The sequence below is a fragment of the Sebastes fasciatus genome, chromosome 4, assembly GCF_043250625.1.
Source record: "Sebastes fasciatus isolate fSebFas1 chromosome 4, fSebFas1.pri, whole genome shotgun sequence".
Classification (NCBI taxonomy): domain Eukaryota; kingdom Metazoa; phylum Chordata; class Actinopteri; order Perciformes; family Sebastidae; genus Sebastes; species Sebastes fasciatus.
The window spans coordinates 37231490-37303578 of record NC_133798.1 but is presented as its reverse complement, the minus strand read 5'-3'; the positions used below and the strand labels follow the sequence as shown (position 1 = coordinate 37303578).

General features: G+C 42.7%; 1 protein-coding gene across 2 annotated transcripts; it reads left to right on the top strand.

The window, feature by feature from the left end:
- The first annotated feature begins 25407 nt into the window (after nt 1-25407).
- Nucleotides 25408-62346, top strand: wnt7bb (wingless-type MMTV integration site family, member 7Bb). Of its 2 annotated transcripts, none has more exons than XM_074634272.1 (4): nt 25408-26033; nt 35731-35957; nt 55459-55730; nt 61072-62346. In XM_074634272.1, exons 1-4 carry the CDS (start codon nt 25963-25965, stop codon nt 61549-61551), a joined length of 1050 nt encoding a protein of 349 aa, XP_074490373.1. In that variant the 5' UTR covers nt 25408-25962; the 3' UTR covers nt 61552-62346. The 2 variants fall into 2 exon arrangements, with proteins under 2 accessions (XP_074490373.1, XP_074490372.1); XM_074634271.1 differs by lacking the exon at nt 25408-26033 and adding an exon at nt 29816-30349.
- The last annotated feature ends 9743 nt before the right edge of the window (nt 62347-72089 follow it).

Genomic DNA, 72089 nt, shown 5'->3' with positions numbered 1-72089 from the left:
TAAAATGCTGCATGAAATCAAACAAGATTATAAACCAAAAACTGGCACCGGATCTCAAACTCTTGGCCATCGATAACTTTCTCACATCCTCCCTCGTGCTAGTCTGTTAACTTCCAGAGGTACCTCCTCAGGAAAACATGTTCATTAAATTCCCAGCGGGAGTCTCTACGTGGGCTTCACCCTGTCATTGACAGATGCATGAATGACTCAATATGCGTCTGGATTTGTAACCTGCGAGGGCTTAAGAAAAAAAAGCCCGGGAGACAATGGCAACTGAGGCAAAGCTGCAGAGCCTTCAGTCTAAACAAAATCTCATTGTTCCTGTTTTCCACAGTGAGGGGGTGAGGCATACCCTCAACCCACCCCCCCATCCCACAACACTCCCAGAACCTCAGTCCGCTGTGCCGTCCCACACCGGTCCCTGTATTCTACCAGCACTGTACTGTTAGTGGGGCCAGTAATTAAACAGGGCCGCCTCTCACTTTCTGCAGCTCCATGGGGGGAGTCCCTCCATGAAATGCACTCCTCATTCTGAGTCCAGACGGCAGCTGATGAGGGATTATCTGCTGGCAGAGGCATGGCATACTCCCCACCATAGTGTTCAATTAGTTCAGTTCACGGTGATGTGTTGGGTGGACCGGCCACTATACCTTTCCCACGGCTTCTTCATAAACACCACTCCAGTGATTTGAAAAATATAGCATATCATTTTGGTTTTTTCCTACAAAGGGATCAGTAGAAATGAGCTTGAAATGCCATAAAATGCTATACAGGATCACAATTCTCTCAACCACCAAACAAAACATTTTCTTTTTCTAATGTTAACAATAATAATTAATTTTATTCATAAAGCGCTTTTCATGGAACTCAAAGACACTTTACATAAGTAAAAATTATCATGAAAAAACAACATAATATATAAAACACACATATCAATCACACATTAAAAGGAGTTCTGAAAAGGTGAGTTTTGATTTTGAGGTTTGAATGTGGACAGATGTGGATGTGTTTGAGGGAGAGAGTTCCAGAGGGAGGTTGCAGCTACGGAGAAGGCTCTGTCGCCCCAGATCCGGTGCTTGGTCCTGAGTGAGGTGGAGATGGTAGGTAGGCGTCAGAGGAGCGGAGGCTGTGGGATGTGGAGCAGGTTGGTGAGGTAGGAGGGGAACTGGTTATGGAGGGCTTTGTGAGTGAGCAGAAGGACTTTGAATTGGATCCGTTGTGGGGTTCTGGAGGACAGGGGTGATGTGATCACAGGAGCGGGAATGGGTGAGAAGATGAGTAGCAGAGTTCTGGATGTACTGGACTTTAGTTAGGACTTTGGATGATGTGCCATAAAGAATGCTGTTGTCAGTTCTGGATGTGATGAAGGCATGGATTAGAGTTTCTGCAGCAGAGAAGGAGAGTGATTGATGGAGACGAGGTTTGTTTGTTAGGCGGAAAAAGGCAGCCCTCTCGAAGGAGAGGTTGCTGTCAAAAATTACTCCGAGGTTGCGGATGTGAGGGGACTCGGAGAGAGACAGAGTGGAGTTGTCGATGGTGAGGCAGACGTTGTGAGTGGCTGTGGTGATGGATTTAGGACCAATGATGATCATGTCTGATTTATCAAAGTTGAGTTTGAGTAAGTTGGTTTGCATTCATGATTTATTGTCTGTGAGGCAGTTGTTCAGAGTGGAGTGTGTAGCAGTGGTGATGGATTTTATGGAAATGTAAAGCTGGACGTCATCGGCGTAGCAGTGGAAGTGGAGGCCATGATGGCGTATGATGTCACCAAAGGGGAAGCAGGTAGAGGATGAACAGGAGAGGACCTAGCACAGAACCCTGGGGGACACCTCAGCACCATAGACTGTATATAAGAAGTGGACATAGTCACGGTGATGTCCCCCATTGGTTTGTGGACTACGGTTTTAAAGCTTCGAGTTTGGCATTTTGGCTTTCACCTTCTTCTCAGTGAGAAGTAGGCTCATTTTGTCATAGACTTCTATACAATCAGACTTCTTTTAGCAACCAGAGGCGTCGCCCCCTGCTGGCTGTTAGAAATAATGCACGTTTAAGACACTTCCACATTGGCTTCACTTTTCAGACCCGGAGGTTGCCGCGAGGAGGAGCGAGGGAGGAAGTGCAGTTGTTGATGTTGATGAACTGTTGTCTGTTTGTGAGATATGACCTTGCAGAAGAGGGCATTACTGGTGATGTTGAGGGAGGATTCAAGGCGGGAGACAAGAATGGCGTGGTTGATTGTGTTGAAAGCTGCAATGAGGTCGAGGAGGATGAAGTGACCAGAGTCTGAGGAGAGGAGAAGGTCGTTGATGACTTTGAGGAGGGCTGTTTCTGCACTGCGCTGTGAACGGACACTGGATTGAAATGGTTCTAACAGGTCGTTGGTACTTTGCATCCATTATTACAAAAAAGGACAACAAAGCACACTATAAAAGATAGTTTTATCTTATCCTTTGCATTATTCTGATGTCTAAAGCATGAGTTTACCGCATCATAAATACTTTCTTATAAATACTAAGATTGCAGGATAAAGTTCAAGTTCACTTTCTTATGCTGCCATTCATCACAAGCAAAATAAGAAGGTACCCGACCCAGGACTACGCTCTGTTACATGGGACAAAGTTTGGATGTAAATCTTGTGAGCTGTAATGTGATGTGACGGTTAGGTTGGAGGGAGTATTTTATACCAGTTGCCTTTGACAAAGACAAAAAAAAAAAAAAAAATGAAACCAAATAAAGAACCCAAACTAGATATATCCAATCAGGAACAAAACTAAATAGCACATGGGGAAGACATCACTGGCCTTCCAATCTCAGCTAATATGGCTCAAGTTACGTTGCAGCAGCTACCTGAGACTCTCTGAGGTGAAGCCTTATAACAGGCATGCTTTACACTCATCAGCACTCTGGTCCTGTTGGTCTTGGTTCATTTACAGTTTGAACAACTGAGGATTCAGAAGGTGCGTCTCAAATTACAAAAAAAAAAGAGAAAACCCATTAATTACTTTGACTGAAAGATTTTTCCAGAAGCTCAGGTTGGAGTTTTAAAACACCGTCGATGAAATACAATACTTACGCACATACACATTTCAAGCCCAGCACCTTTAGCTGTTTAAATACACTGTTAAAACATATTTTAAGAACATACAATAGGATCACATGTAGTGCAAACTAATTTGCAGCAAATTAGGAATTATATTATAATTATTTTATATTTGAGATGCAAATATGGAATTATAGTTATATAAAGCCTTTTCGCTTTATCAGCTGGTAAAATTATTATCCACTCATGTAATCAGCCCAAGGCTGATATTTGTTAATACTGCAAGTATTCTGCAATACCCAGAACTCCAAAAACATTTCCAGTTTAATAATTTATCTTTCATTAGGCATCTCAGGTTCTGGGGGCGTGCATGTTCAAGTGAAACTGGGTCTGTATTAAATGTGTTTGGAGAGGAACACAATATTTTGTTGAACCAGTTCTCACTGCGATAACATTATGTTGGAAAGTATTGGCTCTTATACTTAACGTCACTCATAATGGTCTAACACCAAGAGGCTTTTAAACTGGGAGGAAATATAGGGCCTTTTTGGTACAATAAAATAATATGATAGCGATCAATAACTCCATCTTGTCAGTGCGAAGGTTATCTGATCCGCCCATCAAACGGCCATCAAAGTGACAGCCGGATAGGTTGGACAAGGAGGTTGTGAAATGAAGCCCCTCGGCCACGTCTCCGTCTCCTGATGATCAGCTTGTTTTCTATGGGAAGTAACCAACAAAATGTCTGAGAAAACCTGCACATCGTCTCACATATGAAAAAGCAAATCCCAGGTCCTCAGCGTAAAACCAGCGCAGAGCACTTAGAACATGAACGAATGATTCGTTGCTTAACGCAGCACCACTGCACTGACTTCAGCCTTGTATATTATTATTTTTATTATATTATTCTAACATGAGGAATTACTAACACTGACACAGATTTTCAATAAACTTAGCACATTCTGTGTCATACTTACAAGGCTTTACACAAATTAAAACTCAAATGGAATTTAGTTTTATAATATTTTTGACTCAATTGTTTTTAATATCTCCTCCTATCTCCGTTTGTCAAAATGTCTGGGGTGACTCAATGAGCAGAAGGCATAATAATAATAATAATAATAATGGAGCCAGTGGGTAAAGTCTTATAAATATATTATCCGACTGTGGGATGGCTTTATTATTACTTATTATTACTATGCTAACAAAACAACTGCAAACCCCTGCATTGCATTTCTTCACGCTGCATATTTATATTCATTCGAACGAAAAGTTCACTTAAACAGCACTCTCTATTTTTAATCTTATTCTTATTCTTCTATTATTATTCTTCTTGTTGATTTTAGTGTTTTTTTTGTAGTTAGCTTGTTTTTCTTTTGTTTTTTTGTTCAATTTTTGACTTATTTGTTATTATTATTATTATTATTATTATTATTATCATTGGCAGTTTTATTGTTTTTGATTTTTACTTTTTTTATAGTTTGCTTGTTTTTCTTTTGTTTTTGTTGTTAAATTGTTCACTTGTTATTTGTTATTATTATTGTCATTAGCAGTTTTATTGTTGTTTTTTATTGTTTCTCGTAGTTTGCAATTTTTTGTTTGTTTTTTCTTCCCTTTTTGACTTGTTTTTCTTGATTTGTTGTTATCATTGTCATTAATAGTTTTATTGTTGTTAATTAATTTTTATTTTTTTGTGTGTGTTTTGTTTTGCTTGTAGTTTGTTTGTTTTTCTTTTGTTTTTGTTCCTTTTTATTGCTTTGGATTTTAATCACATATTTGTTTTTATATTGTGATGTAGTGTTTTTGTACGGACCCCAGGAAGAGTTGTTTCTACCTCCGTAGTAAGTAATGTGGATTACGGGTAAATAAATAAATTACTTATAATATTTCTAATACTGGCTTAAAAACAAGTGTGGACTCGTATTCCTAGTAGTCAACAGTTTGAAATATAGTGACCTTAGGGTATGCCTACTTCATGTCTGCTGCTTGTAGATGATTACTCAGAATCATAAGTTTTATCTTTAATCATGACGGTGCAATTTGGTTAGTAGAGACTTTATGATCATTTCAGTGAATATTGGGTTCTTATGTGAATCGATTCACTCTCTATCTTGTGCATCTTCACTTGCAGAGGCAAATAATCTCAAAAATAGTCCTCCGAGCTCATTCACAAAAAAGCACAAGGCGTTACATATCCTAGTTGCCATGTTCCCATCATATCAATGCAGATAACAGCTTGTGCATAAAGGTTAGTTTTAAATTAAATGTGCACGTCTTTTCTTTGACAAAAATTACTCCAATGTCTCCGGCAAAGATTCCACACACAGCAGGGACAACATTTTGTTATGCACTTAATAAATTGGAGCACAACTACTAATCATCTTTGCAAGCTCCGGCACAAACCATCCAACTGGTGGTTTAGTCGAAGGCGCACAGCAGGTCATGTTACATTATTATGGGAGGCGTGAAAAACCGCAGCAACACCCGTAGGGTGAGTCACATTCATGTGGAGAAGGGTCATCTCAGGTAAAGTGATCACATGGGCTCCCCTGGCACTTCAGGTCTGGCACTTCATCCTATTATTGTTGAGAAAAGCTGGCCCATATGCTGCGTTCCGCAAGAAATCAGCCTGACACTGACACACGTGGCCAGAAACGCAGTTACACAAACAAGGCACGGGACTCCCCTCACTTTACCTGTGACCTGCTTTTAAGGACAACTTTAAAACGATGAGCCAAGTTTTTGTAGATGTGTGTGTATGCGGGTTTTGTTTGTTTTCCCTCGGAGCGCAGTGATAGGCTTAGATACGCTGGCAGACATGCCTTAACAAGATGTGGGGCAGGCCTTGATAACGCACTCAGATGAGCAGTCTATCTTCGGTCATGGGACTCCATGAACTCGCTCACCCCAGCCAGTGCAAATGGAAAACAGTTGGCTGCAGATTCAAATATCAAAGTATTGCAGGGGGATCTTGTTTTGTTGCTACATTCATACAAATACATGCAGCATGGATAAAACGGTGGCTCATGCACATGTACATTTTAGTTTTGCATGCACTTTTTATGTGCATTTATTTCTCTGTGTGGTGCACGAGTGATCTTTGCATGTGGCATCTAATGTTTACCTCATGTGGCCTCACCCTGTCGTTTGTCTGGGCATTACCGCATCTGATCCCTGTCAGTGCTCGTGGATCATCTCCATTTGAGGGTTTTATCCCTCCAGCTGACCCAGAGGATCTTCGCCGTTTCAGCCCGTCGGTTCGGGCCGTCCCCACACAGCCCCGCTGCGGTTCTCTTACTCAACATGGCATGTGTTATTCATCACATGTTGTCATGAGCTGTCAAAAGCGGCCATGACAAATGCTGCCTTTTTCTGTTTATGGAACGATCATGTTGGCCTCGCTCTTCAAAACCGCCGCTATCGTCCACAGCTGACTGCTCTGCACTTGCAAAAATCTGCTTTTGTGGGCACGCGGTGCCATAATTCAAAAGGCAGGAGGACGTTTCATTTGCAAAGCCAATGAAATGCAACATTCTTCACTAACATGCCAGCGCTGTGAGAAAAAAACAACAAGAAAGTAGTATAATTAATGGTTATGCTTGTGGATTTATCACACTACTTTTCCATTACAGTAAATGAACTCAACGAACTTACAGCATGAAGCAATCAACGCTGGTCACTGCACAATACGATTACTGTATATCTCTTACACCCCCCCCCCCCCCACAACTGCTCCTACAGATGACAAACATGCATTGTCCTTGTCCGGGGCAGGAACAATCACTTCCTTTGTGGAGGAGCGCTCAAGGGTCAGGCAAGGTCAAGGATCTTTAAGAACTGGAGGGCTGTAAAATATGCACATACTGTATGTGTGGACAGGAAAATAGAACTCATAGCTATTTATAGAGGCATTTGCGGTGTGTTTTTACTGTAAACCCGCTACCACCAGTTGAAATTTAGCCTCCTACTTTTGTTTTTGCATCTAAAATGCTCACAGATCTGGTGTTCAGACAAAGCCTTCGCTCCGTCACAGAGCCCTGCTGAAGATATTTGGGCTGCCGCATGGAGACACAGTTTTGTCCCTCCCTGCGTCACTCCTTCTTTCCCCCCTTTCAACCCCTCCTTCTCCACACAGGCTGAATCAGCACACTGGGCCCCCCGGTGTCGCTTCGCAATGGCATCACCACAGATTTGCTCTGGTGAGCCGGCCCATGCATCACAGACGGAGAGCCGTCTCCCCCAATGACAGAGCCAGAAGGGGGCCGGGTGGGCGGGCGATGGATTTGAAACAGCCGAGATGGCTCAAGTGAAAGAATCACCGCCGAGAAAAAAAAAGTTTTGCTCAACTGAGATTTAAGGGGAAACAGGCATAATAAATCAAAAAGAGATCATGGAGCTTCTCTGTAATGTTGTTTTGGCTCTTGTTTTCATTTTAACATTTAAAAGACATCTGTGTTCACTTTTGCTGTGTAAAGACCACAGAGAAATTTATCATGATGAAATACATGGCCCAAAGAATAAATTCTAATCCTGCGTGATAACCAAACACGAAGCAAAGGAAGGAGATCAGTGTAAATTGGCACACACACGTGAATATTACTCGACTAAACTTCTATCTGACCCGTGTGATTAGAGCGGCGGAGTTAAACACGTGCGCCGAGTGGCAGAGTGCACCAGTTTATGGCTCTGGGGGCTGCTCTGTTAAAAGTGCGAATTGGTCCGGACGCAGCAAAGATTGATTGTACACGGGTAGGAAATCTGGTGCACACTCAGTCAGTATAATTTACTGGGTCACTGGATCTTGATTTCTATCTTTCTCAAAGTCTTTGAAGCATTTGGGGGAAAGATAATCTCATTAGTAGCAGTATATTTTCTGGACGCCTGCTGACACATGCAGAAATACCAGATGGAGAAATCGAGTAAACTTTTAACAACAAGACAGTAATAAATAAAATCCATCTTTTAAATTTTCTAACATATTAGATTTTATTTCCTGTCTTGTCTACTGCAATATGTTTATTTTGGCCGTCATTTCAAGATTCAATACTATATATCAACATGATTGATTGGAATTAGTGAACTCACTTAAACTAAGACAGAAAGACAAAAGCTACTGGCTCATAAAGCACATAATACATTAAAGGTGCTATTTAGGAGCATTTCTATTGCCTCTCAATGGCTTTTCAACATGGGGACGGCAAGCTGACGGCTCGTAGCTAAACGGTGCTAACAGCGCTAAGAGTTTTAACTATAACAACGCCGTCGGTCGGGACGAGTGCTGTGAGCTAGCCGGTGGGGCACGCTAAGATGCATGAACGTGCACTAAAAGCATGCACGGCCGGCCCGGCGATACCCATAAAATAATCATAAAAGCATAAAACAAATGAGTAAAATAAAATCCAATACATGGGAACACCACGGATAAAACACTAGCCCCTGGAGGAAAATTTGCCGCAACATCAAACGACCCACTAGATAAAGTTCTTAAAGTGCATTAAAGGGGAAATATCATGCTCATATTTAGGTTCATACTTGTATTTTGGGTTTCTACTAAAACATGTTTACACGCTTTAATGTTATAACACGTTATTTTTCTCATACTGTCTGTCTGAATATACCTACAGTATATTCAACCTCTCTCTGAAATGCTCCGTTTTAGCGGCTGTCTCTTTAAGACCCCTTCCTGAAAAAGCTCAGTCTGCTCTGATTTGGCTTGCAAGAAAAATATGGTGCACCTTTGCAAAGGTAGTTCTCAAGCCGTGGACGATATATTTTGGTAGTGGCTAGAAGGGAACCAGCAAACTGGGGAAACCAGCAAACTGGGGAAACCCTCGCGAGAGTATTAAGGTCAGGCATTAATCTCAAATAGAGAAGGTTAGGCATTGACCTTGAATATTTAAGGTTAGGATAGGTCGTCTTGCAGCAAGTCTCGCAAGAGCTTTTACAAGTTTTTGCAGATGTCAGATCAGATTTTTCCATCATATGTCCCCTTTAAATACATTTGCCCTACTGCATAATTATTGAACCTGCAGAGTGGCCTGCAGTGCTACGTATGTTTGTAGTTTTAGGGAGGCGGACGGCTTCAGGATGTGAGCTGGTCTGGAACCTGGATGTTCTGGTCTTAATGCTCCTTGTGAGTAGGATCAGTTCATTGTTGGCTTTGGTCTTTTGATAGATATTGTTGACAATAAGAAATTTGAATTGAATGCAGAGTCACCAGACTAACTGTGGCCGAAGAAATGTGACCGGGGAAAGAAAACACTTTTTGTCTAATCCTAAATATTCCCTAGGAGGAGCGTAGTGACCAACAGGCTGTGGTTTCACTGGAGAGGTCCCTAAACTAATGCAGGGTATACCAATAAAAGCTATGCTGCTCTGTAGGGTTTTAAAAAGTTTCCTCCACACAATCATGGACATGAATGACATTTCCTCACCGGGGAATAATCAGATCGCTCAGTGCATTTGTGATTATTATTCAGTTTAGCACACACCACTTTATATTCCAGATTTTAAACGTCAATCCTTGAACTATACGAGAGGAGACAGTTTTGACGATTCATTCCGGTTCGAGATCGGCCTCAGATTGTACAATTAAGCGGAGTATTTACATATGTTTGATGTTTAAGTGCCGTGTGTAACATGCTAAAACAGAACCCGGCGCTGTAATGCACTTTGACTCGGAGCAGAGGGCACAATGTCTATCTTTGATCAAGCTTCTTTTTGAATGTTAATAGGGGTACTGTTACTGTACAGCGATACGCCTGGTGGGACTGGGTGGAGCGTGGGGGTGTCCGAGCCAGACACTGTTTCAATCACTGCAATTGGAGGAGATGCGTTGCTCTGAATCTAAAAAGTGGTGTGCAATCAAGAGTCAAGAACCCCCCCCCCCCTTCTTACACACTCACTTAAACACACACACATACACACAATCCAGTTGGCAATCCAATCCGCTGTAGTGTTGGCTGTAGTCAGGAAGTGCTAATGAAGTTATAAATGATATTCATGTGTGCGGTGGCGTGCAGGCCGGGACTGGGCCTCCATTGGCCAGCTGGTAGATCTGTCTCAGCTTCAGTTGATGGTGATTAATAAAGTGGGGAAGAAAAAGAGAGAGAAAGAGATTTTCACTCTGAGCTTTGTCAAGTAAAAGTGAGCGGAGAGATCCTGCAGACAAACGCATGATGCAGACAAACAGTGGATTAAAGTGGCCACTTCAACATCTATCTGATTCGTGTACATAGACACAGATTTCCCTATTTTTTGTGACGCTAAGCGCGACTTTCAACAACATATTTTTGGTGTCAATTTCCGCTCCAGTCTTTTCAAAATAAAACTACTCAAGTTAAGTTTAGGAAAAGATTGTCTTGTTTAGGTTTGGGCAACAAAACTACTTAGTTAGGTTTAGGAAAAGATCATGTAGTGTGTTCCAATCCACGTACTTCCAGAAGTACACTTCACTGTAGTGCACTTTGTGCACTCTGTACTCACTTGAGTAGTGCGTAAATTTCAGCGGGGTAGGGTCGTCTTAAATCGAATACTCTGCGGCGCACTGACCGGAAATGACGATCGCAACATTTGACCGCGGCTCGCTACCCGCCAAAATATCTTCTGAAAAAAAATTAAAGCAGAGTGGAAATTACGTTTCCAACATCGTCGCCTACGCCTACGATGTGTCCTCATGTTGGCTGAAAATGCACCAGTATGTTTACGTATTGTATTGTTTTATTCTGTTATCTACGTATGTTTGAATAGTGGTCGTGGCTCCGCCTCTTCTGCTACGTAGCCAAGATGGCGACAGTTGAGTGTGGAAAGTGTCCAGCGTTCCACACTCAACGATTTGACCGTTTTGAGTACAACATCCGGGTACTTTGAGTGCACTGCATTTTGCCGTACTTCCCAGTGTGAACGCACTTATGCACTCAAAATAGTAAGTGTAAGTACAGAAGTACGCGGATTGGAACACACAGATGGTTTGGGTTTGAAAGTGGTGTAACTTAAGTATGGAAGTTACGTGGCAAAACTTAGTTAGCTTTAGGAAAAGATTGTGGTTTGGCTTAAAATAACTCCAGAAGTACAGAAGTTAAGTGACAAATAAATCAACTTTGACTTGTGGTTTCACACGGGACACAAACACTGGTCTCATGGGCAAAAGTCTGGTGTTTTTTGACCCACCTGTCCACCCCATCCTCCTTCCTATGTGGTGTTTGCTGCAAAAATGTGAAATTTGTGTCCATATACACAAATCAATACATTAAGTTTTGTGACTATTTAATGAACAGCTGTGCGTTTGGGCTGCATTAAGAGAGCTGCATATGATTAAGAGATCAGGGGTAAATCTCCTGAAACACACTTTGGTTGCACTCGATGGTTGTTTGGTTAGTTAACACTTTTAATTATTTCCTTTTGTTCAAACGAGTGAAAGCCACGATCCGTGAACAAAAACTATCAATGCAGACACACTTTCTAATGACTAATAGATACACAAATATACCGTATAACCACCTGATCACAGACTGGTCTTGTCCACAGTGTTAGAACACGCCGTTATCACGCCGATAATTTCACTCTGCAAAGATGGCAGCAATTAAGATGGCGGATCGAGGGACTGGGGGGACAATCAGACCCCGGCTCCATGTGGGCCGGATCCACTGGCTCCTCTACTACAGTATTGGGCTGTTGAAAGTATAAGGACCTCCTTCCTACTGCTGCCTCAATGCTTGTCCAACGACTCCCTCTGCTGGGTGTCCACGTTGCTCAGAGTCGAGGACCAGCTCAGTCTAATCAGACTCCTAAAAGGTTTAATGCACAGAAAGAGTATCAGCTCCTCTTTCTAGCACGCTTTCCCAGTTCCAGTCTTTTCCTGTTTTAGTCTGTCTTAAAGTCTATGTCTTGTATTGGTTATAAATCACATACAAATCTATAAAAATTGAACTAAACTTCCTACTTCATGCATTTCCTGTGCACGTTTTGGAGGGAGACAGAAAACGGACTGAGTGAAAATGGCACAAGCTCATTGTGAGGCATTTTGTGCTGCATACTTTGTCTCCATCTACTGGGAAGATTCAGCTGTCACTTTGTTTTCCAACCAGGTTTACTCCAGTGTCTTTCAATGGCTGCTAATAATGCTCACAAAGGCATCAAAATAGGGATATTTTACAATAAAAAGACACCGGAAAATGAGAATTTGGTCCACTTTAGGTTTTGCTTATAGTGTTTGCAATATTTAGGAATATAGGCAGCATATTTCATGTCTGAACAGAAAAGTGATTTGACTCCAACAGGGAGTCACTTTTTTGAACAGAATATGTGAGACACATCGAGTTGATCCTTTGACATATTGCTCTAATTTATGATACCACACACAGACGGGCAGCAATTCCCAAAGACATCATCGTTCGGATGGATTCCTGATGACAGCGGTCAAGTCTGAATTTCATAGAGGAGTGCCAGGATCCAACCACCCATTAACCACCAATATATCCCTCAATATATTTAATCGCTCGGGTTATGAATGATTTATCCGTCCGACAGCATGCGGCGCCAGCACTGTGCACGTTTGGGAGCCGTTATTCTGTTCAAGCTAAACGAAGATAAAGGAAAGACACATTTATTGCCCTCGCGCACCACCACTGGTCGAAAAAAGAGGAATTGCATTGTCCACATTTTGCCACTTTTCTGCGAGCTCTCCGTGCGTCTCTGCCAAGCAAGCGTTTGCTACAAATTCCACTAGATTCCAGTAAGTGGTGTCAGACAGCTTTCCTGGGTTTAACGGGAAATCTGTCTTTGGGGGTGCAAGATTATAACCTCTGCAAACCGCTGGTCAATGGAAAAGTCCTAATCCACTCACGGGCCAACCACTCCTGGGTGTAATATTGGCTCCGGGAGATACGGAGGTGGCCGATTTGACCAAAAACAAATAAATTCTGCGAAGAATAAAATAAATACTCAGAAGAACAGCATGTGGGGAACGGAAGAAAATGTCGGTCTCTGTTTTCTTACAGTCACTTTTGGTTATGTTACGACTGAATTCAGAGACTAGAAAATGGAGACGTGGGCCCACTTTGTCCCTTCTTATTAGCCTTAAACTCCTAGATACTGAAGCACTTCATTGACTAATTACAAACTACAATGTGATCTGGGAATTCTTTAGTCATGCTAACGTCTTCCACTATAAATGCCTTTTCCATTTCACTGCCATTCCACACTTACGACAGCCTCTCATCAGAGGCCGATGATGACTTTTACTCTCGCACTCGGCCTAATTGTTATAGTCCAAACAAAGGAGACGTTCTTTTAATTCTCTGAGGGAATGCATGTTGTAAAAAAAAGTGTGGCACCGCAGCAAAATAAAACCAAATGGGGAGCCTTTCATGTCTCTGCAGCTCCAGTTTACAACGGGGTTTACGCTATGACTGAAAATATCATTGTCATGCTGGTGGCGGCTGAGGTAATGGCTCCGGCCTCAGTGTGGAGGATGGCTCCCCTTCTGTGTCCGCCAGCCGCTGTTGTCATCTTCACCCAAAAAAAAACCCCGACACCAGACAGAAGAAGAAACGATGTGAAGAAGAGAGAAGAAGAAGAAGAAGAGGAGGAAGAAAGGAGAGCCAATGTAACGCTAAAGTGCCCTTTGACCTCTGCTGTCAAACGACCCAGAAAGCTCTCTGTTTGCAGTCCCATTTGGAGTGGAGCCCGCCGGCAGGGAGCTCTGGGTTTGGCAACGCTCGCTGTCACTCTTCTGTCTCCACGGAAATGTCTTCTTCCTCTACGCGCCGAGGGGAATCTTGAGGGCAGACGCTCGGGCCCGACAGACAGACAAACCGCAGGCAGCTCCAGCGCTCCGGAGTTGAAATAGCAGTCACTTCTCACAGGAAGTCGTTGCTCACTGGGATGCTTCGCTGCTCAGACACAACAAAGTGGGCTTTTCACAGACCAAAACACACAGGAAGAAAAAGTGTGGGGTTAACCGGAGGCCAGGAGCAGGATGAGAGTTGAAATAGAGTGTGTGTTGACTGTACATGCAAATCGTGTGGGATTTGAGTCCTTGAAGCAGCTTGGAGGGAGATGAAGTTGAAGTAAATAATATTAATAGACAAGCAGCCTCAGATGTGTGTATTCAGAAGGAGTTCATTGCTATTTCGGCTCATAGAAGTCTCTGTACAGTCTGGTTGCCGGTAAGCTGTCAGGGTCTTTAATGTCACCAGGAAGACGTCTTGTACATTTATTGTTCTTGACAATTTAAGTGATTCTGACTGTGACCCTCCTGACCTGGGACAATTTAACTGTCTCTCCAGCATTTCCTCTCCTCCGGCTGCCTCCTTCCCGATCCACCACCGTCCGTCCGGCCGGCCTCTAAGCACTACAAGAACCTCCCTGACCCAATTTAGATGTCAGATTACTGTTGCGGAGTCAAACAGGCAAACAAGCAGTGTGTGTGGCTGTGTAACGGATCCATCCAAACATTCCTTTGTGTACGTGAGGCCCCTGCAAGGTTCAGTGTGTAGCTGACACAACAAAGGGAACCTGTGTTTGTCAAGCAGCCCGGAGCCAAGGCCCAACCCGAGGCTGCCGGAGGAGCCCGGGACGCCCTGAGCCCACCTGAGGCTGGACGTCCAGCTCACGGACACGACGCAGACACACACACACACAGATAATGACGCTTTTATCTTTATGTGTCCAGTTGAGATCTGGTATTTTACCACTTATTAATGTCGAGACCGAACGATATGTCAACCTGGAAGCAGAACAGTGGAATTATTCAATGTGTCATCATACTGAATATGAGCTCCTTCTTGTTTTCTACTGATCTTTTGCATCGATATGATAACAGAAGAAGACTGAGATGGCAATTAACATTTAAGTTAATCAACAAAACCTGGGAGATGAGGAAAAAAAAGGCCTTTATCATGATACAAAATATTTGATTTTCAAAAGTGGTTTCTTTCTTTTGTTCTTCTGCTACTCTACCATTTGGACTTTTGGATATGAAGATACCACGTTACCTGAAATATAGCCGTAAAGATAATTTCATAATTGATGAGTAAGACAGTTTATTCTTGACCTTGACCGTAGATTGACAAAAATAAAATCGTACTCAAGGTTCACTTACTGTTACCTTTAATAACTTGCGGACAGTTAACATCACTTTATCGTCTGCTGCGCTTTAATAATAATAATAATAATAATAATAATAATAATAATAATAATTTTTATTTGGTGGCACCTTTAAGGACACCCAAGGACGCCTTACAAAGATAAAATAAATACTCCAACAGATTCGAGTGCATCTCATGATCATCCTCAGTTGACGGACAGTTGGCCACATGACTTCAGGGGTTACGATCTCTCTCACATATCTCATGACAACTGAGCAAACTCCATCTGCTAAGGAAGACTGTAAGGTGTGATTGAAAGCGCCGGAAAAAGCTACTAAGTGGACCTTTAGTCAATATTCATGATTTCTTGTCAAACTTCATAATTGGCGTTTTCCTTTGGGTTTTGTAGTGTTACCGGAGGATGCTTTATTGCTGCAATAAAATAAAATATAAAGAAAAGTAAAACAAAATTCCCCAGCTGTATTGTGTCGGCCTGGTTTCAAATACCGATGCTTGGGCGGTGGCTCTTGATACCGACACACAAGGCCGCCCTTCAGTGTCTGTATGAGACGCACCGGGCTCCAGTGTAAACCCAACCACGTCATTATTAGACGCTCAGAGAAACGAACGTAGTATTAAGAGCGAGACGTCCTCTATGGGAGAGGGACGGACGGGTCAAACACAGGACTTTTACTCGTCTCCCGTGTGAAACCAAAAGTTGAATAATTTTTACCGGCAACGTTACGTCACGTGACTTTTTGTGTCATGACGCTTTGCCACTGAGTCGCATGACGTTACAAGCGTACCTATTTTAAGCCAAACCCTGATGTTTTTTCTAACCTTAACCAAGTGGTTTTGTTGCCTAAACCTACTGTAACCAGCACCGTTTTGCAACGTTAACCAGGTGTTACAACGTTAAAGCTGAAGTAGGCGAGATTGGAGCACATATGACGGTCGCTATATCATGACAGTATTACAATGAAACAGGTAACCTGAAAAAAATCATGTGTCTCCGGTGCTCCTAACAGCATCTGCAAGATTTCACAGACCGGAGGTAAACAAGCAGTAAGAGCTGATCTGAGGTCTGCTGTCCATCTGCCGTCTATGAGAGCCGGCTGTCAATCACTCGCGAACTCCGACCAAACGGTCAAACTAGGCAGCGCTGATCAAATATGAATCAATATTCTGTTACGTTAATGCCTATTTCTCTCCTCACATGTTCTCAGAATCATCTTGTAGTGCACGGTTTAGCTGTAAAATGAGAAAGTTTGTGACCCGGCATCCATGTTGAGATCAGGTTGAGATGGCTTGAAGGAACGCCAAGTTCCGGTCACATGACCAGAGCACAGCCAATAGAAACGCTCTCTCTCTGAAATGACCTGTGATAGGCCAAAGTCTCTCGTCACAGGCTGGATTTTTTTAAAGCCATGAGGAGGAGCAGAAGTCTAGTTTTCTCTCAGAACACTTGAATTACAACATGCTGAAAGGTTATTATGGAATTTTTGCCCAATGATGCCAAAAATATACTGCCTACTGACACTTTAACCACACAGAAACCTTCAGTGTCAAGATACTACGCAAAAGGCTACCCCTTCTGCACAAGAGGCAAAATATGACGAGTAGGAATGAGATCATGTTGATTATGTAATTCGTAAAGAAGTTGTAAGTTACTTGACTGCATCTTGCACGGTTGTGACGCTATCGCGTTGACAAAATCTGTCCACAGACAGACAAACACCTGGCAAAATACTCCAAACTGCTTCTGTGGTCGTTCCTACTACAGTAGGTGTCTCCAGGGCCACATTTTGCCACGATGACACACACAAAGACACACGAGGTGAAAACAGCCACACGCTGTCGCCGCTGGTAAAGACGTACCATCTATTTCATGTGCTTTAAACCTGCAGGGAGAAATATAACCGTTGTGTAACAGGAAATCTTGGCGCGCGCCACGACGCGATTTGAAGGATGATTGGTCGAGCTAATTGCTCCCTTATATCAACAGCAAATCTAGCTTGAATATCATCTCACATGAAAAAGGCAGCGCTGTAAGGAAACATTTTTGTGCCATTTCTTTCTACCGCAGTCTATCAGGCCGGTATTATTAGGCCTCACTCTCCAGCTGCCAAGCCATCAGCGAGCAGGAGCGAATGCCACAGATGGCCTTTACATATTACACAGCCAGTGTTTGATGTCGGGATGGTATATGAAAAGACACACTGACGGTGCCAAAACAGGAAAACCGCATTCTTATATCCAAACATATCAGCCCATTGGTATAGAAACCTCAATCTGCCAAACGCAATGCTGAAGATAAACAGCATGGATGGATTGAGGGGAATGGCATACGCAGAGACGGAGCGGACCGAGGATAGCCAAACGACATTTAGCTGATGATTTATGTTGGGTTCATCAGCGGAATAATGAAAATTCTGGGAAAATTAAAAGCAAGCAATAGTAGGCTCTTTTTGAATCTGATGACTTCAAAAAAAGTTATTGTAACGTATGATGTGATTTAAGACAATAAAAGATATTGCTCTTTTGAAAATGCCTTTTGTTCATTATGTGAAGACAGTCTGGAATTCATTGTTTATCCACGAGAGTGAACGCGAGGACAACAACCTCCCAATGGCTTTGTGAACTTTGGTGCGCCGACTTCTTCCGTTTGTCTTTGTGACTGCCATTGTTAAGGAAGTGAAATAGTGCACGACTAATATCTCTGTGACCCCGACTGGAATGCTAAAACATTATCAATCGCCGGAGGAGAAAAACACGGCGCGAAATGTATCAGGTGCATTTCTGAGATTCTAGCTGATTTCTCAATGAACTTGGCCCTCTTGTTTTCCGAGCGCGACCCGGAGGCCAAGCCTTCCCCGGGTTTTGTGTGCGTCCTCAACAAAAGCGAGCCTCAGAGTGTGCTTCGGAAACGAACGCTGTTTGAGCTAGGTGCAGTGCAAACACAGACAGCGCACGGGTCATTGTGTGAGACGGAGAGGAGAACGAAAGGACTGCAAACACTCCCAGCTGTTCAGAGTCAGGTTTGTAAGTGTGTTTGCATGTGCACGTTGCACCGTGCACTTGTGCCCGTCCATAGCTGCGGTCAGATACAAATATGGAGCCACACCTTATGTCAATGCTTTCTGTTTAACTTTCGCAGGTATGTAAACTCCAACGCCAAAGCATGCATTTGATGTATCCGCAAAGTTTACCCAAAAGGGGAGGAAAGTTAATGCCTAATTCAGCTTTGCAACGTTATCTCATCCATATTCCGGCCTATTGAGGCCGAACATGCTCAGAAACATTCACTAATAGCTCTCAACCAATGAGACCAATATGTGCTGGAATCAATGATGCAAGATGGTTATTTAAAGAACCATATAGGCCATGTTGGAGTGCTAAGAGCCCTCTAAATGTCATAAAGAGAACCTCAGACTTACTGTTTTATGTCATTTATGCTTCATTAGTGCCTCTTTTTCATAGTCGAGCTGCAATTTTGAAAACAAAACAGCAATTATCCAGTTGAATTGTTGCTTCTGGAAATGGAGAGCATGTCATGATATCAATATTTTAGATGAAATCACGTCCAAAAGTGCCAAATTGACGAGGACTCTGTCTGTTCTCAGGCCTTTTTCTCATATCCTCGGGCCTATTAGAGGCCAACAGAGAGTATTGCTTGTGTTCGCTCCACTGCACACAAGGTCCGGGGCCTTTGCTTCAGACACACACGAGCCATATGTCTGTCAGATTTTATTGTGAATGTAAATGCCTGGGTTCCATTCTCTGACCGAGGGGACTGAATGCGGTCTTTGTATTTCTTTTATTGTAACATCAGTCTTTTTGTTGTTGTTTTTGTGTTTTTCAGTGATGAGAATTCATTGTTTCTGCATTTAGTGATCTTCTATTAAAGGGTAACTTTGGCGTTTTTCAACCTGGACCCTATTTTTCAATGTCTTTGTTTGTAAGTGACTAATATTTCTTGAAATTGGTCCAGTATTGAGGGATAACGCTGTAAGCGGCAGCAGCAGTCGCTTGATACGGTCTGGTTGTTATTAGGGCCAAGTAGCTCAAGGAGAAGTTGTGAAATCTGAATATCCGTAAACTCACATAAAAACGGGTGGCCATCGAATTCAAAGATGCTGTTGAAATAATCTTTTAGATAACACTAAGCTACACTCTCTGTACTCCAACACAACAAACTCTGGCCGGCTGGCTCTCGCGTTTCCATCGTGGATGTGTTCTACTATTCCACCGTTGTCTTCCGGCAACACGTCACCTCGCCAGATTTCAAAACGAGGCTTCTCCTTGAGCAAAAGTCTTTCTATAATATCAGACACTTATAATAACAATCAGAGCCTGTCATGGCAAAAACAAACAGTTTAAGTGGATGGTGCCAGCTTGCCCCAATAGCACCATATTGCAGCCCGTGAGCAGCTGACGTCTACAGCGTTATCCCTCAATACTGGACCAACTTCAGAAAGTGTTATTCCTATTATAGACAGAAAAATGTGAAAATAGGGTCCAGGTTGAAAAATACCCTTTAAGTCAAACTGGGCCTTATCCATAAGAATTTAAAAACTGCAGTAACGTACCCTTAATGCACTCCACCGGCTACTTCATGTCCCTAAAACACAACACAAACGCCCCTTTGTGGACGTCCCATTCTCATCCCAACTGACAAGCCAATCCACGAACTGTGGCACTGTGGCCTCTAATCCACAAGCACCTGTATACTTCTTCAGAGCAGTCAGGTCAGTCAAATCGGTCTAGAGAAGCTCATAAGATCACAGCAGATCCACTGCACCCTCTGAGGTCTGAATATGTACCTTTATCTTCACGACGCAGGTATAGTCTGCCCAGGACAGGGGACTAAAAGAGGCATCACATCCTCCGTCCTGAAGCCTTCATCACATGGCCTGAACCGGATTATTGATTTTCCTTTTTTATGAATGTTTTTATGATACTCATGCTTATGTTATATTATGTGCTGTCATTTATGATATTCTTTTATGCTCTTTGTGCAAAGCAAATTTCCCTCGGGGCAATGAAAGTTTCATATAAATAAAGAATGAAACGGCAGCACTGACGCTGTAAGCCTTTCTCGTAGGGATTTTAAGGGATATTGCAGTATGTGGCTGCATACATTATGATCCGTATTATCAACTATAAGTTCTCTTGTGGTTTACATATCAAAGTCTCAGTCTGGCTGTGGGTAGAGCCGCTGATGATATTGTGATCTCTGGATAATATAATAATAATATAACTTCAGTTCAATCCCCCAGGCAGCGCACATCAACTCACTATTCTGGTTTTTCAGTCGATTGTTTCTGACATTTGGGAAGAAAAAAGCTAAAAAGATTAATCAAAACATACTTTTGGGAAATCATAAATTCAACAATGGATTACGTATAATTGACGAATTGACCGGAACTGAAGTGTGCAGATATGTTTTCTTTCCCCGATTGTACTTTATTGTGCTTCTTCTAATTAGCAAATATTAGCCTGTAAATCAAAAGTGTTTGAGCAGAAGACTGAAAAACAAATGTTGTCTTGTGTGGCAAATATTGTTCTGTTCTAGGATGATTTATTCCTGCTGAACTTGCATTATTAAGTGTATATTATATCACTTGTGTGAAACATACATACCTACATTCATATACTATATATGAGCCAGGTCTAGACACATGGCACAGTAGCAACAAATCCTAATCTCAGTCATTCTCCGGCCTCTCCAACGTGAAACTGGACTCTTTTCTTTCCTCTAAGCCATTTCATTCATTTTACCGAGTGTGCTCTTGAATAGGGGCTACAGCTTTGGCGTGGTGTCCCAGACTTGTCAGATTTGGGTAAATTGATCCGGCCTCCCTGTTCTGTCTCGGAGCCCCTGGCCCGATCAGGAAAACACCCATGACAGTTTGGCCGGCGGCCTCGCTAAGAAGTGAGCCCCATTTGAAATAGCAACATTGCAAATTAGCGTTTGAAGGTTTTAACATGAGAAAAAAAAAAGCGCTGCTCTGCCTTTGAGCTTCAGTTCAAACTTTATGTAAGCTCCCCCAAGTGGTGTCGGACACTACTGGTGAGGCCAACCCTCAGAAAAACCTGCTTTTCCATCGGGAGGGCATGGCGCAGCATTTCAGCACAGGCTAATCAGCCAGTGAGAAGCAGACCACGCGGACCCAGATCTGCTGTGCCGATCATACACATGCGCACAAATGAGCCACCGAGGAGCTGATATATCAGTGAGCGTGGTGAGGAATTAATCAGACCACACCCTGCTTCCCTATCCACAGCTGTGACTGAACGGGAGAGAGGAAAAGGTCAGGACGGGAGGACCGGTAGAAGTTGGTTTAACCTCTGACCTCTCAGTTAGATGTACAAGGTGACATCTGACATCTATGAGGTCACTTTCTCTGTGAACCGTCTTCCTCCGGGATTGCTTCCTTCCACTGTGTCATGCTCTCTGACTGAATCTGTGCTCGGTTAATTGGCGGAAGTGTTAAGATCATGGAGAATAGAGAGTTGGGCCGACGGAGATGGAGATGGAGATGGAGATGGAGAGGGGGACTTTGCGAGTGCATAATAGCCGTTTCCCCCCTCTTGCCTGGGGCCCAGTGTAGATGTGGTGGACCCAGCCCCAGACGCCACTCCATGGTTTGGCACGCTCTGCATTTCAGCCCTCTCACTGTTTCCAGCTGAACCAGCTCCCATGCAAACACATGGGCAACCGGTGGGTTTTCTTATTTAGTTGTCGGTCAAGAGTACTTAATAATATTCAAAAAGACAGTGCGACATATCATCCCGCGCTTGCCAAAATATGATCCCCTTCTTTTTTTCCTCCCAACATTTTCCCCCTCTAGAGTGCATGCAGATGAAAAGGAACAGATACACAATGGTGCAATCTTGAAAAAAAAAAAAAAAAAAAGGTTTGGCTGACAGTTATTAAAGTAATAGAGCAGACTGAGAGGAGGGTAAGTACGGAGCAAGGAGCACGGCGACCGCCTTTCAGGAGACTGCGAAGGGGAAATATTTCAAATACAATGGCCTGCGATGCCGCATAAAGCACAGGCAGTGATGTGGCGTATGACTTACTCAGATTGATATGTCCTCGCTGACCCAAATGCTCTCATCCCTGCCTCTCAGCTTTTTGAAGTTAAATAAACAGTGTGTCACAAGATCTTCCACATACCACCCAAGTGCTACAGCGTGTGTGTGCGTGTGTGTGTGAGAGTCTCCCTGTGTGTCCGCGGCGCTTGTGTCTACGGTTTGATTTGTGAGTCTGCATACGTATTTACTGTATGCGTGGACACAGAGAGAGACAGATAATGTGTGTTAGCGTGCACAGGAATGTGTGCGCCGCCACCGACGAGAGCGGGATGTGTGCGACATGTCTGTAATGACAATGGCGGGTGACAAATAACGCTGACGCACACTGTCCCCGGTCTCGATGCTGCTTTAATAAAAGAAGTGTTGGCTCTTTGAACATTTTAATTAAACCAAACAGGACCATCCCCGCCCAGGCCTCGACGATGAGCTATGTAACATTCTGAAGACAAACAAGACCATCTGTTACCGGGTAGACATCAAATACATGTCTTTTTTTTTTTTTTTTTATGTCACCCTGGGCCCGCATGTTGACTTTCATTATTTCGAAAATCCATCTGGAATTTTGATGGGCATGTTTTGAAGGAAAAGGCCTTGAAACCACAACGCAGGGATGTCTTGAAACAAAGGTCTCTGCGGTTTTGTCTGCTTCTCGTGGTCAACAACAGCCCGGCAGTCTCTGTGCTCAGATAGCTCATGTCTGTAATTTTAGTTTATGCCATCATTATTACAACACGTTAGCCGTTTCTCATGTTTTCTTGGAAATGTATATACTGAATTGATGGTTTATGTGTTCTTTTAAGGAATTGAACTAAGGCCATAAAATTTAGAGAGAAGAGAATGGGGCTCCTTTGACGAGCCATGCGGAGAGAGGAGAAAAGTATCTGGATGAGTGTTGAAATCTTCTGATTGAGTGTCGATAAAGTAGGGGCCGAGGTGAAAATGTAAAACCAGAGTGGCCTTGTCAAAATAACATCACTTTTATTATATTCTTCACATATCTTTGTATTAGATTTACTCCTCACCGGTGTTGAGTTCCATGTTATTAAATTACAAATTCAATTTAATTGTAATCAGTTACTGTGAAAAATAAAAAATTACAGTTACTAATAAAACTGTTGGTGATTACAAAGCGGTTACACCCCAATGTATTATTTTCGGTAAAAAGCTTATATGTCAAATATAACATTCATTCTGTTGCTCTGTTCTTAATTAATCTTAATTCAAGATCTATTGAAGGACTTGTAATAAAAGTTTGACAGTAATCAGTGTTTGAGAACTAGGGGTGTAAGAAAATATCGATACAGTATCGTATCGTGATATCAAGTTTTGTGATATTGTATTGATTCTCAAAAACACTGTATTGATTTTTAATTAAGAGTTTATATGCTAATTAACTCAGTCAAGACTTTATTTCATTTGCAAAGAGATGCGCCCTCTCAACGTATACCGTGATAAATGCAAATGCAGATCCCACTGTTCTGATTGGATAAGAACTTTTTCTCAGATTTTATTATATATTATTATTATTATTATTATATATTTTATACTGGTGGTGTGTTCTTTATACTATGACAGTTTTCCTAAAATTAGATTTAAAAAAAAAAAAATGCAATATATTGCCGTTTACAGTATCTCAAAATATTGAATCGTAACCCCTGCATCATGATACGTATCGTATTGCCAGAGTCTTGCCAATACACAGCCCTATTCAGGATGTTGTGTGGTTTACACTGCCTGGATTAAATCAGTGTTTTTAGGACTTTTCAGCATTGTTGCCCAGTTTAAAACATTTTTAGAAAAGTAATCAAATGTAATAAGTTACCTTGATGAAGTAATTAAAGTAGTTATTTTTACCAGGGTAACTAGTAATCTGTAACCTATTACATTTCTCAAATAACCTTCCCAACAATGCTCCTCACTAACAAATGTAGTTGAATTTTGATTAGAAAACAAACAAACACTGATAAATACATGATATTTATTCATTTAAATGACACTCATAGTGAACTTTCTGCAAAAGTCCCACAACGACACTTAGATTTGAGGCCCTTGCATGAAGTGGTGATTTTAATTCAAAGTGTCAGGATGAAAAAAAGAATCCCTTAAAGATTATATTGGTAACATTTTTATATAGACAAATATATCTAAATAAAATAAATAAAATAAATAAAATAAATAAAATAAATAAAATAAATAAAATAAATAAAATAATAAAAGTATGTTTTTTCCTATATAAAATATTATGGTTGTGAATTTATCATTTTAAAAAAATTTGATGAGTCGAAAATAAGTGTTTTGTTTATCTCTGTGGAAGATATCTGACGTTTGGTTCCCACTTCTAACAAAGCTTGTGAGGCAACAACATTGGTATCTCTGTGTCGTCAGCAATCAAGGTAACAGTTAGTGTGGAAAAAAACTGGCTGAGATTGACGGTAAGTGCCTGGCAACCACTTGTTGTGAAGTGAATCCAGTGGAACATGGGAGGGAGAATGCGACATCTAGTGGCTGAATGTTATCAATAATATCAATAGCACCTTTAATTCCATTTTATCATCTAGTTCTGAAGCTCACTATTAGTTTAATTTCACCGTAACACACATGAATGCATTTGTTTTTGTATTTTCATTCAGATTAAGACTGTTCTGCAGAGCGCCCACTACATCTCATTCTTTACTTTGAAAGGACTGCCATGCAGAAGAGCTTTTCACTGTTTCACCAGATTTCTCCAGCTGTGTCTTGTTGCCACCAGAGGGAGTCTTCTTAGTCAAATCACAGCTCCCGAAGGAGTTGATTCTGTATGCTGAACATCTGCTCAAGACCCACATCATGCTGACTGAAGCCGTGGGGATATTGATGATTTGTTTATGCTGTTTTGTTCATGCATTGGACCGTTAATCAAAGTGACTGACAGAACCTCGCTCACACACATTCATCATGACTAATATTAGTCATTATTAGTCATGCAATTGTCATTTTTTTTTATATTCATGCAGCTGGAAAGCCATCCCCTCTGTCTGTCTGTGTGACTTTATGGGGCTTACTGTTGTGGTGGAGCCCATCACTGGTGGGGCAATGCCCAGTGTTGCAAGCACCAGCCTATAGCTTGGGCCACAGCAGGCCTATAAAAGGCCATTTCACTGGCTTGCTTTTAGTTTTCTGTACAACAACTACACGTGTTGAGCTCTCAGACTGGAAGCCCTTCCCATTGCCTGCTGCATATCCATGCTGGAGGAGGAGGAGGAGGAGTTGTTACCTGTGTTTAGACTACCTGGCTGTTTGCAAGTTAGTAGCAGGGACTGCGTTTAACATGTCTGCACAGACTAGAGACGCAGAAGCTTTAACTCAAACTAAATCCACAGGGTTTTGCAGCTAGGTGTTTTTCTACCTGCATGACGCAGCAAATGGGAATCTTTAATTAGGCTCTGCAGGGAAAAGTGAGGACGAATAGGAGGCACTTCCTCCAAGAAACTCATTCACCTCTCAGCTCCGACCCTCTCTCTCCAGTTGCATTTTGGACTTCTTATAGCCACCTTTCCAGGTCGCCATCAGCATCTCACCTGTACTTGCTTTTGGACCATCATGGATTTGTCGAAGGTTTATTCAGAGGCGCTTCAGCTCCACGTCGCAGAGAACAGGCGGTCTGCACTGTGCATGTGGAAGGGTTAGGGAAACGAAAAGAGCGTGACCACTTTGTGTTCCAGTGCATGGCCTCTGGACGAAGTGGGAAGGATCATGCACAAACCTCTCCGAAAGAGGAGTCTCTACGTGTTCCTGTGTTTTGGCATCATCTACCTCAGACTTGGGTGAGTTTTTGCATTAACATGACTGTTTCCTCCACATGCGCAAACCTGAATATATCAAATTGCGACACACTCTTTGACTGTTAAACTCATTCCAGGACCTCTGACCTCAGTGTGTGCAAAAATAAATCAATTTTCAGCAGGTGTATTTTAAAAAAAACAACATTTTTAATCATTACATCCTGCACTGATCTCTACACTGGCTCCCTGTCTCTCAGAGAATTGATTTCAAAATACTCCTGCTGGTTTATAAAAGCACTAAATGGTTCAGCTTCTGATCTTCTGCTATGTTCTGAACCATCCAGACCTCTCAGGTCATCTGGATCAGGTCTGCTTAGTGTCCCAAGAGTCACAACTAAACATGCAGAAGTTCAGTTTTTATGCACCAAATATCTGGAACAAGCTTCCAGAAACCTGCAGGACAGACTCCAACTCTGAGTTCTTTTAAATCAAAGCTTCAAACTGTCCTGTTTGCTGCTGCTGCTTTTTATTAAACCAGATAATGATCTTATATACTGCACTAGAACTTTTACTCTTGTGTGTTATATTTTATTTTAGCTTCTATCCTAGCTTTTATTTTTAGCTTGTTTTTATTTTCTAATCTTTAATATTTTTTAATGTTCTTTTGCACTTTGTCGCAATGTTCTTGAATGTTGATGTAAAGCACTTTGAATTGCCCTGTTGCTGAAATGTGCTCTACAAATAAAGCTGCCTTGCCTTGATGGCACTTTGGGGAATGTGTCGTGCGTAAAAAGTAGCAGATCAGGATTCGTGCCAACTAGTGCAACATGATCGATTCGTATTCTCTATCAAAGAGCAGGTTTAAGTTCACCTCATGAGACTCTGGCTCCTTTTGTCGCTGTCATTGCTCCAGATCCAGCTCACCCTGCATGCATACCTTCATTAATAGCTGCAGGCTGAGTTGTATTTCCACATTCCATCGGCCGGACGGAGTTTTTTACCTGTTTTGTAAAAGCTCACCTTGATGCATAAACACAGAGGGACTTGTATCCATTCTGCATGATCCTATACTGTATTCTATAGGACCTCCAGGTAGATGCACAGGACTTGATACGATCTATTGTTAGACATTTGGGGCACAACGACACATAAATCTGAGGCCCTTGCATGAAGTGGAGATTTTAATTCAAAGTGTCAGGATGAAAAAAAAATCCCTTAAAGGTTACATTGATAACAGTTTTATGTAGACACATATTAAAAAAAAAGAAAAAGAAAAAAAGAAATCCACATAGCTTGTAGAAAGGTGCCGAATAAAAGTATGTTTTTTCCTATACATTTTTTTTTATGATTGTGAGTTAATCATCATCTCTGTGGAAGATATCTGACCACTTTTAACAAAGCCTGTCAATGTTGGTATCTCTGTGTCGTCAGCGATCAAGTTGCCAGTTAGTGTGGAAAAAAACTGTCTCAGATTGATGGTAAGTGCCTGGCAACCACTTGTTGTGAAGTGACTTTACCTGGCTGTTGCAAGTTAGTAGCAGGGACTGCGAATTTGGAAGTTTTTTTTATATTTTTGTCCATGCTAGTTAATGTTTCTCTACTTACGAATTGCGCAAACATTTATTATTTTGATGCTAAAAAAATTTCTGAAACTATATTAACTCATAATAAGTCCTATAGGGGCCTAAATGTATACAGATAAGTATGCAACAATGCTATGCAGCACTTACTATACCATTCATCAATATTATAGCCAACTTTTTTGCAATGCTACATTTTCTTTCTGGAATATCTGTAACCAATTTTGCATGAAATAATTAGAAGTTATTGACAGACTGATACAACTTTAAGTCCCTTCTACTGATCTCACAGTATATTTCCTGCAGCCACAATGAACCAAACAAAACAGAAAAGTGTCAGCCCTCCCTGTGAGAAGCTCATGCGCAGCGAAGCGTGTAAATGACTTCAAGTTCCACAGATGCTCATATCACATGACAGTATGATAGAAGTATTATGGGGGGTGAAAGTCACCCATCTCCGTGTTTACTGAGCCCCAGCAGTTAGCTCATTCCTTCCATCCTTTCTTTACTCTGCATGGCTAAATCCTTCACGGTGCCCTCTTCGTTCACAATGCCTGGAGCCTGCAGGTGTTGAGTGAGAGTCACGATGCTGCTGCAGGCGATAAAAGCCCTCCACTCCAAAAACCTCCACAAGTGTTTTATGTCTCTGCATCAGATCCAATCTCGAGAAACAAGAGTGCTATTTTTTTTTTTTTTTTATACCTGCACCTTTAACAGTCTGAGGAGAGTATTATTCAACTTTACAGCAGAATGAGTGTTTGAATATACTGCAGCAGACAGAGCAGACAGAGCAGACATATTATAGACGCCTATAGGAATATTATAGTGTTACCACAGGAAATAATAAGGTCCCTGACAGTCATATTTAAGTACCACAAATATGCTTTATTTTATGTTTCTGAGGAAATGTTGTAGGAAAACTTCAAGAGAACACGTATAGGTCCCAGGAATATTATAGGATTATCATAGGAGGTTCTTTTCAGCAGGATTATGACGCTTTATTCTTATACAGAAATATTATAAGAATAATATTTGTCATTTTTATTATAAGGGCTTTATTGCGTTGATGTGACACCAACTTGTTGATTCAGATTGACACTGATTTTGTGCACATAGAATAGAATAGAATACAATAGAATAGAACAGAAAGCTTTATTGTCATTGTATTAAATACAACGAGATTCCCAGTTGTCACTTCTGGTCAGTTGCTTTAAAACAAATACTTGACAAGACTAAACGAGGCAGATAAAACATATAACAGGTAAAACACACATAGTTATAGAGAAAATAAAACAGGTAAAGTAGATGTGATAAATAAATATAAACAGAAGTTTACACTAGAAGTATAAAATATAAAAATAGATGTAATGTAAACAGAGGTAATTGTAAAATGGGTAGGGTATAGATGTAATAAATAAAATGTAAACAAAGGTAGTTGCACTTGAGGTGTATATTGCATCAAGGATATATTGCATAGATAGATGTATTCGCATTCAGTGTATTAATATTGCACACATGGAGCTGTGGCGATGATGATGTGAGGCTCAAGCAGCAGCAGCAGTCTATGTTTGTTTATTTCTGGCTGGATGGAGAGGTTGGGCGGTGGTGGTGGTGGAGGTGGAGGGATGGGGGGTTTGGGAGTGATGATGAATGAAATAACTACCACAAATATGCTTTATTTTATGTTTTCTGAGGAAATGTTGTAGGAAAACTTCAAGAGGACACGTATAGGTCCCAGGAATATTATAGGATTATCATAGGAGGTTCTTTTCAGCAGGATTATGATGCTTTATTCTTATACAGAAATATTATAAGAATATTTGTCATTATTATAAAGGCCTTATTGCGTTGATGTGACACCAACTTGTTAATTCAGATTGACACTGATTTTGTGCACATGGAGCTGTGATGATAATATAATATACCTATAACTTATATTAACTTATAATAAGTCCTGTAGGGGCCTAAATGTATACAGATAAGTATGCAACACTTACTATACCATTCATCAATATGAACTTTTTAGCAACACTACATTTGTTTTTTGAATATGTGCAACCAATTGTGCATGAAATAATTAGAAGTTATTGACAGACTGATACAACTTCAAGGCTCTTGTACTGGTGTGAGGCTCAAGCAGCAGCAGCAGCAGTCTATGTTTGTTTATTTCTGGCTGGATGGAGAGGTTTGGTTGGGTGGTGGTGGAGGTGGAGGAGGTGGAGGGGTTTGTGAGTGATGATGAATGAAACCTCCTGCACGTCCAACAGTGGATCGGATCAGTGTCACCCTATTGTGTCCTGTTGTGGCAAAGTGGGCGGATATAGCAGTGTCTCTCTGCTGCCCAATGGCAGGCACCGACTCTCATGAGAGTGGAGAGAGGCACTTCTTCTGCCATGCGAAATCCCTAAAAGCATCATCATCATTCCGGCTGGAGAAGCTCACAGTAGACTGAGCAACAGCCTCTGAGAGCCGCTGAGAGATGACAGAGCCAATCTCAGCGCACACACAGCCCTGCTGCTGGGAGCAAGGAGCTGCGTAGAGAAAACACGAGGAGCACCTCTTCTTCTTATTCTCTTTTTTTTTTTTTTTTTGTGCGCAAAAAGGGGACTTAAAAAACCAGGAATTAAAGGGAGTTTTTTTTTTTTTTTTCATCCTGTGTGTCCGCGTCGATCGTGGCCATTTGCTCAATGTCATCATGATCATCTTCTCGTCGCGCAGTGTACTGCTGTCAGTCTACTATCCGCAGATCTTCCTCATCCTGACGAGCGGCAGCTACCTGTAAGTTTAAGAGCCAATTAACTCGGTGCCTTAATTAACTTCAGAGAGCGCGCGCCGCTCATCCTCAGCAGCACGAAGACGCACGAGGGTTTTTTGGGGTTTTCCTATAAAGCAACGGGCTCCTTTATTTCCTAATCATTATAAAAGCCGGTTCTGAGATGCATTTCTTTAGTTCTCCTTGTCCACGGATGGGAGATTGATTTGGAGTTGTTTATCATGTGTCTCCAGACTGTAAAGGAGCAGAGAGCAGGAGTAGAGAAAATGCAATTTGAGCAGTAATTTAGGATATTTTACACACACTTTCCTAATCTTATGCGAGAAATTCAGCAGAGAATATATGCATCAGTGGAAACATCGCTTGGAAAATGATCCACGTGGGAATAAACTAATTAGGCGAACGCGCAAATGTGCCCATCTGAGCACGTCTTCTGTGAGTGAGTGAGCAGTGATGGTCAGTCATATTGTAAATATTTTACAACATGAGAAAACATTTGCTGCTACATGGATTCATTTTGGCCACAGAGTGGCAGAGATGTTCAAGACAATCGGATGCTGAGATTCGCTCCTTTTCCTCCCTGAGAGGAGAATTTAACACACTTTTTGTTTTACGCACGATGCAGCACCGTTAACCTGTCAGAGCGTGTGAGAGATTATCCCCGTGCATGCATGACCTCATCTCTGCTTAATCCTCAGTATTTCGATGTTATCATTTTGAACCCACATCTTTAGAGTATCTGCATGAAGCATGCACGTGATTGACACCCACAATGCGCTGAATTAAAACCAAACTTATGCTCTTTACGCAGGAGAACACTGGCTTTCTTAAAGCTTTTCCAAAATAATCACTCAGCCATGCATGCTGCTTTGCTCCTTCCTCCATGCATGCTGCTTCGCTCTTTCCTCTGCTGCCCGGAGACCCCAAACCTGATGCTGAAATAGATGTGGTTTATGGTTTTTCTGTTAAAAGTGGGCTACGCTGCTAAATATAGTAATGGCATTAAAGCTACATAGCATTGTTTGTTTGGATTATTGAAGTATGTTTTATGCAGAGCATTAACCACAAAATATATATTTCTAAATGGGTTCAAAATAATGCAATGCCCCTTCCTCAGAGCTACACAGCTTATGTTTAGATCTGTGGGTGGCGAATGAGCCCTCAGCAACAGGATCTGACCATGTGAGAGCATTTGGGCACCTCTCACTCAAATATCCAGGAATTTCACACTTAATGTTCCAATGGCAATAATCTGACCATCTAATATCACACTGGCTCTAACTACATCTTATTTTCAAATGAGCAGCAAAAGAGGAAAAATCACATTCAGCACTAACATAAGAGTTACTTTCCTGCTCTTGGAAAAAAAAGAAAAAAAAAAGAAGAGCATTTCTTCACTTGCTTTAGTCAAGTTGTGTCTGTGTGGCATTTTTTTGAGAGTGCATTCCTCGGTAGAAGATGCATGCCTGGGAGCTTAATAGTGTGTCAGTTAGGTTCAAAGTGTTCCATGTGATGGAGTAGGTGGCTGTGAGCGTGCTGCATGCCATGACGTAGACTACAGTTTCTCTTAAGGCCACACTGATGGAATCTGTAAGCTCCTCGCCGCTCACGCTGCATGGTATACCGCTTTTTTTGTTTTTCCAAAGAAATTAATTTATTGTCAGGTCAAACTGGGAGAGGCCTCTGTTTCTCTGACATTTAACGCTGGATGTTTAGGACGATGTGGTTTTTCTATCAGTCACATCACACATTCTGGGATTAATATAACAGACAGTAACCTATGTTTTGTCAAAAATAAAAAATATTAAGGATAAAGATTTGTGTCACCTGTAGCTGTCAAAGCATGTGTGCACAACCAGTTTATTGATGTGAATCAATCCAACATCATAACATTTTGAATGAATATATAACACTAATATGACCTCTACATTTCAGAGGTTTTCTTACAATTTTGGACATGCACTTTACAGTATCTGTGCAAGGCTCAAACTTGGCAAAAAATCATGCCACCTGTTGCTTCATAATTAAAAAGGCTGTCAATCGATTAAAATATTTAATTGAGATTAATTGCATTATTGTCCGTAGTTAATCGCGATTAATCGCAAATTAATTACACAGTTTTTTACCTGTTCAAAATGTACCATAAAGGGAGATTTGTCAAGTATTTCATACTCTTATCAACATGGGAGTGGGCAAATATGCCGCTTTATGCAAATGTATGTATATATTTATTATTGTAAATCAATTAACAACACAAAACAATGACAGATATTGATCCAGAAACCCTCACAGGTACTGCATTTAGCATAAAACAATATGCTCAAATCATAACATGGCAAACTGCAGCCCAACAGGCAACAACAGCTGTCAGTGTGTCAGTGTGCTGACTTGACTATGACTTGCCCCAAACTGCATGTGATTATCATAAAGTGGGCATGTCTGTAAAGGGGAGACTCGTGGGTACCCATAGAACCCATTTACATTCACTGATCTGGAGGTCAGAGGTCAAGGGACCCCTTTGAAAATGGACATGACATTTTCCTCCCCAACATTTTATTCTTTAGGTTTTTTTCTAGTTTCATATGATACCAGTATCTTCACTCTAGCTTTAAAACTGAGCCCTCTACAAACTTAAAATTGCGAGTTGCCTTAATGCATTAGTGAAATTAGTGCCATTAAAATTAATTTGCGTTAACGTGTTATTATAGTGTTAACTTTGACAGCTCTAGTTTTCTTACAATTTTGGATATGCAATATCTGTGCAAGGCTCAAGCTTGGCAAAAATTCAGGCCACCTGTTGCTTTGTAATTGTCCAAAAAAAGTAGGGCTTTCCTCGACCAAAGACATTCTTAGTCGACTAATACTCATACGATTTTGTCGACTAATCCATTTATTTAATCGACAGATCTGTGTAACTGAGTTTCTCCACAAAAAGAATCACACAAAAGAACCACTTTAAATCTTTTGTTTACCAGAGTTGTGCTCATAAGTTTCCTAGAAATTAGTCATTCAGCATGAAAAAAGCGTAAAAACTGACTAATCGACCAAAGAAATCTTTAAGACCAAAATGACCGATTAGTTGACTAATCGTCTAAGAGAGGGGGCAGCCCTAAAAAAACATCCCTCCGTCACAGCTAAGTGATCAACCAAACACCGAACGCTTTGTATCAATCATCATGATCATGACTGTAATACCTGATACATGCTGTTGGCGGTCTATCTGATGGCAGATCTGTGACTGTGGGTGAGCTGTCCCCACACAGTATACGCTAAGCAAACAGACAGGCATTTGTGCACTTTGATGATTTCAGGGATTTAAAAGCTTAGCTGTGGAATTCTCTGTTTGGTGTTGTCTGACGGTTTGGGTTCGCCCGCGGTGGTAGACTGTGTGATTCTGTGAATTAGCAGGTGAATGACGTGAGAAAAAAAGCCAAGAGAGCGAGGAGCTATTAGGAGTCCTGTTTGCCACACTTGAACTTGTATCGATGTGCTGCTGTTTGTATTACGGCTTTTAAAGTGGTGCACTGAAATATCAAGAGATATAAAAGAGTATTTTATTGCCTTTGGATTTACATAAACAAACCAGCTCCATTCACCCGTAACGTTCATTATGCAAGGCAGCGCATTTCTCCAGTTGCACATTACTTGTCTTAATGAGCCTGACCTTTTGGTTCGTACAGACTACATGTCATGGTTGCCACGAGCAACCGCATATACAGCGGAGGGTCACAGAGGGTCAGGGGGGTTCAACAGCAGAGAGAGCGAAAGCAGCAGCAGCAGGCCTGAGTGTTTACTGCAGACCCTGAATGCAACTGATGCATTTTCTGCTTTTCATTTTGAGTTGTTTTATATTTTTGGAAGTGACAGTGTAGTGATGAGTTATGCTCTTTGTCTCATTTACATCTTCTCGTTTTTTTTTGCATGTTTACTGTAACTGAAAAAAATCTTCTTCGCTCTTCGTCGGTTTTGTGGTGACTGTTAGAGCCCGGTTTGCAAAATCAACACAATGGCGCTTTCCCTTTTATTTGTGCGTTCCCCTGACTGCACTGAGCAGACGGAGAGAATGTGCGTCCTCCCCGGTCTGGTAACAGATACTCGTCTCGCTCCAGTCAGGATTTATTTTAACTTGCGTGTTTGAAATTGAGATTTATGTTTTTCTGTCTTTGTGGAGAAACCCAAGCGACCACGCGGAGAGGGAGCACGCTTGTCCGAGGGGCGATTTCCAATCAACCGTCATATCTTAGTCAGGGGGTCTCCTACCGAGATCACTGTGAACCAGAATCCACAGAAACCATTGTGTCTGTTCTCGGTGCGCCCCTTCTTCCTTTTCACTCCTCTGATACGCCGGCCGTCGCTTTGCGCTGACACACAACTCGCCTGCGTTAGTTTGTGGTGAAGCCCTTTGGAGGGTCGACGTCATACTTCAAAGCTGCCGTTTTGCCTCCGCGCTCATTTATGGCTCCCCGTCCCTGACATGTTTGAAAAGTATGTATCTACATGGTTTCGAGGGCTATAAACAGAGTCATGGGGGAAGCCAGCGCTTATGTTTAGCTGTAATCTGTTTTGGCTTTCTCAGCGGTTGCGGAGTCATCTTTAAAACATGTGTTTTGATATTATCACATGTGAGTGATCAGATACGACGACGTCCCCCCCTGAGGGGAGCCGAGAAGGACATGTGTCATTTACTACGCAGCACATTATTACCCTGCGAATGAAGGCGACTAGTGTTGAAAACCTTGCATATTTTCCGTGCAAACCAATCTTAGGATGTGGCCAAAGCAAAAGCAGCCTCTCGTGAAATTTATAGGCAGCACTTTACACCCTGAATAGCTTTCAAACACATAATCACACAAATCATAAAGCATAATATTTTGTGAGACATTTGGTTAAAAGTTTGAACTAAGCATCTACATCACAAGACACTGAGCAAGTGTATATACTGTATTTGCATAAGCCTGGCTACTATTCACCCCGCTATGGTACCTAATAATTAACACAAAAACCCCAGCTCATAACTCAAACTCCCACCATCCAAACCAATGTGGACATTGCCAGTAGTCAAATAAGCATCTTGTTTTCTCTCTCTGGGCTCTTTTAGCTCTATGTTTTCTTATGTTTAATGTTGGATTATGTTTTCAGGTTTTTGATTGACCTCTAATCCACTAAATGGCCATGCTTTCACGTAGTACGGCTTTCACCTCACTACGGAACGTGCATCAATCACTGGTTGAATTGAATCCTGTTCTGGAGAGTCTCACATAAATGAGTCAGTCTGACCGTCCTCTGGAGGTTCTAACTGTGTTTGTGTGTGTCTGATGTGTGTGTGTGTGCGAATGCGTGATGTGTGCACGCGTGCGTGGTGTGTGTGTTTCTCTCGCTTCGGCAGGGCCCTGTCTTCGGTGGTGGCTCTGGGTGCCAACATCATCTGCAACAAGATTCCCGGGCTGGCACCTCGCCAGCGGGCCATCTGCCAGAGCCGCCCGGACGCCATCATCGTTGTGGGCGAAGGCGCCCAGATGGGCATCAATGAGTGTCAGTACCAGTTCCGGTATGGACGCTGGAACTGTTCGGCGCTGGGAGAAAGGACAGTCTTCGGCCAGGAGCTGCGAGTAGGTCAGTCTGGGTTCTATCACAGATGGGAAAGGGCACAGTGTGTGTTTGTGTACGGCTGACCTCGCGAGAACCTGTTTGAGCTTCAGCTGTTGGAGCGACGACATTTTGTTAAGTGTCAAACATTCTTTAGTTAGAATCAGGATTGAATTTAGGTTTATGTGCATTCCACGGTTAGTTTATAATTAATTCTTTGATTTAGAGTTGACTTCTTCACGGCTGGGTTCACCTGTCAGGGCCCCCCCTGTATCTGTGTGTTAATCAGGTTGTGGTAATTTAATTAAACATAGCTCTATTTAGGAATAGCACAAAATAAACTGAAATAGTTAAAGATCTTAAAATCTGATTTTGACACAAGAAAGGGCCACAAAAACCCATCTTGATTGACATTGTACTTCAGTGGTGCAAATTCTCAGACAGATTTGCAACCAAAACACCAAAAAAAACAATCAACATGCAACAAACTCAGAGGTTTTGCATCCCGAATCTTCCAGAAACCCTTAAACTGTCATTCTGAATTAAAGAGGACCTATTATGCTTATTTTCTGGAGCATTTTTACATATTTGGGGTTTCTACTAAAACATGTTTACATGCTTTATTGTTCAAAAAACACTTTACTTTTCTCATATCGGTGTGCCGCAACCCACTGTTGTGATTGGTCAACCCAGCTAAACTCTTCGGACTCCGCTCCAGCTCCGCTCTAACTAGCTTTGTTTGAAGGCGTACCAAACTAGCCGCTAGATGGGTATTATGCAAATGTGTTACTTGGTGACATCACCACGTTACAGAAGAAAAGGCAGGACTTAAATCAAAGAGTTTCAGGCAGTTCAGGAGTAGTGTTTCTGTGCGGGGGGTGGGGGGGTAACTCCATTTGGCGTGGACTTTGGGCTTTATAACTTTGAAGATCTTTTACATGCACAAACAAACTATATAACACACTAAAGAAAAAAGTATACAAAAGCATGGTACAAAGTACATGCATCTAAAGTGATGTACACGATTTTACATTTGATGTTGCATGTCTTGGATTTGTATATACTGTATATCTTCAGTTTGAGCAAAATACTCCGATTAACGAAAACAGCTTCTTTCAACCAGCTTCTTGAAAAGGTCGGCATTGTGATATTTGTACATTTCCAAAAACCTGTTGACTTCCAAGGGAGTGTGTTTCTCCTTCCAACCAGATATGTGGGCTGTTTTTTTGGGCATGCATCTCTGCAAACTGTCGGCAGAGTTGGTTGAACGCACAGTATGCGTTGTACGCATGTCCAAAGAATGCTCCTGAAACCTGAATAATATCGGTATATCCCACATGTCTTAATTTGAAAATACTCCATTTGGAATAAGGCCTAATTCAGAATATGCTGTTTACATGAACCGTATCAAATTCTGAATAATAGTGGACTATTAGTGTGCATGTAAACGTAGTCATTTATTGTATGGAATCATGTTTTTGTAACTTTGAAGCTGCTTAAGGGGTAATTTTAGGGGAACATCAAGGATCATGAGGTTAAGGTTTGGATTTGTTGTGTAAGGGATAAGGTCATTGCTTGAGAGTGAGGCGCGTTGGATCATTAAATAAATAACTGAACACATGACAAACTTGGATGCTCTGTATGCGGTATGCAAAGCAGAGGACAGAGACATTTTTATAGCTGCATGTGATCACCGATTGTCATTTGGTAATGATAACGAAGCCAATGGTAATACCAGTGACTTTCCCTCTTGAGGCGGGAGCAGGAGTTACATAACGCGTGTTTCGAGCCATCCTATTGTCTCAGTTTCAGTACGAGAGGAGTATCACAAATGTGGTACCAGCCCCCCGACCCTCTGAGCCCCATGAAATATGGCTCTCCACAAGCCAAACCCAAGCTGCACACATCACACAGTCAAAACTCAAACCAGCAACACACAGTCTCTTTGACTCTCTTTTGTATAACCATTTGCGTCGGTTGATTCCAGCCCATCTTAGTTGTCCTCTGTTCAATTGACGATGTTGTATTCCTCCAGCGCGCCTCTGGTTTCTGTTGATGGAGGTTCTGCAATGAGGCCGTTGGTTAGCAGCATGCCGACCGTCGCTGGCCATGCCAGAGTTATGGAAAAGCTACCGAAAGGCACTGGAGGCCTAATGGGGAAAACGTATGGTTGAAAAATGATATCGCAAATAAGGAGACAACTAATGGTGTTATTGCAGAGAGCGCTTGTCGAACCAAAATAGATGGACACATCTGTTGTTAATCGGGCTAAATTGGTTGTGTCCATGCCTGGCTGTGCACATATACATGCAGGAAAAAAAAAAGACCTTAAGCAGCAGACAAACATTTACATTTACGATGCTTTTGTTTGAGAGACTTGGCTCTCCGCAAACCTCTTTCACATCGCTTTTGTTTTACAGGGACTTTTATATATTTCCTTTCATTTAGAAGATGCTTTGTTGCCATTACGTTGCGGTCGGGCTGTGCATTTAATCCAGTGGCTCTGTTAACAATCACTCCTCTTAAAGAGTAGCTGAATTAGCTCCAGCTCCGTCTCCAAAAGCATTTTTTTCTTTCTTTGTTGTGAATGTGGCGCTTTCTTTTTTTTTTGTAATGGAGTTCATGTTGTTTGCCTCAACACTCGACATCCTCTCTCCTCCTGCTTTTGGTCTTTTATGCCCTTTTGAAGGGCGTAGAGATTTAGGGATTCATCCGGTTCATCAGAAGCATCTGTGCGTCTGCTGATGTTCATATTTTTACCTATTATACTGTTTACCTAAAGTACTTCATAGGATAGAAATCTAGACTTAGCAATTCAAATAGTTATTTTTGTCTGACGGGGATTGTGAGCATCGTCGCTCATCTTTGTGGCCATTCGACCATCATGGCGTCATCTGAACTTCATGCCCGCCTTCGCTCTCAATCGCTCCTCTTGTTTGGTTTCCATAGTGGATCTGCACAAATATATGCTTCATGCGGCCACCGCTGAGCACATCACTGTTGGTGTCCAGTTCTGGTCAGAGAGTGATGACTACTGGGCCTGCCATGATTGTCCAATAATGACGGGACTCGGTGGCCTTCTCAAGAAAGTCTTCCAACGATGACGTCTTCTTTTAGCCCAATGTGGAACTTGATTTCGCCCCGGGTTCCCCTGACACATTTACAAAGATTTGGGTTTTTTGTTGAATAAAGTTAAAAAAGGAACTCTTTTTTCTTCTTCTACGTGATAACCACAACAAATCTGCCCCTAATATACAGCAAATAGAAACTGTAGAGATCGTTGTGAAATGATTTTATGTTTGTTTGATATATGGAGAGAACACAGAGAGAAAACATGGTGGCTCCATCTGTGTGTCATTGGCGCCCTGTGATCTCTTGAGAGTTGGTAAAAACTGTAACAGAGATGCAGAAGCGCCTTGTTCTTCCTGTCTCCTTCAAGTGAATAGAGTTGTTCCTCTTCTCCACCATGGGGGGGAGGGAGGGGTGCAAAAGGAAGAAAATGTCGCATCGTTTGTGCGTCTTGACAGCGTTGGCATATCATGTGGAACCCGTGGCTGCACTGGGGCGCACACAGCGGCTCTTTGTCCGTCTTGTTGGTATGAACTGTCTAAACAGAAGCTGGTGCGCTGGTTTAGTGATCGGGATGCTGGTTCATGGTTTTAGAAGGTGGTTTAGTGATCTGGATGCTGAATTCATGGTTTTAGAAGGTGGTTTAGGGATCGGGATGCTGAATTCATGGTTTTAGAAGGTGGTTTAGGGATCGGGATGCTGAATTCATGGTTTTAGAAGGTGGTTTAGGGATCGGGATGCTGAATTCATGGTTTTAGAAGGTTACACTAAATAGCTTTAAGTGCTAAAAGCATCAGTAACTGTACAAAAACCAAAGTGAGTTCAAGATTCAAGATTCAATGAATCATTTCTGTCAATAATAAATGCACTGGCAAGTGACAGATTGAAACCAGAACACACACACCCATTCACACACAATTGTTATTGTTTAATAAATGTGTTTTTGATACGCTGTGGTTAAAAAGTTCAGCCAAAAGTTCAGCGATGAACAAATAAATTCACAAAACGTTAGTCGGACAGGAAACAAAGTCGTGTTGAATTGACTTGAAGTGAACTGAGAAATCCTCTTGGCACCGGGCATCGCGTCCTTCTGGAGACACGACATATGACAAATCTTTTCAGAGCTTATTTTCAGCTCGCACACCTGATGAGTGAGTTGTAAGATTTGTTGTTTGATATTGCACTTATTACTATTGCACAAAGTATCTGATGATTGACGCTTTAGGACATGGCATCATATGTGGAGAGAGAGCACATTAAAACCAACCTTGTGTCAGCTGTGCCACCCACCATCACCATCTTTGCTCAACGGAAATGAAGGTGAAATGTGGCGGTTGACTTTCTACACTGATCTATAGTCAAACTTGTTTTAAACCTGAGAGACTATTGTCTGGTTATCTGGAGACAGTGACAGTGTCCTCGGATGTGTTACTCATATTAAAGACATGTTTTTTGTGTTAGTGTCACAGCAGGGGAGGTGAGGAGCGTGTGTGAAATAGAACAACGGTTACACAATGTGACCCTCACTCTGCAGTTCCTTAAATGATGACTGTATTAGATTCTTAGAAGGTTCCTCTCATTCACACTTTTACTACTTAACCATTAGTTGGTGTTGAAGTATCAGTATATTAAATAAATATTAATTTAGTTTGCATGGAGATAGATAATTATCAAAGTTAAGCTGTGTCTCAATTCGGATACTTCTCTTAGTACACTTCCATGTAGTACACTGTGCACTATATACTTATACTTGCGTAGTGCGCGATTTCGTCAGGATAGTGTTGTCTCAAAGCGCACATGGCTGTTGTGCACTCACCGGAAGCTCAGTTATTAAATTCAGACGGATCAATTAACCCAAATAACACTTTCTATCCGACTACAGTATAGTGGTACTTAGTGAAAAAATACCCCCACATATCACTTAATTTTGTATAGTTCGGTGGTTGCCATGCCAATCGCAACCGCTGCAGCTTCCTCGCCTGCCATTTTTTAAATAGGTTGGTGGTTGCATTGCACTGCATTTTGCCATACTTCTCAGTGTGACCACACTTATGCACTAAGAACGGAAGTATGCAAATTGAGACACAGCGTTAAACTCTGTGAACTTTAACCGAGCGATAAGGATGCAGGTGTGTGGTTGGCTGTTGCTTTAGGTGGGAAGGCCGTCGGTTGGGACCCGACAGCGCTCGTTCAGTCTAGCAGTGTCCCACTAGGTCATCGTGGGAGACCACAGAAGCCACAGCTACTGCAGAACTCCGCTGCCAAAAGCGGGCGATTTAGCGTTTTCCCCCCTCAACACCTTATTGTCAAGCTGCCATCGGCCTCGCACACGACAGTTGCGATAGTTTCCAGTGTTTGTTGCTCCCGACTTGAAGATGTAACCATGTTTTCTGACCATATGTGTTATGGAATCCTTTAGCATGGCATATGAAATCATGGAATACACCCCCCTTCAGCAAAATGTTCCAATCCCTTCTTCTCCGAATCTGCAAATTCCCACATCATCATAATCAAGTGCAGGGGAAAAGCTATTCCCGTTCCGCTCCCATTTAAGTTTTTCATTCAAATCCCCCAAATTATGAACACTAAACCTTTCCCCCCGCTCTGTGATCCAGTCTTAGTTTTGGACTGGAGGGAGGAGATGTCGGCATTTTTTCAAGAACTAAAGATCAGCCGACCGCAAGTCTAATGCATTCTCTCTGTGCTGCCGGCACTTGGAGGCAGTCTCTCTGTTTCTGGAGCTTCTCCACGGTATTACATTCGCTTTCCAAGAGAGCACACATTAATAGTCGGGTTATTGAGCATTACAGAGCCTGAGATATCTTCATTCAGCAGAGGTGATTCAGTTTCAAAGGCTGGTCATTTGATATTTATTTCACTCTTCTAGTGTAAACAGAAAAGAATATTTTTTTAGTTCAGCTTCTGCTGGCACCTTCCCTGTTGTCTGACAGTCTGCTGAACACTTTTAATGGATTGATGGGAAAATGAAAGCATCGCCCCCTTCTTCTTGTTGCAGCTCCATCCCTCACCAGCTCCTCTGTTTTGCAGAAAGCATTGGCTCCCTTATTATGCTCTAACTGACAAATTGGAGAACAACACCATAAACTCGCAGTGAGATTTGAAACTGGCAATTTAAGCGCGTCTCTGTTTCCTCTGCAAAAGCAGATTTAGCAGTCTTCTCCGTGTGCCCGGCTACGGTGCTGGCACCAGTTGGTACTCTCAGTCTGTAAAAATGTGGAATGAATTATCCCGTGCTAACAGAAATGGGTGTTATTGAGTGGCCTGTTGCAGTCTATTAAGAAGTAATAATGAAATTAGAGACAAATCCATCTGCGAGTCGGGAGGAACGGAGGAACGGAGGAGGAGGGGGTTCAGGATGAGAATGGCAAACGTGGTCAATCCTCCAATCATAATCCTTGGCCCGCTTTCTGGATGAATCATTCTATTTTAAATATTTCTGTCAAGACTGATCCCAGGGCTGTGATTTGTTGATGCCGTTTTATTATGCGTATTTGAGTGTGTTCACCCACGCGTGAAGTGCATCGAAAGCCCCATGTGGTTTCTGTTACACATCTCACATAATAAGTTGACGTGTCTTTTAGATCCAGCCAGTGATCTTTGCCCCATACCTCAACTCTTACACAGTTTATGCTTTGTTTTCCTGTTGCATTTCTTCTATTATTTGAACCTTTGTTTCCTTCTTTAATGTTCAGTTTTGACTCAACTGATATAAAGCATCTAGCATCACACATTCCTTCAGTTAACCACCTGCAACAGAGATGCCCTTCACTTAAAAGACCTGCTCGCGAACACCTTACCGCTCCGTTCAGATTGCAGTGCAATTGACGTCGGCGATTATAGGGCTTGAAAACGGACACCTTTCAACGGCTACACTCAGCATCAAAGGCCAACACTGGCCCCCTTGTCATAAAATGGGCCTGCTCTGGTTACTCTCTGTTTGACTTTCCAGCCAGTTTGTCACCGTCCTGATTCATGCTTTTCCATCTGAAAGAGGTTTCTTGTTGTCCCGGCGGTGAAATATTACAAAAGTTCAATCGCTCTGCCTCTGGGCCCGTTGCACAAGAATAGATGCAGCACTTGGGCAGGTGAGCCCTTTTCGCTGCAGAGGGAATACTGCTGTTTCTTTAGCAGTGACACAAAGTAGGGCTGTCGCGTTGAAGGAATTTCGCGATATGCGGTATTATTGCAACTTTTTTTTTTTTTTTCAAATTACTTTATTTATCCTGATTTTAGTGCTATATAAATAAAATGTATTGTTAGGGTAATATTAGGTATATTGTAGATTTTTAAACATTTGTTTTTTGTTAAATGCAGAACAAAGAAGGGCAATGAGGCGCAGTGTTTTTTTTCAGCTGCGCTTTGGTTAAGCTCGTTGCTATGATACGGAATATCAAAATGTCGGTAGAGTAGGTAGATTACTTGCTCTGGATGAAGGGAAGGCTGAATATCACCGTGGAGTTTTGCCCAAAGTTGAACATTTTTCAACTCTCGACAACCAGAAAAAAAAACACCAAACGTGAAGCGCTCAGCAGTGAATAGACGCTCATCGCTGTTTGTGGCATGACATGTGGCACTCCCGTTGCAAAGAATTCAAATAAGAAAAAACGTGGCGGTTGCTTGCTATCCACTGCGGTTGGCTTGTCAATATTGCGAATACTGCGACAGCCCTACCACAAACCAACGTTAGAATATATCTTCTGTCTAAAGGAGGCCAGATCGACGTGCTTAGGTGGAATTGCAGGCAAGAGATTGTTTCTTACTTTGAAGCAAAAAGGCTTTTCCGAAAAGATGCAAGGAAAAGTCTGTTTTGCTCTGTGACCTACATCGTACCTCTGTCACTTTTGCTTTCCGTCCAGTTCACTCTCTCTCTCTCTCTTTTACCTCAGATAGACACTGAGTTGTTGCCTCAAGCTGCGCGTCGTGACTAGAAACTCTCAGGATGAGAACAGGAGACCTGGTTACGAAATGCAAGTAGGATCAAATGTGGAGGATTTAGACTGAAGGGAGGAGAATAGAGGGTCTCTTCAAGTCTGTATTTCCCCATCCTCCTTTATAGTATCACCTCGCAGCCCAGCCCAACCCAGTCTGACGGCAAAGCGTGTAAAAGACCCGCCCAGAAGAAAACGTGTCAGTGTCGCGTTTTGCCTCGCCGCGGTGTGAATATTACACGCCTGCATGTGTTGTGACGTTACGTTGTTTCCGTATGTGTTTTACTTAGTTTACGTACTTATTTTAAAGGGACTGTTTGTAACTTCTTACACGTACAAATCACACGGGTCGGTGTCCCATGCGCGCTCGCATATGCACGCTCGCATGTGGCTACGCTGTTCAGACAAGACTCCAACACAAACTACATGGAAGCACCAAAACCTCTTGGTTGTATCTAGTGAAGCCCGTCTAGCAAAACAGTGTTGGCCGCGGTCGGAGGACGCGGGGGAGACCGTAGCTTTGGTCTCCAGGGCCGGAGTCTCTGCTGTACTCTGCTCCTCTGCCTGCCTGCCTGCCTTCACTCAGCTCGCTCCACTCTCACGTGCATGCGCGCACACTACACACTGCAGAAGACTTCGTAGCACTGAGAATATCTAGTGAGTGGACTTTTGTGCAGAAATAACTGCTGCAGCTCCTCCAGACCAACAGAGGTTTCCCGTGTCTTGTGAAGCGACGGGGCTCCGCAGAGAGAAACGTTATCGTCTCCGACCGGGTGCCGGTGTCTCCCTCCGATCGCGGTCAGGAGGCTGAAGCAGGAAAAGCCAACACTAGGATCAGCAGTGATTAATGGAGAGACCTTCGTCTGGTCAGCTAACATTACTGCCAAGCAGCTGAAATATAGAGTGATATTGTGGTATTAGCTGACGTGTGTCGCCTCACTGTTTTGAGCGATGCTCGTTCATGTCTATGTAGAGCGAGCACAAGCGCCAGCAACAGGACGCTGACTTTCGTTGACTTAACGGCCACAGTTGTCGCTGTTAGCAAGCATTTCTGATTCTTACAAACAGTCCCTTTAAGCCCAGCCATGACTTTTTCCCTTACCCTAAATAAGGAGTTTTCTTGCCTGACCCTAACTCAGTGACTATGATGTTTTCCATGAACTTCACAAAGTGGCTTTGTCGGCCCTGCTGGTACTGCATGTTAATACAGACGTCTATATACGTCGATTACACGGCATGATATCGGGTCGTCAAGCCAGTCACTCCCTCCCTCTTCCCTCGTTCACCCGTCTCCCATTTGGAAGTGAAGGCAGCGGGCGATCCACCTGCCAGGTCTGCAGGGCTGCAGGGGCCAAACCAGCGTCTAGTCAGATAAAAGGATATTTAAGTCAGCAGGTTCATTGAAAACCACTTGTGTGGAAAGAACTCCCGGACAGGCACGTACTCGATCGGGAGCTGGAGATGCAGGACTCCCTCCTCTCAGAGGAGGGGAAAGGTCACTGCAGACAGATAGAGCCAGACATAACTCAGGGCTGAGGTCGGTTTCTGTATCCCCACTTTTAAACAGTGGAACAGGAGAAGTGCAAAGAGGATGTGGTTGGATTTTGGTTTTACATTCTGTACCCTTTTTTTTTTTTTTTTTTTACAAAAGCTGGAGTTGTTGAAGATTGAAGGTTTTGGATGCAGTGTGTCGGAGACAATAGATGCACTGGATTTTGGTTTTGATATCTTAAGCTGTTCTGAACAATAGAAAGTCTGTGCGTCGTGTTTTTTATCGCCCCGCGTTCTTAAATGAAAACGATCGGTGATGGCTTTGGCTTTTCAGACCACTTTGACTAATGTTATTATAACAGAAGACAATGGCCTCGCAGCAGCTTTCACAGGCAGAAATGAGTCACGATCATTTGATACATATAATCAGGTGGAATATAAAAAAAATCTACAGTGGCAGTCGCATTAAATCCTCACGTTTTATTTGTTGTTGGAGGCTTAAAATAGCCAATCATTAGCTTTGTTTCTCCCCACACACATCCAGCATCTCTCCTCTCATACTCATACACTTACTACCAGCTCCCGGTTTGAGGACAACAAAATACTTGCAGATTATAAATGCATTGGCGGAGCTCCTTCCCCTTCTCGGAATCAGTTGATGGTCATTTGTGGTGAAATCATATCCCCGCAGAATGCGAGTACAACATCGCAGTCCAACCTAAGGCTAATAATGAACGGACGAGGAAATCTGTTCAAATGACCATGTGGTTCCGTTCGCTGCTTTGTTTCCTCGTTTTGACAAAGCAAGAGGAAATGCAAGTTGAAATATTAATATCGACCAGCTGAGCTTTTTCGACAAAACTCCTTGTAAATCATGTGATGCCGTCTTAAAAACACACAAGTTAAATATCGACCACAGGATAAACATTCTTTGTTTAAGTCAGTCGTGCAGTGTAACCGAAGCCACCTACATTGTCAACCCGATGCAACATTTAAAGGAGAAGGAATCAATCTCTAAACTCAGATTTCTCTGCCTATAGAGAGAGGCTTCACAGTTAAATTCTTCCTTGACAACACTACGACGTTACCCAGTTTGACATATGAGCTTAGTGAGTTGGCCATGAGTGTTATACCCAGGACTAGTGTAATAAAGACAGTCGAAAACCCATTCTTCAAAAACTGGGTTTTTTTCAAGAGCACACAATTGGGTACTTTGACACTGGTGAACTCTCCTAAAGTACCATCAATCATCTCGCTGCCGCCGAGCTTTTTCCCCTTTGTGGGATTAGTTTGGTGTTGGTTGTGCACCCTTCGGGCACATTGTGGTTATCGACTCAGATATGTAATCAGTCACCTACTTCTGTTATCCCGTTTAGATTACAAAAACATATCGAGGCTACGATCGCAAAAACAGAAAAGATAAAATATCTTGAGCTGCAAGCAAAACTGCAGTTTGGCTCGCGGGCGGCCAAGTACTTGATGCTATGCGGATAACAGCGTGGAAATGATGCGTGCATTGTGTTATGGTGGAACGGTGGCGGATAAAAGGCCTATTTTTCAGCCCGTCATCATGTGGGTAGCCGTAATCCTCTCTGCCCTCCTCTGTGCGAGTCCAGAGAAAACAGAGCAGTTGTATATCTGCGTGTGTGTGTCCCAGTGTGCAGGATGTTTTTATCAGATAGGGGAGTCTGATGTGTTCCTGTTCTGCAGTGTGTGGGCTGTGGTCATCACGGCTTGGTAAAGGTCATCTCTTACTCTTTTTCTCCCAATTTTTCGCCTCACATCCCCTGCCCACAACATGTGTCGGTATCTAAGGGTGGGGCCTCTCGTCCTACGCGACCAAACAGCGCTATCATCATCGCCAGGCCCCTTGTTCATTCATCAGCTCTGTCTCTGTCTCAGACTGTGTGGGTGTGTCGGGAGCTGGGGTCCCTCTCCTTTCCCTCACCCCTCTCTCTCTCTCTCTCTCGCGCTCGCGCTCCTGCCCACCCACCGTCCGTCTGCTGACGTGGCCCGGGGTCGTCCTGGGCCCTCGGGCCCCCGTGTGTGTGTGTGTGTGTCATTCGCCCCTCCCCTCCCGTGTTATCGGTGGGATCTGCGTCTGTCTGTGTCTGCCAGTGCCGCTAGACGCAGGAGGAAACAGGATGCGAGAGGATCAACTGTAATCTCACAGCGCGCTTTGTTCCACACAATCCCAGGCCGATCACTGTATTCTCTACACGCAGGGCCGCCACTGGACATTTACATGTGCCAACAATCACACCGCTACTGGCCCACTTAGGTGAGAGCGCAGAGAGAGCCAGTGAGGCAAAGAGACACTGAGAGGATGTTAAGAGACCTGGAGCTTTATCTGAGGGTTTGATGAGTATCAATATGGAAACGTCGGGTCTGGGGGTTTCTTTTGTAACGAGAAAAGGAAACATGTCATCATTTGACTCGCTGATTATAGTGATGATGATAATGATATCCCCAATGATATGATGTGGGATTGATATATATCTCGGTAAATAGGTTTCCACTGAAGATGAAACAAAGTTGAGTGGGATCGAAATTGAGGAAAATCCTCGACGTTGTCCTCAAATGAACTCGGTGATTACCGTGTGCGGCGCGTAGCAGGCCCGCGCGTTTCCAGATCTGAGCAGGTGAGGTCCTGATTCGGTCTCATTATTAGGATGAAAGGGTGGGAAGAAGGATTTGTGCCTGTTTTAGCAAGTCTCGGTATTCAGTGAAAAAGCTTTATCTCCACCTCGGGGAGATCAGGGAAGAAAAAGGATGCTTTTGAGATGCCAGCCCAATTTTCTATGCCTGGGAGGCAGCTTACTTAGATTCTCAGCATTTAATACCGGCAACGTTAAATACCCCCATAATTGTTTTAGCTTTACTGCTCAAAGCCCTCCTTATTATAAGAATCAAACTCGGGACCCTACAGTGAGCCGGCTGTGCCAAAGCGTGTCACTTCCCCCGAGCTCCATGATGTGAGCGCACGGAGAATGTGGAGCCTAGTTTCTGGTAAAACAATATTATTTTATTGTACAGGAACACGGCTGTGCTAATTCCTCAAGCTGCAAACCTCACGGACCACAACTTTGTCTATAATTTGCTGGGAGCATATGTTCATAGCAACGGTACATAAAGCGGAACGGAAAACAGTAGTAGAGAGCGCATTAGTCAGTTCAGTGATTGGTATACAAAGCAAAGGGGTTTTCCTCCAACTTTCTTCCCCTTCCATGGGGCCCTGGAGACACAGTTCCAGCGCCGGGCAAGGCTTTGGGTAGAACTTGTTTTCAGTGTTTTGGGTGTCATAACTTTATTATATATGTACAGTCTGGAAACATAACTGTTTTTAATAGACTGTGCATGAACTTATACATACAATTAGTGCCTAAAAGTATCTCCAATTTCTTTTTCATTCACTTTTTTGTTGAAGTTTTTGGTGGTATGTTTCATATATCTTGCCATATAAAGTTTTGTTTTGGCTTTTTAAATGAAGAGTAGGGACTTTATTGGCTTTAGGGGTTTCACTTTATTTGGAGAGTGGAAGTGCAGCAAGGCAAAGAGAGCAGGGGGAATAAGTAGAAAAACCTTTAACAGGATTTACTTTAAAGTCAGTGAATCTACATGCAACTCCAGAAGCAGTAATCGTTCCTACTTCGGTAATCTCCCTGTCCACCTTAAACATATAGTTGGTGGGTAATTGAGACAAAGTGGTGGTGAGTTTTGGGAATTTTCAACTTCCTCTAGATGAAAAAAAACAAAGTTTCCTGTCCTGTTTATAATATACTGTCTGTCAACATCACCACAAGTGTAAAGACCCGTGGCCACCAGCAGGTGACACTTTTCCCTTTGTTCACCGTGGTGCCATTTGTCCGTGACAGGATGCCCTTGTGCTTTAATGGATATGAAGCTCTGAAACTCCAGTGTATCGTTGTGTTGTTGAGATGTCATTTCTTATGCAATCTGTCCCCGGGGGTGTGAGTGCATGTCCGGGATCAGGGTGGTGGTGGTGGTGGGGGGGGCTTTAAAAAGCTTTCCCCTTCACTGCTCCACCAACAGGCCCGGCTTGTGTGGAGAGGCCATTCAACTGCACTGCTGGGCTCTGCCGGTCCGTTTTCCTGTTGCTTGACGAGACCCCCGCCAGTATTCCAGCCTAAACTACTTCTCTCCGGCCCCCCTTTCATGTGCCAAATCTCTTCTCCTATCCTCTTACTATATCGGCTCCTCCTCACCTTTGCAGTGAGTAAGTTGTGTCAGTGCTCTTACAGCGTGCACCACTGCAGCTCACACACCTTCCTATGCACCTATGCACACCAAGTATGCTGACACAATTTGAATCTGGGTGTCAGTAGCGTTCTCATTGCCAGAAACCAAACAATCACATACAGCTAAGACAATTTAAAAAAAGCTAAACAAGCACAACATATACAATATCTCTTCTGTACAGGTGAGTTAAGTCATCATTGTAGCCAAGAAATACAAAATAGTATTCAGAAAGTAAGTTATTAGATGTAATATAGTGCTGTTTGTTGCCCATTTGTTGTTTCACCGGCTAGAAAACAGATTAGATTTGAACCCTTTATCTCGTGATGGGATAGGCACCAGTGGCAGCGCCAAAGGGGGCCAGGGTGGACCATGGCCAACCTTATACAAACGCTGACCCCCCCTCGCGAGTTGCTTGTTCCCAGTCAATATTTTGCAATGTACTCCTCCAGATTAAAGCTACGTATTCGTCTTTTTAAAGCTGTAGTGTGTAGGATTTGGCGGCATCTAGCGGTGAGGTTGCAGATTGCAACCAACTGAAACTTCTCCCGCGTGCCAAGCGTGCAGAAGAACTCCGGTGGACGACGAGAAAGCGGGAATGACCCTAAAGCAGAACAGCACAGTATTGCAACCACAGAGGCTAGAGAAAACATACTTATTAATATTGTGTTACATTTCTGCCAATAAATCCCCCTAAATGCTACACGCTGGTGCTTTCAGGGGAAGGACAACTAGCCTATTTGAACAACAATTGAATGGTCTAACATGTATATAAACATACCGAATACATTAAAACAGGATTGTTGTGGACCTCAAAATGTGAACTGTACTGGTGTTAGTCTATGCACATCAGATAATTAGTAACATGAGCAGTAAAATAAGACATCAGTGATTCCTTAACTCTCACATTGACATAGTTTTCAACTACAGCCTATACTACAAGAGCATAATCCTGCAATGTGGTCATGGCTTTTGGTTTTGGTGTGCCACCCCAAGATTTTCATTGGCCCTATCTGGCCAGCCCTATGAACATTTCCTGGTGGACCCGCTGATCTGAGGCACACAACACTGAGCGTGGATTGTTTTTTGGACACGGCAGCGGCCCCCACAGCCCCGTGTCCAAGTCCCTTCAGTATATCCTTTCCCTGTCCTCTCTTTTCAGCGACACAGCCTCACCATGGCCTGTGAGCGGTGAAGAAAGCGAGGCCTGTTGAGGTCAGCGGCAGTGTTACTACATCAGCTAGCCTATACTGCAGCAGCAGCAGCAGCGCTGCCTGTGTAGTGTCGTCGGTTGTAAATCTTCCCGTACTGTGTCATGTGAAATTTGTCTAGCGGTGCGCCTGCCTCCGGCTCTAAACACAGATTGCCGTTTTAGTGGCGAGCCACTACATCCAGAGATTTCTTTTTGTGTCCCAGTTTCAGCTGATGGTCAAAAGACACAACGGGCGCTTCAGCAGGGGCCGCTGTCCAACGTGGTGTGGTCAGTTAATGTGAAGGCCAAGGCGTACTGAGTCAGTAGCTTTCACTACATCTCTGGTTTTAGTCCCGGACGCGGGGATATAACTGCATGTTTATGAATGCTTGTACCTGCTCCGAGTGAAGCACGGCTGATCTTCTTCCTCCTTACTTTCTTGGATAGTGTAGCAGACACTTGCCACTAAACTCCATTAGACATCTGGTTTAATATTCCCCCATTCTTCTCTCCTGGATGTTTCCAAGTTCATTGAGGTTTTTCTGGTCACTCCAATTTTCCACTGGCAGCTAGCGAGGCTATCCCAGGGTGGTTCCTCCTGGAGGGCTGTCAGGACTCTGGGGCCAGCCTCTGTAGGGCTTTCAGCTGCTGTTATGGGTGCTTTTTCTCCGCCGCGTTTTCATCAACCACATGGCTGTTCAGCAAAGCTGGGCCTTCCCTTTTCCTGAGGGCACGGGAGTAAAAATGATGTTGCACATGCAGCACGAGACAACAGAGCATTGTTGTTGAAATATGGAGTGTCCTGGTTGTGGTTATATTCATATATTTGTTTTGTTCAGAACCTTTGGGTCTCTCATTTCAGCCACCTTGGGGCACCAAAATGCTCTATTCATCATGCCTTTCTACTTAAAATCTAACCTGAAAATAAGTTTGACAACAGTTCAAGCATAACTGCATTGTGAATAAAGTTGATTTTTATGTTTTTCATTTAAAGAATCGTCACACATAATATGATTGAGAGGGAGATTGAACGCTCCACACACATGGATATTTATACCCAGCGGACAACACGTTTTAAAGATCTGATTTCCGATGTCTTGTCTGGTTCGTTGCACAAAGAAAAAAGAGGGTCTTGATGGCCACAGCTCCACGGCTTGTGTAATTGGCTTTCATTATGGCCAGCCAGAGCCTTGGCAGTGCCAGACCCAGCGGGGGGTGACAACCAGTACAAGCCCCATCATCATCATTTTCCCCATGAGCAGCGCGACTCAATGGGCCCAGAAATGGGCATGCATCTACGGCTCAGGGAACCACCCTTTCTCTGGAAACTGCCTTTATCCTGTTTTAAACATTACAGTGACGCTCTGTTTGTGCGTCCAATGTGCAAATGTGTTTTTAACAGTGCATGAGGGTGGAGGGTATAGTGGGAGCGTGTTGTGTATTTTTATTATGTGGCCGGTCACTGAGTATTCTCGTGCGTATGTTATGTATGCGTGTGAATGCACGTACGTTATGGTTGCGCGACTCCGTCCGTGCGCGTGTGTGTGTGTGTGTGTGTGAGGTGGGGGCAGCAGAACGTTACCACAAAGCTGGTGGGGCTCAGCTCTGCTGCTGCTAACCAGAGAAGCAAGTGGTTGTGAGTCAGTCCCCACCGGGCAAACCTGTGGCCGTGGTATTAGCTCGGCAGCGCCAGTGCCAAGATAGGAAATTAACAGTGGCTTTGGGTGAAAACGTCTGTGAGAGTTCAGAAAAATGCCCTTGAGACTAGAATAAGAGGTGCAAAAAAAAAAAAATCCTTCTGAAGAAAGAAGAGGAAATGGAATAAAAAACAGCTGCAAATGACTGCTTATATGCCGTTTATTTAGAAGTACCTAATGCGAAAAAGCTCCATAAAATTAGGCAATAGGCAAATATAAACCCCAACAGATAAGTGCATTTCACTATCCTGCTTCATGCAAAGCAGTCATGCCAAGACTTAGAACGCTAGCAGCCTTGGCTCTATCTGACCGCACCGTCTGGGCCCATTAAATTAGGTAAAATAAGCAAAGAATTTTTACGTCTAGTAACTTTTAAAATTGTTAAAAGTTTATTTGGTCAGGCAAAATTACACAGGCCCGTACCGAGGCATTTTTGTGTTTTATTTCCTTATAATTTCCACTTTATTGTTGTACTTTGCTGCTGCAGATGTAAACATTTCCTCCATTTGCTCATTTTAGGATATTATTTCTGTTTTTGGTGGACATGACTGTCTGCAGTATCTGACAGTTTATTTATTGTCGACACTGAGGTTTATTTCGTCATTTGGTGATTCACTAGATTCAAAACAGTTTCAACTCCATTTTGCACTCAGAAAGTTTCGTACATCTGTCACATCTGACATGTTTGAGCATGTTATAGCCAAATAGTCCAAACCAGTGCACTGAAAAATGATTGCAGTTCTTCTTACTAGATGTTACTATAAATCAGCCTCTGAGGAATCTCAGACCACAGAAGGTTTGATATATTCTTTGCTCTACACCCAAATCTTCTGCAGTGACATTGAGTCACAATGTCCAGAACAACTGGAGTTGCCGTTTTAGAATCTGTACAACGTAATACGTTGAAGTTTGTTGCCAAAACTGATCTGACAAGCTTCTTGGCTGTTTCTCTGAAAGCCACTGAGGAAATGATAAATCATCATGGCTCTCTGAAGTGCAGAAAAAAAAAATGCAGTTTCACCTAGAGAGAATTCAAATAATTGCAACTGAGTACATTACACAACGTAGATCAAAAGACTTATAAAACATTCCTCTGTGCTCTGCGGTTAGACTTGTTTCTGCTGCTCAGCCGCTTCCAGATTACTGCCAGTTGAAGGGAGGCCGGGGTTGTAATAGCCCACAGTCTGTTTTAGACCATGGGAGGCCTTTTAAGCCATGCAGCCCTCCGTAGCCATTAGGAGAGAAGCAGAAGACTCGGAGATATTGGGAAAGAAAAAGGAACGGTATGGCACGGTTATCGTCACCGACCTTTTGGCTAAATGTGTCCTTTGGCTTCCTTTTTCCTTTTTTTGGTATTCCAAAGAACTGTTATTTGATAATGTGAAAAAAAAACTTGATTTGTTTTTGTGCTGAAACGATAAGATGTTAAAATGTCAAACATTTGTTGGTTTCACCCTCTCGTGTGTGAGACATCACTTTGAGCATTGAACATATTAAAGAGGTGCTTATTTTCACGTGCATGTTTTATTTTGGGTTTCTACTAGAACATGTTTACATGCTTTAATGTTAAAAAAAACGCTTTACTTTTCTCATACCGGTGTGCTGCAACCCACTCTGTTGTGATTGGTCAACCCAGCTAAACTCTTCAGACTCCGCTCTAGCTCCGCTCTAACTAGCTTTGTCTGGGGGCGTGCCAAACGAGCCGCTAGGCAGGTATTATGCAAATATGTTACTTGGTGACATCACCACGTTATGGAAGAAAAGGCGGGACTTCAAGCGAGGCGTTGCAGGCAGTTCAGGAGCAGTGATTCTGTTTGGGAGAGTAACTCCGATTGGGGTTGGGCTTTGGGCTTTGTGAATTTGCAGAATAGGTTGTCTTTAATCAATAATCAAAATAACCATAGGTTGTGGCACAAATTTGTTAGTCTTTAACATTTATTAGTAAAAGTATTAAACTGCATCTTATTTTTGCTTGATGACATTGTGTTCCAGTACCATAAGCCCACACAGTCAGATCATTTTCTCAACTCATAATCTTTCAATTTGATCATTGTCACATGATCAGATGAAAGTACAGAATAAATTTGATTAATAAGATGTTCCCACAGCAGCACTTTAAGTATAGCACACACAGCCACAGGTAAAACATGTTTAGCTGCTGATGAGCTTCTCTCGTGCAGTCTCTGTACCACCTGGCTCTTGCTCCCCGGAGTGTCTCCCTTCTAGTCAGTAAGCAGTGTGTGAGTGAGGCAGCCAGACCTGCAGACCCCAGCTGTTTGCAGCGTGGGCAGCAGCACAAGGTGCTCCTGTAGAGGAATTCAGCACTTTGGACAGCACCTAGACCAGCTCTCTCTCCCACACTGGAATTCCAACACTGCACTCTCGCAGGCTGCAGGGTCCAAGGACTTTGCGGTCGGAAATGTGACCACATTTCTACCAAGGTGCAGGAGGGAAGCTGTTAAGGAGTAGGGGAGGAAACACTGGTGGCTTATCAAGACGATGGAGGCATTTCTGTGCCGTTTATCAAGGTCAAAATCTCTGCTGCAACTCATAATGTGACTGGAGTGGAGTGTTGAAAGTTTGTTGTGCTGAAGGTGACCGTGGTCAGCATTTGCCCAAATAAGGACAGTTTTACAATATTATAAAAGCATGCTAAAATAACTTTGGAAGCTGTTTTGAGGTCAGATACGAAAGATATTTGGGTTTACAAAACAAGGTAGGATGGGTAACTGACTGGGTGTCTTAGATATGTGTACATAGGTCTTTAATGGTTGTGGTTAGGTGCTAAACATGTACTGTACTTATTCATATTGCTAATATCTCATCTCATCCCAATATTTCTAAAAAAAAGACCTCTTCTTCCCCTCTTTCAGGCAGTCGGGAAGCAGCGTTCACCTACGCCATCACAGCAGCAGGGGTGGCCCACGCCATCACGGCAGCGTGCAGCCAGGGCAACCTGAGCCAGTGCGGCTGCGACCGGGAGAAGCAGGGCTATTACAATCAGGAGGAAGGCTGGAAGTGGGGAGGCTGCTCGGCCGACATCAAGTACGGAATCGAGTTCTCCCGCCGCTTCGTGGACGCACGCGAGATTAAAAAGACCCCACGCCGCCTGATGAACTTACATAACAATGAGGCAGGGAGAAAGGTAAAGAGTTTGTTTTTTCCATCATCTCAGATTATTTGTGTTTTACCAGAAGTCAGCCAGAGAGAACAACAGTATTTGAAGTCGCATTCTACCTTTTAAGAAAATAATGACCTGATTTAACGGATAATTCTGATTTAACAGCTTGGATCTACTTTTTGTATTGTTGGCCATTGTTCCCATCAGTGATAATAACATTGTACTCATCAAGGCAACTGATGCTGCAAATATTCCTCTACAATAAAAGGATTATTACCAACATTTTGGGTGCACTCACATCTCCAAATTTAGTGGTTTAGATATGCCTTAGCGGTTTAAAGAGGACCTATACCCTGCTTTTCCCTTTCCTTTAGTGTGTTATATAGTACTTCATTTTTTGTAAATGTAAAAGGTCTGCAAAGTTACAAAAGACCAAAGTCCACGCCAAAGGAGGTTACTCTCGCCCACAGAAACACTCCTCCTGAACTACCTGAAACGCCTCGCTTGAAGTCCCGCCTTTTCTTCCGTAACGTGGTGATGTCACCAAGTAACACATTTGCATAATACCTGACTAGCGGCTAGTTTGGCACGCCTTCAAACAAAGCTAGTTAGAGCGGAGCTGGAGCGGAGTCTGAAGAGTTTGGTTCAGCACAGCCGGTTTGAGAAAAGTACGGTGTTTTTTTTAACATTAAAGCGTGTAAACATGTTCTAGTAGAAACCCAAAATACAAGTATGAAAAATAAGCAAGTCAGTTTACAGCTTGGCAGATTGTTTTACTGCTCATGTTTCTTGCCACTACTTTGTTGTAGTGCTGTTGCTGCGCTCCCAGATCTCAGCAGTGACTTTGGTGATTACAATGTTATTGTAAACAATAGAAATAATAATGGGCAAAATGACGGAAATCAGACCCAAGTTGTAATAAAGTGGAATTATCCTTTAAGTGAATCCTTGAAAAAAGATGACATGAAATATCTTTCTTAATCTTCCTTTAAACGAAATATTGTATGACTCAATACTTGACTAACTTGATGCACACATGCGTGCGTTAATGTGTTCCTTTGCAGAAGAGCAAACAGTCCCAGATAAAGAGCTTAAAGTCATGTGACAAAGGACTGTGATTGACCAAGTTGCTGATTGATTGATCACCCAGTTAGCCTTTCAGCAGCTTGTTTTGCTTCAGCCAATTATTGACATATTCTAAGAGGGCGTCTTTCATTTCTGAGAGAGAGAGCGCGTTGGCAAACTTCACCATGGACGTGTTTGTTTGCTATTAGTCATCCCAGAGCAGTCGCGGAGGGAAGGAACAGAGAGAGGGAGAACGAGTGTGAGGGGTAAATAAAAGAGAAGAGATGAAGTTATGTTGACAAATGGATCTAATTAATAACTTGGGCTTTATGGTGTCCACTGGGACAATGGGGCCCGTCCAATGGGCTGCCAGATGGAGGACCGCCATCCCCTCTTCCCAGCTCCTTTCATGGAATTATGAAGTGTAAAGTCAGGAACAGGATATTATTGCAGTTCTCCGCACAATACCAAAACATGTCACTGCCATTTGACTGCGTCTATTCAGGGTGTGAAAGCAGGCCGACAATGGCGGTGTTAACACAGCAGACTGATAGGGTCTGTGCCGCATGCCAGGGTGCTGCTGGCATGTTGGAGTTGGCACTGTTGCTGTTCTCACTCTGGAGGCTCGGAAACTGGGATTCTAGGAGGATGTGCGAAAGTCAGATTTCCTCTCTGCTGAGACAGTAAGAAGCCGGAATCTGTCTTAGACTGGAAGAGGTTATTAAGGATGCAGAGGTCTTAGCCTCTGAAAGGTCTCGCTCATAGTCCATAAATGTGTGGTAGTCCATGGCTAGTTCTTAGCTAGCTCACCGTTATTGTTTACAGCTAATGAAACTGCACAAGTTAGTGTTTTCTCGCGTTCTTGGCAGTTATCAAACAGCTTCTGGTGGATTACCACCAGGCTTTGGACCGGTGTTCAGACCAGGAGCCTGAAAGTCTGTTATCAGGTCATTAAATGGGGGTTATCAGTGGTCCTAAGCCTCATAGATGTGGGTTAGAAGGGGCCTGCTACACCCACTAGAAGGTTTTTATCATCTATTCACATGGGCGATCCAAATTCTAACAAAAGAAGAAGACAGTGAACTCTAGCGACTGTCAAAACGCAGGACTTTCACCCAGGAGACCGGGGTTCACACGGGAACCAACAACGTGTAGTTGTCTTCACCACCTTAAGTTTTACTTTCACTTTTCAAACGTAGATATTTTAACACAATCTTTTCCCCTAAACTTGACTGAGTACTTTTGTTGCCTAAACCCAAACAAGCTGTTTTTGTTTGTGTTTCATTCAGTTTTACTTGTTAGAATGTGTTGCTTTAAAAGTTTCCCTTTCACTGATGCAACATAGTCGGTGTAGCAGGCCCCTACTGACCCACATCTATGAGGCTTATAACGACTGATAATGCACATTTAGTGCGCTGATAACAATTGAATCGGGTACCTGGGAAAACCTGGACAGATTGCCATTGTATTAAGTCGCATGTGGATTTTCTCTGGATACGAGACACTTGAAATGACCTTTGTTGGTTATTTTATGCAGAAGGTTATGTTTCCCTTTCTGCTAGGCTTTCTTTATTGTGAAGAATATAGTTTACATGTAAGTTGTGTAGAATCTGTTTGTTTTCCCTGCCCACAGCAAGTGAGGTCCGCTCATTCTTGTATCATGTGTTATGCAGTTTTATATAACAAAGAACCTCAACACCAATATATTTAAGACAAATGAGCTGATAATATTGATCCTGATTCTGATGAGGGAGGAAGTGGTTCCTCCAATGGGATCCAGCTGAGTTAGAGTTTTCTAATCACTGATAAGAAGCATCAATGAAACAGAAAACAATAAAATAACTCCAATAGATTCCGTGACTAAACCGAATACTGTAAAAGGTCTTTCATCATGCGTCGGGGGCTACGTGTTTGACAAGTGATCTTTAGATGGGAATCTGGTCATATTGGACTAATTAGTAAGGAACAGAGCCTTTTGATGGACACAGTTTAAGTAAATGTTTCCATGCATCTGTCAGACTCCGTATGGCAGGCATTCCTTGTGGTTTATTCGCACTATACATTTTTGGAAATCCTCATTCTGAATCAACATGTGAGGCGAGATTGACCCCGGCTTTTATGAAGTCGGCGGAGCCTCATGTTTTTTCAATCAAATGTCCTGAAATCGGGGAAACTGTGACCACATGAGTCCGTGGACAAGACAGGCGAGAGATATTGAACAACTCTTGTGTACATTTCGTAAGTGTCTGATAGAAAATGATGACTTGTGCTTCTGGCGAGGCGGGGTGCCAGGAAAAAGCTGGAACTGGAAAAATGCCCTGCCAACCAAACTTACATCTTATACAACAAAGACACGCGCTTCGCTCAAGCAAGTCGGGGGGGGGGGGGAGGGGTTCCTAGTTTGGTTAAAGGAGTCATGTCAGGACTATTACAGACGTGTTAATGTGACCCATTCGAACTCCATCGCCTCTCTCCTCTGTTCCTTTGCCTTTGAGAACGGTTCAGCAGAAATTGAAGAGGGTACAGTTTTTATTTTGAGGTTTATAAGTTTCTTAGTCCCACGGGGCAAAGGATTGACACTTAAATACTGACGACAGCACACAATATTTCCCATATGCCCCGGGATTAGGCCTCAAGGAGAAGACATTCTGCCCTGTGTACCATATGTTGGACATAACCTCAAAGAGAAACTCTGAGTAAGGGAATAACCTAAAAAACATTAGTGCATTTAAAATGACTCTTTGACTAAAAGCATCTGAATCTATAACTGTGATCCACTTTCATGCATGTGGCAACATTTTGCTTTCTTCTATTTATCACATTGTTTGAGCAGTCAACTAAACCTCAAGTCTCTTGTCCAGCTGTAAACAATTAATTGAGTTTGTCTTTGTTTTGTACTGTAATGTGCAACACAATTAATGACACAATCATCTGGACTCAAATTATCCGAGATGATTGATAGTTGTACGATGGCCATGTGTATTTTTCTATGCCATTGATGTGGTTTAGGGAAGGTAGACAAAATTACAGGATGGAATATTACCAGTAAGTGCAATTTTCCCTCCCACAGGACATGTAACAGCATGTCATCCATGACTGAAAATTAAAGTATGCTTGATTTGCATACTCCACAGAGATCTGTCAGGCTGCGCTCAAGCCAGGTTGGCAATTTGATTTAAGTAGCTGTGGCGTAAATGCACTGAACTTACAGTTTAAACCACCTGCACAATCACCAACTTATAGAAGCATGGATGCAGATAAGGAATGCTGCATTGCCATCACAGTTTTTACCATAGACTGTATATAAGAAGTGGACGTGGCGTCACCTGTTGGTTTGTGGACTACGGTTTTGAAGCCTTGAGTTTGTCATTTTTGCCGTCAACATCTTGGTTTTTGGCCATTGCCATGTTATTTTTTTTTACTACCAGAAGAGACACAAGAGGGGGGAAGTTAAGTTCAACTGAGTGCTGAATAAGCAACCTGTCAAACACAAGGTAGCCACGCCCTAAAGCACACCCTGCTTTATGGTCTATCTGACTCTAAATGGGACCATAATTTACTAAATGAGCATCATGCTGTATTGAAGAAGACTTGAAACTAGCGACTGAAACCATAAACTCATGTTTACTGAGGTAATAAATCAAGTGAGAAGTAGGCTCATTTTCTCATAGACTTCTATTTAATTCGGCTTCTTTTTGCAACCAGAGGAGTCGCCCCCTGCTGGCTGGTAGAAAAAATGCAAGTTTAGAGCACTTCCGCATCGGCTTCACTTCACAGGACCGGAGTTTGCCACCTGTTTTTTTACACAAAAAAATCAAGTAAACACCTCAACGTCTAGTTGATCTGACATATTTCACATTTGTTTCCCCTTACATAGTGGCACAACACAAAACGTTATCCATTAATAAATCCAATGTTTAGTGTCCTCTTTACTCAAACAATGTATCCGTCAATGTTTATGAAATGCAGAAATGAAGAATAGAGAGATTTCGACAGCTCCTACACCAATACAAGCTTAGAGTGATGTTAACATGTATTTCATCTTGGAAAATGTCAGTAGCTTGTGCAAGTTGTTTCTACACCAAATTAAATTTGCCTCCATTATATTGGGACGTGTCAACACCTGGACAAATTAAACTAAAATTATCTGCAGATACCATCGGTGGTTATTGAGAAATGTTTTTTTGTCTTCGTTTAGGTTTGGTGTCTGTCCTTTTATTAATTTGGGGTTGGGAGTCTAATTCCACGTCTATATTTGCTGCAAACCTACAACTGTTTTGTTTTCTCCACTACTCTCCAGGTACTAGAAGAAAGGATGAAGCTAGAGTGCAAGTGCCACGGCGTCTCGGGCTCCTGCACCACCAAGACCTGTTGGACTACACTTCCCAAGTTCCGAGAGATCGGCTACGTACTCAAGGACAAGTACAACGAAGCCGTGCACGTGGAGGTAGTCCGGGCTAGCCGGCTGCGCCAGCCCACCCACCTCAAGGTGAAGCAGACTCAGGGCTACCGCAAGCCCATGGAGACGGACCTCGTCTACATCGATAGGTCGCCCAACTACTGCGAGGAGGACGCGGCCACGGGGAGCGTGGGCACCCAGGGACGCCTGTGCAACCGCACCTCGCCACACACGGACGGCTGCGACCTTATGTGCTGCGGCCGGGGCTACAATACACACCAGTACACCAAAGTGTGGCAGTGCAACTGTAAGTTCCAGTGGTGCTGCTTCGTCAAGTGCAACACGTGCAGCGAGAGGACGGAGGTGTTTACCTGCAAATAAGGAACGCAAGGAACTCAGTGCGCCAAGGACTAAGCTGAACGAGGAAGACTCGAGCGAGCGAGATAAAAAGTGTGACGTGGACCAGTGAGAGATTTTGAAATAAAAGGAATGGAATTTTACGCTATCAGCTCTTCATGGCATCGTTTTGCACAGCAGAATCTATCTAATTTCTTTTCAGAAAGTAAATGCTAAATATCAGTAGGTAATACCCCAGAACTTTACTGTCACATAGAGATTGTGCTCATGTACTGATGTATCCGCGGTGGAGTTGGGACTACAGGTAATGAATGAGGCCCTCGTTGGGAACTGTGCTTTGCACTCTGGGATTTGTAATTGTTAAATTCACAAGAGACTCGTGCTTGGAGAGGAAACACAGTAACCTGGAGTTGATCAAAATGACAGCAGCTGATGAGGGGTGACTGGGAGAGATTTGTCAAGTCTTTGATTGAAAACTTTTAAGGGTTTTTGTCACTAAAGGGGAGCAAAAGTGAATCTTGACATGAATGACCCCCCCAAATTGGCCGGGGCTTCTGTTGGAGGTTTTGTAGAAATGAAGAACATTTTGTAAGTACGGTGCGTCGGGGTGCGCCAAAATCTGAGTGGAGAACTCTGTTAAACCCTCTGCTGCCAACTGGAATATGGTGGAGTATGTTAGTTTTCCAGTCACACTGGAACTGTCTGTTCTGAACACTGAAAATAAATTGTTTATTTATGTTATAGTATCTTAAAACGAAGCACTAACGGGTAGAGATGTCTTTTTTTGTACTAAGTGTAAAGAAAAATACTTTTTAGAAACTCTGACTGAAAATGTGTGTCTATTAGAAAATGCCCCCCCCCCCATCCCTAAAACATATTTTCTTTTAAAAAGAAAAAAAAGTTTCTTTGCTACTGGTGTGTTGACAACAAAAAGTATACAGTGTGTTTCACATTCAAACACCTTGGTTCTATTTTACTGTCGTGTTTGTAGTCCCCAAGCAGTAACATCTATATTTGGATTTCCATCAATAGACAGTAGCAAGAAAAGTCATTTAACTGCAGAGACCCTTCCTCGATTCATTAAACATGAAGCTGATATGTTGCTGGATGTGTTGTCGAGTGCTGCACTGATATTTTCTATTCAGATACGACTCATGAGAACTAAATAAACTCCCATTTGACTCAGTTTGGCAGTTCATTGCTAAAATATCGGTTGGAGCTGAGCCTGCAGTCTGCCTTTAATTTAAAGAGATAGTTACATAGTTCATTTAAAAAACAATATCTGTAAAGCTGTGGTCATTGGAATGATGATAGTTACAACTACACACCCACGCATATAATAACAGAGATAAAAGAAGTTATGTTTTGATGATTCACACTAGCTTGGGTTCATCTATGCCAAAGGGGAATGTTGCTCTCGGCTAGATTAGCTCTGTTCTGCTACAATGTTAAAGGATAACTCCACTTTTATTACAATTTGGATGTTATTTTAGGAGATTTGGATATCATTTCTATTAGTTATTATAACATTGTTCTCAACCAAAGTACTTGCTGAGATCTGGGCACACCCAGATTATCTAAACTGCTTTGTTGGTAAAGACAAAATGTAGATTATAATGAGCGCACAGCACAACTCAACATATTCTCATACAACAGTTCGTATGATATCTTACGAAAAGTTATTCCTCATTTTTTTCGTGCGTTTTCATACGAATGTCCAGCGTCAATTTTTTTTTTCAAAATAAACTTCGGTCTTCTCAGAAAACAACTTGTTTTGTTTTAGGCAACAAAACTACTTAGTTAGGTTTAGGAAAAGATCGTGGTTAAGTAGCACCGCATCGGAAGTGACGTAACTAAAGTACAGATGTTCTGTGACAAAAACTACTCAGTCAGGTTTAGGAAAAGAACGTGGTTTGGGTTAAAATAACTCCGGATGTGGCGTAACTTAAGTATGGAAGTTACGTGACAAAAATCAACGTTGACTTACGAACACCGGTCTCCTGGGCGTTAGTCCAATGTTTTTTGACCCACCCGTCCACCTTTGCCTTTGTTTTCTCTTCCAAATAACTTTAGCCAAATTCCTTTTTAGTGATGTCTCGGCATTCCCAGATAATTGCTATTAACTTGGTGAGCACAGTGTTATCATGATTGATAGGAGCGAGGGTCAGGTGCTTCAACTATTTCTTAATGAACTACAGTACCTCTGTGCAGCGTCTCTGCTGGTTGCTGGTGACCCCAGAAAGTCAGAGCGCTCTGGAGTTGTCCTTCCAAGAAATCGTTACAGCATTTAACCCCCCTCGTAAAACCATAAATTATTATTAATTTGAATTTTGGATGAAGTCAAGCTAGTTCTTTCACCATGCTAAGGTAAGCTAATTGCCTCCTGGCTCTATAGCTCCAAACATGACGCACAGACATGAAAGTGGTATCGATCTTCTCATCCGTCAGCGAGACAGTGACTGATCGAATGTCCGAAAATGTCAAATGACTCCTTTAATTCATGCAGTATGAAAGAGGCTAAGCTAACATGTGGCTTTGGGCTGAGACTGTGCAGTGCTTTGTTGCACTTTATGTTATAACCACTTTTTGTTTTGTTGTTGCCGTCTATTCAGCTTTAATCTACAACACCAGGCCAGTTTATCTTTTGGTTAATTGATAGGTTTAGAATGTATTATATAACTTTTGCACATTAATAATAACCACACATTTTGGAGATTTAGAGACTGACGTAGCCTAGTCTTGCACTTTGCATGACTATTGCATGTATATTTGTACGTGCATCAGTCTTTAACTTATTTTAGGGGTCACTCAGATGCATCAAACACAATTGTCATGTAAATATTTACATATTTACTCAATTAAAGTAACTTATTAATATAACATATCTAGTTTCATTCTGACATTTATATTTTCATATAAAATAATAATGTTTCCTTTGACAAGGATGTATTTCCACACATAAAATGTCTTTAATTGAATGATGAGTCGTATTATGAAACACACGAGAAAGTTTATCCTTGAACCCTGAGTCAGGAATCCACATTCTTCATTTTATTGTTCTACGCATGTCGGTGCAAGAATGTTCCCGCTCAGTGTTCAGTTGCCCATATCGACTGTTCCAACAAATATCCAAAGCTATTATTTTCATAAATTCTCTCCCTGCGAAGAAAAACACGCACATTAAATCGGGTCATTGTGTGTGTCCAGGTCCGAAGCCAAACTTCATGTAGAAGTCTGTTATTCAAACATTCCGACCACGCTTAATATAGTAACTGGCAAATGCATTAGGAGAGCATAAATCATTAAAAAATCAAAAATAAATAAATCAAGCAGTGTGCTGACTCGCTGACGTTATTTTGTACACAGGCGCATTTTCATAATGCGTTGTGGTCTTCTGTCTTGATTGTGGCACGCACGGAACAGAAGTCAATTATCTCTCCCAGCATGGAAAGGAGCGTCTTCTCCATGTCTGTGTCAAATGATCAGAAACACAGAAAGAAGAAGGAAAAACGGCAAGAAGGATTATGGAAAACTGTTATTTTACCCACAAAATAAACCCCTAGTATTTCTGCAAAATGTGATTATTCATCAAGTTGGAATTGTTTTTTTGTTTTAAGGATGAAAAGCACCCATGCTGCTTTCTTCGGGGTAATTGGGTCTGTTGGACGTGGGTGGTCACACCCACCTATGACACCCGCAGTAACTCTTTACCTCCTTTCTGTTGTGGTTGGAACGGCAGATGATATTAGCAGCGTATATATAAGCGTGATGTGGTACGGTTCACGATAAACTGAATGAGGATTTAGGATGCTGGATGACTACCTCGAGCACTCTCCTCATACTCTCTCTGTGTTGGCAGAGCCGTTCGGAGTCACTAAATGGGGAAGAGGACCTTCATGCAAATGACCCGATGTGAATAGGAAGTGGCTCAGTGTGCCTCTTGTTTTTAGACACACAAACAAGAGTGTAGTTCTTTTGTGAGGGTGTTTTTGAGATGGATGGGATGGCTCGGCGAAACAAGGAGGTGCATGTGTAGCCGGAAACTGCAAGTGAAAAGAGTGGTTATTTAGGAGAGGAGCTAATTGAGAGTGGTTTGGAGAAAGAGTGGGTACACTATATAAGTAGGAGCAGCTGTCGGACCAAGTGAGGGACGATGTGCGAAGCATAAAGATATAGTGAAACACTTTTCAGCTAACTGTAGGAATAATTCCAGGGTTAATTCATCATGTTCGCTCTCTAGACGTCAAAAGTGATGGATTTTTTTGAGGCGGCGAGGGATAATTTACATCATTCATAAATTACTATTTTGGACATGATCGCTTGTCAGTGGTTCCATCCAGCTCCCTGTGAAAGAGAGCCATGCTATTTCATTCATTCGCTGGACGCTCCCCACTCGTCCTCCTGTATGTGAAAAGCATTGTGGGCAGGCAGCAGAGCAGAAGTAAGACGTGTTTTGTTAGTCGTCTGAAGCCCTGGGGACCGGAACCGCATAAGCTCCCCGTACTATGCCCTGGATAGAGGAAAAATAAATCAGTTTGTTTCTGACAAACATTTTGTCATTAAAAAATATGAGATAGAAAAACAGAGTCTTCAGTTTGTGTGTCTTCTAAAGCAGCTATTGTTTGGGTGTCAGGATCATTAGTTCATTGGGAGATATTCTTGCAGGCTAATGCTTCTGGGAGGTAACGTGACCACTGACATCACTGGAAAGGATGTGGCTTACGTCTGCCAAGGCCATGCATTAACTATATGCTAATTTATGGTATGATCCTGCTATTCAGAGTTCACTGGCAAGACATATCCAGGTCTGTAGTGCTTTGGGAAAGCTTCTCTCCAAAGAGGATGTGAAGTTCATTTTCATTTACACTGATTGAAGAGAACTGGAAAGACAGAAAACTCAAATGATTTGAGCCAATAAAGAAGCTCAGAACAGGTCGATCCTCCAGAGCGACGTCCTCACTTGGCTGACAAAACCTTTTACTATCTGCAGTAAAGAGAATTTATAATGGCCGTCTAGGTAATTGAATGGACAGCCAAAGGCATATAAAAGAACTTTTTAGTTCCGATTTTTTATTGTCGAGAGCGACATTGCTTTATGCTAAGTCATTTTTTCTAATTTTCTTCCCTGTTTTGTGAAGTGACAGAAGCCCCCCCGAATCCCTTTTGAATCAGCTCCAACCTTCTGCCTCTTCTTGTAATTTATAACTTTGGCAAAGTGAGACAGGAACGTTCGGATCAGGAGCTTGGCCTCTCAGAGATAAGAAGACACAGATCTGAAAGAGTGGAGGTGTGGGGGGAAGAAAAGCAAAGGTGGCAAAAAAAAAGAGAAGAAATGCCCAAATGAAGGGATTAAATTAAAAATGGAGGAGTCAGAGGTCTTCTGAGCTGATGCTTGAGATTAGCCAGATACCAAGCGAGAAGAAAAGGATTGTTGTCTTCCAGACGCCGCACTTCAATTACAGACTTCTCGTCAGTGGAGGAAAGGGGATGTTTAACGGTCCCATGGGTGACGGATTATTCTGGGGCAATCCTTTAAGTCGTGTTTGTTATTCCAGGATGTGAAGGCTTTGGTTAAGGTGATACAACATGGGAGTACTACTTTGCAAAAAAACATCTCTTGGACAGAAATGCAATCAGTCTTTGCACCACGATCATGCTCATTTAAAATGTTAAAATCCTCACAAAAGCAGAAGAACACACAATACAGTTTAAACGCCGCCCGCAACACAGCCTGCAGCAATTAAGAACGTATAGTCTCTTCTTTTTTTTTTTTTCATGCGATCGCTTGGTGTTTTTCTGTGTTCCTTTAACTTTGTTTTGACTGCTTGTCTTAGCGAAAGACCATCATTTGGAGGTTTCTCATCATCTGTTTGATATTAGTGGTGAGGAACACATGGCCATTCAAAGGCAGAGCCCTGTGTGACATCATAGACCACAAGGCAAAGTGGGGATCGTCAAAGACCCCAGACTGAGGACTCTGAACGCTACCTGACTGCCTCCATCCATCTGCAACTGCATTGTCCAAATAATGTGCACAGCGTGTGTCTCCGTTTCTGGTGCGTGCCTGGATGTTTTTTTTGTTGCAGAACTGTGTGTTTTTTCTTCTGCACAGAGATCCATTTTCAGAATATCTTCCATGTCATATCAAAATAGCATGCAGGGCGCAATAAACTGAAATCAACTGTCAAACTTAATAGCAAAGACTGTGCATGGTGATTAAATGAAAAGAAAAAAGAGGCAAGATGCAACAGAGTTTGGGTGTGAATCCCCTGACAACTGTATAAAGACAGAAGCAACTTCTCGTCTACGTATGGCTCTGACTGAACAGGTTCAAAAATGTCTGTAAATAACTTTAGATTCACAGATATTAAAGCAGTGAACGCTCTGACTATATATATATATTTATATATAAGCAGACAAGACATTAGCCTAGGGAGTCATGACGCCCAATTTGGCGCGCACACCTGTTTATGTTGGACTGGGGTAGCAAGCGGTGCTTGTAAAATATGAGCGAGGTTAATACTTATGCGGTGACGCCCTCAGGCCTCACAGCTACAGTAAGGACAGCATCAGCAGTCTGAGACGATGGGATGGGTCTAACCCCAGGCTCTGCTGTGTTCATGTGTGTGCAAAGCTCATTCGGTAGATTTAAAAGGGCATTAAGCATTTTATTTGTCTGCTCGCCTCACCTTGTGTTTGCATGCCAGTTTTACGTGTGTGTGTGTGTGTCTGCTGGTGTGTGAGACACATCCCTAATGGAAGTGGGTTTCTACGTGGAGACATTTGGCGGAGGGAGTTCGAGGACGGCCCACACGCGCTTTTGTGCTGCTCGGTGTCCAGTGGTCGGCTCGGCCACGGCTTCTCCTTGAGGTTATTTTTCTCCTCACGTTTTGTTTTCACGAAGTGAGGTCGGGGTTCTAAAAGCAGACTCCACCTATGGGGAAAAACTACAAGACCCTTAATGGCCCTTTTCTTAGCACTTCACCCCTCACCCTCAAGCAGAAGACAAACGTTCTGGAAGAAGCAAATTGCAATTTTCACAAAGATGATCGCAAATCACATCTTGGAAATACATTTTCCATGTCCCGTTGCTTTTAACATATACTGAGGTATTGTTTCCAAGGACACAGCATGAATCTTTACAGCTAATTGCTCAGCAATTCCTTTTTTCTAAACCCTGATTCATCTTCTTAGCAAATTGAATTTGGCATTTCATGTTAATGCTGCAAATAATAAACCGAACTTAACCAAAATTGCAAAGAATTTACTCCGTCCAAACCATAGCAACTCAGAAAGGCTCCAAGTGCTGTGCTCTGAATGATGTGTTCTGATAAAACAACATCAATATGCTACACAGCTGAGACCACAGAACTTGACACTCCACAGCTGCCATTTGGAAAATATTGGCATTTTTAATGTTTTGGTTAACTTACACAGCACGCAAGTGTTGTCAACAAGTTCCAAAAATCAGTCTTGAAGTCATTTGCTCGACTTCACTTCGTCTCTAAGCTCACTGAGAAGCAGAGTTAGTTAGTGTTGCTACTGGAAATCAGCAGTCGGTTACTCTTTTGCTCCACTAAAGAGCGACACTTTAGAGTCGGCTCCAGAGAATAGTCCAGGAATAGCCGACCCAAAGTGCGATTCAGTGCCAGTGTATCATCCTTCCCTGTCTAGCCTGTGGAAAGAGCCGTGGTGGAGGTGAAGAGGCTCCATGATGTGGGTCACATACATGGAAAGTTCTGCTGAATCCCTCGCTTTTCCATGGGGATGGAAGGTCACCGGAACAACACACAAACAGCTCCAACTCAACATGTCGCTAAGTGCGCCTTGAGAAAACACTGGGTCCTGTTGTTCAAGCTAATTATCTTACTACTTTTAATGGCTTTTTCAGCTGTGTTAAACCCAACCAGGAGTCCAGACTTTAAGGGTTTGTGGCAGGTAATGATGAGCAGCATGGTGACAAAGTTTGCTTAACACAAGTGAACTTGTCCATCTCCCGCTCAGAGAGTTGACGGCTAACTCGGTCTGTCAGCAGAGCGCACCGCATGGAAAGCAACATCAGAGAAACTGGTTGCCCGGCGCTTGTATATTTCTGTCTCCATCTGTGTCACCGGCTGGAAGTGGGCTAGTGTACATGCCTTTGAATATGTAGGGCATTGGACACCAGCTCCGTGTGGTTTGGGAGAAGTTAAAGGCTGGTTGGGGCTTTAATCCGCCAAACCCTCCTCCCAGTTTTTCCCCTCTTTTTCTTGTCTCTGTGGGTCCCGTTTCCCCCCACCAGCTCCCCATCCACCACACAGGCCCGTCAGCACCCCAGCTCCCAAAAGACCCTCAGCTCCCCCCCGCACCCCCCTTCACTGCCTCCACACCAACTGGGCCTTGCCTCGCCGCAGTCCTGACGTCCTAATGGCTGATGGATGCACCGGGGTCACACTGATGATCTAGAGAAGTCCTTTGGTCCATCATTGAGCCTTTGATCAACATACTTAACCCTTTCTTCCTCAGAACCCCCCTCGGTGGATGAGAATGTGGGGAGATTGAGTTACACAGTGCCGGGGAGCGGGCAGGCTGACATCCCTTTGGTAACACATGTCTTTGTTTAAGGCAAAGCTCTGGCACTGACAGTCCTCTTCCAAGCTCCTCTCCTTCTCTTAATACCCCACCAGAGTTACCAGGGACAAGATCTAGAGAGGAGATCCAGCCGGTAGTCGGGGAAAACCTGCAGCTTTCTTTTTTTTTTTTAAATGACCTGTCTAGTTATTCAGTCAACCCAACCTGATATCAAAGGTATATAAATAGCACAACATTTTAAGGACATTAGGCATTTCGCATGTCATTTAACGCCACGTCGTTAGCGTGAAGCAACAAAACCACTCGGTTAGGTTTAGGAAAAACATCATGATTGGGCTTAAAATATGTATTTAAACTAAGTAAAGTATGTACGTAAACAAAGTATGGAAAACACGTCGCCAACGTAACTTATTACGTAACATATTCACATGGATGCATTTACATTGCAGTCAGTACAGACTACGTCGAAAGCAAGAACGGAGTTGTTATTGCACGCACGACTTACAAATTGCCATTGTCATTCAAACGCCATTTGGTGAGGCCGGGCTGGTTAACCGCACTGCTAAACCAATAAAGCAACAGTTCGACACTTATTTGCTTTCTTGTTGAGAGTTAGATGAAGAGATTGATACCACTGTTATCCGTCCATCAAATATACGTTTACAGCAACCAGCCAGTTAACTGCTGTTTGTTACACAGAACCATCTGAGAAGCTGTCATTGGAAACAGTTTGGAAAAGGGCAGGCACTTTCAATAAATAAATACTTGGCAGGTGATTGGATGAACCATCTGTCAATCAAACTCTTGCCGAAGTCAGTCAGGAGAAGAGCGAAAAGATCTTTTCCATCAAGAAAAGCCTTCAGTGCCGTTCTTTGCTCTTCTTTTAATGAAGAAATACTCTCCAGTTCTGATATAACTGACGCTATTTCAGCGTCTACGCTAACCTCTTCAGGAGCCGCAATTGTTGTTTGGAACGAGCAGTGACCACTTTGTGTCATTATACACGCCTAAGCCACGCCCTTAGCTGCCAGTAGCTCCTCACAGGACACTGATTGGTCCGTGCTCTGGCTTGCCGGACACAAACGCATTACTTGAAGCCATAGATTGTATATAAGAAGTAGACGTAGTCATCGTGACGTCACCCATTGGTTTGTGGACTGCCGTTTTGAGTTTGGCATTTTGGCCGTCGTCATCTTGGTTTTTTGCCGTCGCCATATTTGTTTTTTACAACCATAGGTGACACGAGAGGGTGAAGCTAAGTTCACCTGAAAGCTGAATAAGAAATTTTAAGGTGACCAAAATGTTACAATTAACTTTCATGAACTGAAAACACACTGTGAAAGAGTTAAAGTTGTAAGACAAACCCTCGGACTGCTCCCAGACCGGACAACACCGTGGCAGCGACCTGTCAATCACAAGGTAGCCCCGCCCTAAAGCATCCCCCTGCTTTATGGTCTATCTGACTCTAAATGGGACCATCATTTACTAAATGAACATCATGCTGTATTGAAGAAGACTTGAAACTAGTGATTGGCACCATAAACTCATGTTTACAATGTTTACTGAGGTAATAAATCAAGAGAGAAGTAGGCTCATTTTCTCATAGACTTCTATACAATCAGACTTCTTTTAGCGATCAGAGGAGTCGCCCCCTGCTGGCTGTTAGAAATAATGCAAGTTTAAGACACTTCCGCATTGGCTTCTATTTTCAGACCCAGAGGTTGCACCACTGCTTGAAGCCTGACAAGATGGATTTTGTGTGATATGTGATCCTGTGTGACATCGCGAGAATCAAGCTGCCGTGAAACATAAAGTTAGCTTAGCTTAGCATAAAGACTGGAAACAGCTACCTTAGCTCTGTCTGAGGGTAACAAAACCCACCTACTAGCACCTAGAGCTCTAAAGCTCACTAATTAACACTCAGCCAGAAAGTGAATATACATACTGCACTTCCCAAAATGTCAAACTATTACTAAATGTTGTATTATGCA

Bases quoted from the DNA above. Each gene is read 5' to 3' on its own strand.
- wnt7bb (XM_074634271.1), top strand. From the start codon at position 30,267: ATGATCATCTTCTCGTCGCGCAGTGTACTGCTGTCAGTCTACTATCCG. The intron at 35,958-55,458 runs GTCAGTCTGGGT...CCCCTCTTTCAG, and splicing joins CGGCCAGGAGCTGCGAGTAG to GCAGTCGGGAAGCAGCGTTC. The intron at 55,731-61,071 runs GTAAAGAGTTTG...ACTACTCTCCAG, and splicing joins ACAATGAGGCAGGGAGAAAG to GTACTAGAAGAAAGGATGAA.